The following is a 72089-nucleotide window of genomic DNA, read 5'->3' as shown; positions in this document are numbered from 1 at the left end:
TGTTGCCCAGTTCTTTGGAGAAATTTGATAAAAAAATTTCTAGTTATTTTAAGACATCAAAATAATATAATTCTCAGTATTCTAATGTATTTAGTTCTCGTTAGCATTTTTTTTGCAGTCCTTCTGAAGGAACATAACATAGGTTCAGCTGTTATTTTTGTAACAGTCAGATGAATCTGTGCCTTCAAAGTTCTACAAAAACCTGCTGAGTAGAGACAAAAATGAACATTGTTACTGTTTTTATGTTTATATCTTTACTGTATTTGTACACTATATGGGTCTATGTTAAGGCATCTCTGCAATAATCAAGATCTATTCAATGTAATGTCTTATCTCCCTTTACTATCTCTCAAAATATCCCTATAAACTCTTACTTGTGTCAGGATTTATCTCAAAACTCCCTAAGGAGGGTCCTGTATAGTACAGTCATTGTTCCCAAACCATGAGCTCCTAGTCCCTAGAAACAGGACATAGAGTGTTGTCAAGGGGCAGTGGGTTGAATTTCTTAGGTTATTAGTAGATGGAACAAAAAAGTCTCCTATTCATTTAATACACAAGTTTATTTCTTTGTGTCACATGGTAGCCCTTACAACAACCAATAAGATAGGATATAGTTCATGGCCATTTGAACAGATGAGGAAATTGGGACACAGAAAAGTTCACTAACTTGCCCAAAGTAATTGAGGTAGTAAATACTGGATGTTAATGTAGCCTGGTTTGAACACAGGCCATCTTAATTCGATTCCATGTCTCTATATAGATACTATTAGATCTGTAAAAATGAAATGTAAGTGTTTCTGAATTATTGGAAGTTTTCACTGTCATCTTTGGATATCACAAAATATTTACCATACCCAAAAAGTAAAAGTCTGGTATAGGTATCTCTGAATTCCTAAAGATGTCTGTAATAGCTTCAAAGTACTTTCTGAGTGGCCCTCCCTACTGCTGTCATCAGGCACCATATCACATGTGAAAAATAAAATTCATAAGACAAGCCTGAGTATTTTCTAATTCTCAGGGAAATTGTCAGCTGAGCCTTAACAATACTGAGGAATGATAGAAATGGCCAAATTACAGTGCTACATGAAGACACATTAGATTGGATCAAACATGAGGTCTCCCTTAGTGTCTGATGTCTCCCCTCACTATTAAATTTAGAGAGCATAAAAACATAACGCTTAAGTCAGACACTTGCCAGGACCTGCATGGATTCTTATTGCTCATGCTTCTATTTTTTTCTAATGCCCTTTATCTCTTTTTTTGTGTGTGTGACTCTTCATCTTTCAACATAATTCTGGGGGAAATTTCACTTTGATTTGCATTTCCGTCTTTTTCTAAATATAAAACATCCTGATCTCTTTGGAGGAAAGGTGCTATAGGACTGTAATATAGGGATAGACTAAAATTAGAAATATCATCACATTAACATCTTTTTCCCAATAGTTTGGTACTTTTGACAATGTACTATTTTAGTGAATCATGGGGTTTCACAGTGATTGTAAATTAAAGCTTTCCTTATGAAGACTGAAAATATGCCTGACTTGGTAAATTCTCTACTTTCTGAGAACTCCATTTAAGGGAATCAATGTTCATGGTCTCTTTTTTTTTTTAACCTTAATATGTTATGCATACTAGAAAAGATTTAAGTGTAAACAGCAGGCAACTTCACTCTGCCAGGTAAATCACAACAAACTTTTGGACCATTAGCTTAAACTAATGTTTTTAGACATGGACTTTGTTTCAGATCTAAGGAACTGAGGCATTGCAGACAAGTCCATGCTTTTTTTCCCCATTCTCCCCAAGATCTTGCATCTTACGTGGCAACTGAAGAACTGAAGCTCTCTACTTTCTACTATGTCTTGTCATTTAAAGTGGACATCACATAGATCATGCAGGACATTTTTTCTGCATGTGTATGTTTGTTTTTCTGCCTGCTTGAAGTAATCAATTTTACTTAAAATCAGCAATACATTCTTTGACTTTCAAACTTCCAAATTAGCATTTGGAAACATAAAATTGTTTATTGGCCTGCTTTGCAGGATAAATAAATGTCTGTTCAGCCCCATTAGTTTTAAACCCATGATTTAGGATTCTTTTAAATGTGCTAAAATTAACAAGACTTAACTCTGTGGGTACAGAAAATGACAATACGAAATAATAAGTCATGCTGAGAATTGGACATTTGACAGGATTTCAATTTTAATCTGGCCTCCCAGTTTGGGTTATCCTTCCTTTGTGGCAACAGATCAGAAAATATTTGCTTGTCAATAAATGTAGGCAGTTGCTACACCACAGCAGACCTGGGTAAGCCTGAAATTTAGAAGGTAATGCCAAGCCAGAAGAATAGCTGGAAAGAATATGGTTTGATTTTCTAAACCACCGAGTGATTTGGTAATTGTAGTTTATATTGGCAACTGAATTCAAGATGTCACAGTTTAGTACATGGCTAAGGTCAGTTATTACTTCATTATAATTATCCAGGGGCATCATTATACTATTTTTGATTGAGTTTTTTCTTCTAAGAGCTAAAAAATTATAAATCTTTTCCAATCTGTATTATAGGCATATTTATATTAAGTCACCTAAAAGAAAATACTAATTTGAATTCCTATTATGTGGAATTTAAAGCAATTCACAGTAAAGTAAGCTTGGATTCTCTATGTGAATTATCTTAAACAAGTGTGTAGAGAAAATTCATAATATAATTAATAATTTTAGAGAAATGTTTGCCTAATTAAGAGAATAAATCACTTCCAAGACCTTTACAATTACCATTTACATTCAGCCAATTAATTTAATAATTAGAACTCCTTTTTTATCTATTTGTTAATATTAAACCATTTGGAATCACTATTTCAAAACTATAGGTCTTTCTTTAAAATATCTTTATTTTTGAACAGATTATATAGGATATTTCTATTTATAGAAATATCACATTGTATAAATACTCCATTTGACTGAATTAGCAGATTTTTATCAGTGTTACATAGCTAATTTCTCTCATCAGTTTGGATAACTATTAAAAGTGATTGCCAATAAATAGTCTGTGGTATGAAGGGAATGAGTTTTTTCAGAGCAGAGAGTTCACAAATATGATTTTAATCAGTAGTGTAAAAGATTTTTTTTACCAACTACTTCAGTACCATTTCTAGCAATTGGCAAAACTGACTAGCAGTAGATTATCTTAGAACACTTCTTAGAAGTGTATATTCTGGAGCCAGAGAGCCTGGGTTCAAATTCTGACCCATGCTGTCACCTTTTGGTTACTTTGTCTTAGCTCTGTTGGTTGGGCCCACACCTATTTCTGCTAGGAATGCAAAGTCCCTGAAAGTGTCCCTGTTCCAGAAATATTTACTACTACCTAGAGAACCCCATCTTATTTAAACTTAGCTATAATTTTTCTGACCTTTAAACTTCCAAGTTAGTATAAAATTATTTATTGGTTCATTTTACACTACAAAATAAGTGTCTTTTTAGTCAGTCCTGATGGTTTAGGAATCTACTGCTATTAGCTTTGTGCATCTAGACTCCTATAACTGAGTTTTCTTGTCTATAAAATGAGGTATATGGGGTGCCTGAGTGGCTCACTCGGTTGAGCATCTGGCTCTTGATTTCACTCAGGTCACAATCTCAGGATGGTGAGATCAAGCCCTGCATTGAACTCTATGCTCAGTGTGGAATCTGCTTGAGATTCTCTCCTTCTCCCTCTGTTTCTCCCTGCCTTTTTCATAAATAAATAATAAAATCTTATAAAATGAGGAATATAGTAGACCTAATACATATTATAAATTGGAAATAGTATTTTGATATTTTGTTTTCCTTTTTAAAAATGTCTTAATTTTAAAAAATGTCTTAATTCTTGTGTAACAGAATTGTGAGGGGGCCATAGGTAGTCAAAGGCAGAAAGAAAAATATTAAAGACTGGACTTCAGAAATTTGAAGTTAGGAGATCACCTCCTGAACAGCCACAATTTGTATAGTGGCCAATTTCAAATATAAAGATTAAATAATATAATCATGCTTCAAATATAGAAATACTTTCACTTTGTTAATTAAAATTTTAAAAATTCTATAACATTATTATTCAATGTTTATTAATAATACTTATTTAAAATATTGATTATTCTAATAACATATTTACTAGAAGACATACAAGCATATTTTAAATCATTCAAAAAGAAAGAGATTAAAGACATTTAGGCTATGAGTATAGTGTGTTTGTTTATCATATTCAGTCTTTGAAATTGGATACATCACACATTATATATAATAAATCTCAGTTAAGCCAAATATAGCATTTACTTAATCAGAGTAGCTTATGTTCCAACCATTCAGAGGTAAATGAATTTTAATATTTTGTAAATTCAAAACAGTGAGATTCCATATTTAAAAATATATATGTACATATAAATTTATATGTATGTATGTACATAAATACACATATATAATATACATATATATTTATAGTTAAAATTTCATAAGACAATTGTGATTGAGGTAGTGAGAAATAGAGCAAAAAAAGAAAGTCTAGCTTTTATTTTATTGTCAGATATAAAAAAGCATAACTGACCAAGTTTTCTTCTTTGATGGTATTTTCTATATGCTTAGCTTTTGGATACTATGTCCTTTTATTACATTTTTTTGTGTTTGCTTGGCCTTTTCTTTTTCTGGTTCTGTTGGGTTGTCCATAATCCTTTTTGCTGAGAAAGAGATGTCTCTGGAAATACTGTGATTCCCACAGAATTTCATGACAATAACTTTTGGATTTCTATGCAATTTCTTTTTTCTTTTCTTTTTTTTTTCCTATGGAATTTCTTATAGCAGCCTATGTTCTATGTGTATACAGGAATTACATTTACACAAATACAAAAACATATATAACTTTCATTTAAACTTAACACTACTTGTTTGCCAAAATAACAGCTGATATATATATATATATATATATATATATATATATATATTTTTTTTTTTTTTTTGTAGAAACAATTGTGCTTATCCTTAAGGAATCATGAATAGCACTATTTTTAACCTTCAGAATTTCTGGTTGAGAATAATAGTGAACATTGAAAACAGTACTTTATAAATATGTTTTAGTATATTTCAATACACCACCCTTAAACACTACTTCAAAAATTCTCTTTTAGCATGTCAGTGTACAACTTTGAGTCATCAGTAGGAATAAAAATACAATTCCTAACAGTTTCAGTGACTAAGATTCTTGTTCTGGGGAAGCCAATGCTCTTGGGTAACCATTTGCATTGCCATGATCTGCTAATGTTTCTCTATGCAGAATGCCCCCACCTATTGATAAAGAATGTGTCTTTTTTTGCGACCATCAGACAACTTGTAGCACTCTTATCCATTCAGCCTCTCCTCTGTAAGTGTCCTGACACATATGTCCTAGCGCCAGGATCTCCCCGAGGAACTCCCTGGACTCCAGAGAGAGATCACACCCTGCAATTTTGGCAATCTGGGAGCATATCAATTTCCAGAAGCCCTGAATAGGGGGCAGTTCTCACCATATGTGCCTAAATGTACCCCTTTCACTATGTCCTTCTCCATGATTGTCAGGACTGTTATCAAATGCTTCTCTGATATTATTAGTAGATGTTAGGAACCACTGACTACAGGGGGATCTCTGAATCTAAAAGCAGTTTTATTCCATATTCATGAATATATAGCATAACTTGTGCCTTTAATTTTGCTGTCATATTCAGTGTAAAAGAAATATTCCACTTTTTAGGCAAAATGTAATTTTGGAAAGGGCCTTGATTTAATACATCCCTTCTTAGCAGCAGTTATGAATTGCACTGAAGTAAGTAAGTTCTTTTCATATTTTCTGGACTAGCAAACCAAAGAAAGAAGGACAAATAATGAAAACAACCTAGCTATTTTGGGGTGGTCATCTTTTTGTATGCAATTATAGATTTTGTTTATCAGAGTTATTAAAATCAGAAATAGCACCATTACTTGGCATTTAGACATTGCTTTGAATCTACTAATTTGAGGTTTATTTCAAATAGGTTAAACTTCAGCATGAATTCAACACTATTTTTTTCAGAAATAGACAAAATCTGAATCTTTTGAAATGGAAATTTTATGATCATTAAAATTTGTGTCTACATTTGTATCTATTCTCAGGTGTTGAAAGTAATAATACTGAGGAAACATGGGAAAAAATAGCTCTGTTGATTTGTTGTAGTGCTATCCTCTTAATAATAACAATCATGGTAAGAATTTTAAATCTTTAAAGTTATGAATGATTTCTAGAAAATACCATGACCATACTAATTGCATGTGTTCATGCAGTTATTTACTCAAAGACTTCTATTCTGACCATAGTGCTCTATTCCTTTTTAAAGTTTTTATTTAAATGCCAATTAGTAAATATACAGTGTAATAGTAGTTTCAAGAGAATTTAGTGATTCAACATTTATATTCAACACCTGATGTTCAAAGACTCATATTCTGACCAGAGCACTCTTTTTGTTTTTGTTTTTTTTTTTTTTAATTTCATACTCTATTACCATTGATTCTCTCCATTGTAAACTCAGGGTTTACTATGGAGTAGGAAGGGTACTCTTCACTCAACATATATTTGCTGAGCACAAATATATCATATTGCAGGAATTTGGAAACACTAGAAATTCTTCTGGGATCAAGGCCAAGACTGTCATGGTCTTTACCATCATCTTCTTTACATCTGGCAGGGATACACACAGACAAGTATCCAGGCAATTAACTATTATGTGATAAACTGTCATGATGGAAGTACATGTTACTCTGGCAGAGGGAGAGAACTCAAACAGGACATCAAGGGGAATGGGAAGACTGCCTGAAAGAAATATTCAGGTTGAGACCTGAAGGGACAGTAGAAATGAGCTAAGTTCAAAGATAAGGAGGTGAAGAAGAATACAGTATTGGGAGGAAAAAAATTATAGTATTGGGGCAGGAGGAGGATGAAGATGGGAGGGAATTTTGTAGGAATAAGCTAGAGATGAGGTTGGAGAATGGAGAAACGAAGGGTTTGGAATAACACGAAAAAGCTTGTATTTCATCTTGAGGGCAATGGGAGACACTGAATTAAAGATGGTTCCTTAATCTGTATTAAAAATACATACTTAGGCTGCCATGAAAAGATCATAGTACAAGAGAAAAAAATTGAGTGACTATAGTAGGGTAGGTCAGAAGTGACGGCAACCTGGACTAAGAGGTGTCAGTGGATATGGATAGAAACATGTTCAGAACATTTCTAGGACTTAGTTGAGTGTGAAGTGCAGGTGGGAAGACTATCTCATATGGCACACAGTTTTCTGTTTGAGTACTGGTTGTTTTGGAAAGAAAAAAAAAAACAAGAGCTAAAGAAGGCTTAGAAGATTTCTTCATTAGCTCATATTTATTTAGTGCTTTACTATCTGCCACTTATTAGTGGACTAATTGCTGGGAATACAGCATTAAAATAAAAAAGACAAAATTTTCTGCCCTCAAAGAGGTTCACCATATTAAATGAATTGAATATTAAGGAGAAAAAAATGTAGCTAAGAAAGATGGTAAATGTGAACAGAAACAGGGAGGAGGCATTACAATTTTGCATAGGGTAGCCAAGGAAAGCTGCACTTAGAGGGTGAAAGTTAAATGAAGAAGGTGAGAGAGAATGCCCTGGGGATGGTAGGGAATGGCATCCAGAGAGGGACCAGTAAGAAGAAGGCTCTGATAAGTACTTTGTAAGGTAGTCAGATTTATCTCTGTGTTTATCTTAAAATTTGTGCGCTGTATAAAATGAGTTTCCAACACCAAGTTTATTAAAGTGTTTTTGTATATTATTTTCTAAATGCACTGTTGTTTTGCTTTAAACATTTTGTCTATAAATTACCCAAATTTTATTTTTATGTGATATAAGGAGGAATTACTTTTACCTTCTTCTATACATTTGTAATCCATGTACCCAGTATATAATTATATTTCACAATTATAAAAGATTTTATAATTTTCATTAGTACAATACCACAACCTGGAAATTGATATTAATACAATCCATTGATTTTGTTTAGATTTCCCCCATTTTACATGTACTTGTGTCTGTACAGTTCCATACAATTTTATCACATGTGTAGGTATAAATAGCTCCAAGTTCTATTACCATGAAGATCCTTTGTGCTTCCTTTTTATAACCACACTGGCCTCCTTCTTGCCATCTCTCCCACTCTGACTGCTTGTAACCACTGATCTGTTCTCCATCTTTATAATTTTGACATTTGCAAATGTTATGTAAATGGAATTATACAGTATATAACCTTTGGGGATTGGCTTTTTCACTCAACATAATTCCCTTGAGATTTATCCAAGTGGTTGCTTTTATCAATATTTGCTACTTTAAAAAAAAAATATTTGCTACTTTATTATTTCTGAGTACCATTCTGTAGTATGGATGTACCACAGTTCATTTAACCATTCACAAAACTAGAATAGCTACATTAGATTAGGAAAAATATTATGTATCAATGTTAAATTTACTAAAATGTGACTGTCCTATGATTATATAAAACAAAAACTTCGGGAAATACTCAATATTTAGAAATAAAAGATCATTTTTTATGTAACAGTCTCAAGTGGTATAGAAAATGTGACATGCATACATATAAAGAGAGCAAATGACAAAGAGGATGGGAACACATTAACAATATTTGATTATGTTAAAGAATATTTAAAATGTTTTTTCAGTTCTTCTATGTATTGGAAATATCTTCCAAATAAATAGCTACATATAAAATGTACATACGTACACACATACAAATATGATCATTTCAGAAAACCGGTAGAACCTAATAAAGGTGAACATATGCATGAATTATTAACCCTAATCTACTGTTAGGTATAGTCCCATGAAAAAGATGCATATATTCACCAAAATGCATGTACTGGATTGTTCATAGGAGCATTATTAATAATTTCCCCAAACTGGGAACCCCTCAAGTGCCCATCATCAATTGAATAGATAAACAAGTTGTGGAATCCTCACAAAATAGAATTCTTTGCAAAAAATACCAGAAGACAATGACAAGGGAGCAGTTCATAAACTTAATGTAGAGTGAAAGAATCCAGAGAAAAGAAAGCACATACTGCACAATTACATTCATATAAACTACAGAAACAAAATTAATGAATTTGAATTAGAAGTCAGGATTGTAAAAAAAAAAATAAAAATAAAAAAATAAAAAAATAAAAAAAAGAAGCCAGGATTGTGGTTACTTTGGGCAGGGAACAGGTAGTATCTGGGAGAGGACAAAGGGGACATCTGAGGTAGAAATAAAATTTTATCTCTAGGCCTAGATACTGGTTACATGGATGTGTTCAATTTATAAAATTCCAACAAAGCTATACACCCATGGTGTCTGTAATTTTCTCTAGTTGTACTTTACTTTTTTAAAAAATGCATTTTTTTAGATTAATTATATCTGCCTTGCTAAAAATGCTCCAGTGGCTTCTGATTGCCTTTGAAATAAATCTAAACACTAGATCATGGACTAAAAAGATTTTATGGCTCCACTATACTTCAACCTCCTATCATATCCTAATTTTAATGTTCAGACTAACTGATCTCTGTTTAGTTTCTCAAACATGTCAACTTCTTTCCTGCCTCAAACTGTTTGTACTTGCTGGAAATCTCTTCAACAGGCATTTTTGCCTGATTTCTTCTCTTACTAGCTTCAAGGCTATTTCTCTAAACAAACTATCCTCTCCCTGGCTATTGGATCATGCTGGTTTCTTAGTCCCTTTTAAGTCCTCGTAACCATGGAAATTGCTTTTAAAATTTGTTTATTTATTTGTTGTCTATATTAACTATCAAAATGTAAGCTCTTGTTCCCTGTTCATCATTGTGTTCTTAGCCTGTAGCAATTTGCTTAACATATAATGGTCTCTCATTGAATAATTATTTGAATGAATTAATAGGTGTTTACTAAGCTCAGGAGAACCATTACACATGGTTCTACACATAATAGACTTTTGTAGTCATTAACAAATAAAATAGTTGAAATTTTGGAAATGTTTCAAAGTGTGTGGAATGAGACATAAAGGGGCCTTGTGTAGAACTTTTCGAGTAGCAGGATATAAGGAGCATCCAGAGGAAGATATCATAAAATATACGGACATGGAGAGGCCATACAGGGAATTTAGAAGTCATGGTATGCAGAAAGCAAAACAACAATAACAGCAAACAACTAAATAAAATCAACAAAATATGACAGGCAAACAGACAAAAAAATAAGAGTTGTGGTATCATGAAAAATGCTGTCAGTTATGATTGAATTTTGAAATGAGGGAATGGCTGGTGGCCTTCCTGAGAATAGGTCCCTGGTGTAGACAGATGACAGAGGACTGAGGAGTGAATGAGGGACAAGGATGAGGGAGATAAAAAGGAGTTCTCTCTTTCAAAATATTCTGTTGTGAATAGAAACGCAATGGGTCAGTAATTAGAAAACTTAGATAGGAGTTTTGTTTTGTTTCATTTTGTTTTAAGAAGGTAAACTTAGAAAACCCAAATGCTGTTTAGAGAGCATAATTGTTCACATGGAAGCAGAAAGGGAAGGGAACCAGAGCAAAGATGAAATAATTAACCTTAAATGGAAAAAAGAGTAGGGGTTGGAAATGGGAAGAGTAGAAGATGCGAAATAAGACTTCATGAATATAGGTGTCTCTGAACCCGACCCTAAGTGTAGCCATTTCAGCAATGGTATTCAGGGGACATGAAAATGGGGTTATAAAATCCAGGGAGAAGCTCTGGGACTTGGGCAGCTGTGAGATACTTGATGTGCCACAAACTTTCTCTAGGAATGGATACATTTGAGTGTTTTTTTTTTGTTTTGTTTTGTTTTGTTTTGTTTGTTTTTTTTTTGTTTTTTTTTTTTTTTTACTACAGTTCCTGCTGGGAGCCTGATGTGAGACTCCATCCCAGGACCTTGGGATCACGACCTGAGCCAGAGGCAGATGTTCAAACACTGAGCCACCCAGGTATCCCTAAAGACAAATTTTTAACAATGGAGTATAGAGAAAGAAGAGGAGGAAGGCAGGGAAGTACATCATAAGAAAACCATGGAAGTATTGTGGTGCATGCTTGGCACCAACAATGTTAGAATAACAGAAATATCTACAATTAACCTGAGCTATTTCTTTTTTAATGCCTTATTTCTTTCACTTATTGGGTACTTACTGTGTATCTAACCTTAGACAGAATATTATGGGCCTGAATATGATATAACTGTTAAAAATTGAAAAAAAATAAAAAAATAAAAATCGGTCTGTATTATTTAAATATGCCTCAGAATGTCTTAGAATAACGCCAATATTACAAATGAGACTTACCAAAAAAATTTTCAAACTATTAGCAAACTTCATCACAAAATGTATATAGAAAATTTCAGCATGAGTAGTGTAATTTTATTTAAAAAATATTTTATATTTGAGGCAGCTGGGTGACATAGTCAGTTAAGCCTCCTTATCTCAGTTTCAGCTCAGGCTGTGATCTCAGGATCATGAGATTGAGCCCCATGTTGGGTTCCATGTGCAGCACAGTCTGCTTAATAATCTCTCTCTTTCTCCCTCTGTCCATCCGTCCCCACACCAATGCTCTCTCTTTCTCCCTCTCTCTCTCTCTCAAATAAATAAATAAAATTTAAAAAATACTTTATATTTAATATAAATACTATTTATGACTCCATTGTGGCAGTGCTAACTTTTATTTTTTACATATTTTTAAGCATTCTTTAAATTTCTACAAAAATTAATCTATCTGAAAAAAAAGGAAAATATCAGCACATATTCATAATTATTGCCTAAGGGAAGGCATCTTGAGGTAGACTTATGGAGGTCAACAGGCATCCATTTGTTTGCAACACATTACTAAATCGCCTTATAAAAATATTGTACCAATTTAGGATAATGCTAGCAAAACAAATGCTGATTATGAAGAAGGGACATGTGATTCTTAAAAAGAAGACCTTCCGAGATCACAGAAACAAATAGGACAAAGTCAGTCAGTTAAAAGATCCTCAGGATTTTCTTTTGATGCCTCTTAGTGACTGGAGTTGCTCCCAGGAACAACTCCCAACTAATGAGGAACAGAACTTTTTATCAGTAAGCAAAGTCTCTTGCTCCTTGGTGGGGCAAACCTCAGGTTATATTTAACATGGCTTTTATGTTTAACCTGGTCTCCTCAGGATTGAGCCCAGTGGTGAATTGCTAATTAATAAACCTTCTATTGGTTTTTCTCCTTTCCCTGCCTCATCTTTCCACTCCATTATCGTGCTGCCTGGGTTTACCTCTAAAGTTTATCTTGTACCTAAGTCTTACCTCAGGGTCTGTTTTTTGCGAAACCCAACATAAGACACCTGGGGGAATTGCATTAGAAAATATGAAACATGCTTTCGTTTGGTTTTTCTTTTCTATTTCTAACCATGGAAGTGAAAATATATATCAAAGAATGATTAACACTTAATTGAACAACTACTATATTCCTAGCACCATGCTTAACATATTACATAGACTTATTAACTTATTAATTTAAGTAATTTATTTAAATCTCACAAGAAATTCTACATGTGATACAGAATTTATGAACAAATCCTTCATCTATTTATTCAACTAATAACTAGTGCCTACTGCACCTACTCTCCATAATGAGAGACCCTGCCCTCATGGAGCTATAGAATAATGGGACAGATAATATCATGTAAACCAAAACTTCAAATAGTTATTTAATTGCAATAGAGAGTAGTTATAAAGGAAAAAGACATAGTGACATGAGGCAGAAGTTTAAGAGGGAGTGTTATCTTGTAGATGTCATTTTCCTAAGTGGCATTTAATCTAAGACAAAAATGATGGTTAAGAATTTATTAGTTGAGAAGAAGAGGAAGCACATGCTAAGCAAAGGTGATAATGTTCAAATCTCTGAGAAGGAGGAGCTTAGTTCTTCTGAGAAATTAATCCGTGGGTAAACGGTGTTGTGGGTAGACTGTGGCAAGCAAAGAGGAAGGTATCTCAGCAGGGAGCTTGAGATTGGGAAGTTGCCAGATCATGCAGAGCCTTGCTGGCAATGAAGAATGCTGTATTTCACACCAATCAGAATCCGGAGCCATCGAAGGATTTTAGGCAGCATGCTGGTTTTTTTCTTGCTGTTTTTGATTCAGTTATGGACTAAGCTCGTTGGCTACCTTGGGGAAAAAAAAAAAAAAGGCTTCTGGTCTTCTAACAGAGACTGTAAACTGATTGCCTGAGAGCCAGATATGGACTACAGACCTGTTTGGTTCCCAGTGTATTGGCCCCATTTAAGATGTTTAAATCAGTGGGTAGCTCACATCTGAATTTCTAGGATTTCTGGAAAAGGAAAATATCAGTCAATGCTAGGTGGGCATTTTCTATGACTTCAAACTGTAGACGTAAGAAGAGGGAGTCATATTTAAATGGCACATTCGTTCTCCAAATTTCACAGAGCTCCGTATTTGAAAGCTACTGCATCACAGAGTGACTGATATAGAGCTACTGATTTATGTTACTGCCTGGCCTCTGTAGAAAGTTGAGTTTACAAAGCCTGCATTATGACATCTGGTAGTGCAGACTCCTGTGTCACTGTAAACTAACTTCTGAATCCAATAAAAATGGATTTATCATTATGGATTTGTTATTATTTATTATATATTTATTTATTATAACGGTTTTCCTGAGAATAGTTCCAAGCAGTTAAAAATACAAGTTTTATTTTATTTTATTTTTTTATTTTTTAAAATACAAGTTTTAGATTCGGATGCACCTGGGTTCTGTAGCCTATGGGACCAGTGCCACTTCCTACCACATGTCTTCTAAGCCTAGCACTTGGGTCATCTCTAGGTATTTGACACTCCATTCTGTATCAAATGTTTCATGCTTTCCAAGCCTATACCTTGCAGTTCCCTTTGCCACATCTTCCTGATTATCCCTCCAGATCTAGCTGAAATGTCATGTATTCCTGGCAAGGTTATTATTCACACTCCTGACCTGCTCAAGATTCCTCTGAGCTCCTGTAGTATTTGAGGCATTCTTTCATCACAAAACTTACTATATCATACCATAACAATTTTTTTTTCACTGCTGGACTATGAGCTTCACAAGGCAGTGGCTGTGTTTGTGGAGCAGAGAAAATAAATGAATGAATGGGTAAAGTGCTGGTTTTTGAAGATGTTTTCAGTTTTTTCCATAATTTGGAAGTAGGCTGTGGTAGTCACTATGGAGAGGATTCTGATAGAAGGAAGAGGAATTAGAATATCTTAATCAGAAAGAGATGACAAGGGAGATGAGAGGAAGCATGTGCTAAAATCCTGAGAGGGTCTGGAGGGATGAGGGCAAACATGAGAAAATAGAGCAACTCAACCAGACAGTGGTCAAATGCAAAAGTGTCTGTTCACACAGTTGACTCCAAGCAGATTCAGTAGGAACCTGGAAGCTGTAGTGAGGGAGAGTTGGGAAAACTGATGTGTAAATGATGTACAGGATGAGAGAGAGAATAAGCAAGACAAGAAACTAGGACCACAGATCTTACCAGCAGTATTCTGAGGTCTGGAAGCACATGCAGGAAAAGCGGTGTGAGGGATCCAGGGATGCAGACTGAGGCATTTTAGACACCTGCCAGTTGACAGGGAGCAGAGCTCAGGAGATAGGATTTAGATGGTGACTTAAGGCTTTGAGGTAGATTCCAGGTTCCCGAAGTGGGGGACCTAATGACTGAAGAGTACCTTAAATTCTATGAAAATGTGATATAGTGAGAAAGTCGTGTTACCAACAGAGTTGGGGAAGAGGAAAATGATGTTTAAAGGTTTAAGGAAAATGTTACAGGTTTTCTGATTTTATACCCATTGAAACAAATAATAGGATCCAGTATGTTTTTCTTTCTTCTGGGTGTTTTTAGGCTCAAATGAGATAATTATAATAATATTTCATGCGTATTATTCTATAATATTTACAAATATGTTGGCATACATTACTATCATTATCACTGCCTTATATAACTTGAACATTTAATGGTACTGCCTGGGTTGTTTTGCATCCTGTTAACAATAAAAACAAACCACAGTACACACTCACACACACCCACACACATATTTTTCTAATCCCACTTAGTTTTTGTTAATGCTACTTTTTAGTTTGTGCTACTTTGTATCATGTTATATACCTTTACAACTCTCTGGAAACCCTTTCTAAAGCAAAGTAGTGGTACAAATATACAAATGCCATTTAACATTGTGAGGTTTATCTTCTGGAAGATTTTGATTATTTTAGCTATCATCCATAGATTTACAAAGAAAATAATGGCAACCTTTAAAAGGTTTATGGAAGATTCCTTTTCCAGTTAAACTTCATTCTTTATCTGAGGATATCAAATATTATAATAATCATTTCAGAGACTTAAAATATTAGGAAATGTTAACAGGCTCCAAATGTATAAATATACATGTGCGCATGAGCTTTTGAACATGTTCAAAAATATGCTCACAAATTCCATGCTTGCAAATGATTTCATCACATATTTATTTGGTTTAGTTGCTCCACATCATTATGCGAAGCAAAGATGATCCTTGTTCTTTATCTTAGATACAGGGTGCAAGGAAGAGAAAGCAAGGAAACATCCTTTGATATTTTCACCTCCAGTAAAGTCCCTGTGTATCTTCTACAAGGGCATGATGGATTCAGTTACTAGTCTAAACAAGAGCTGTAAATAATTTTAAATTACCTCTACTCCAAAGAGTTAACTGTATCTGATAAGTCATGCAAAACAAATCGATAAGATATATCTGAATGAACCAAAATACCGCCCATCTAGTTAGGCTTGGAATCTAGACCAAACTGTCAAATCTAGAATTTAAAAAACAAATGTGTGTGGGGGGCGGGGAGGGGTGCTTGCAAGTTGCAGTGGTATTTAGGATATGTAAACTAGATTAAGAAATCAAACAACTTATGATCTTTAGTAAACCTGAAAACTGAAAAACATTAACATCTTCCTTGGCACAACATGGTTTTCAAATCTATATGACATCGCTTGGCTCCATTTATAGTCAGCATAATTTTGGCTTCTATTCTTATGTGGATAACAGCCAAACTCATCTGTCTTCTATGTCCAATCCTAGCATCTTTGTTTAGTTCCTCGACTGAGATTCTGTTTTAAATAGCCTGAAACATTACTGTAAAGAAAAAGATTTTCCTGAGCAATTTGAAGTATCTTTGTCAAATCATATAGTTATCATCTGAAGCTTTGTTTTCAATTCAGTGGTTTGAAGAGTGTAGCTTTCTTTCTATAACTTGCTTAGAGATTTCCATGCCTCCTTTCACCAGAAATTGCTTTGATTAATATAATTCTCTTTCAGCTGTGATTTCTTTTGCTATTCACTGCCCTCTTTGATGAGTGAAAAATGTAGGTGCTAGATTTCTCTCTCAGGAGGGCTAAGTTTGAGGGCAATGTGTGCATTCCTACCTTTACTGTTACAAATTGCTTTTAAAACTTTAGTTTTCGTATTTGTTTATAAAAACCTGGAGGATTATTTTGCAGGACTTGGGCCTCTTTGCTGGCAGATCAGTTCTTTATCCTTCTGACCCCTAAAGGCTGATTTTCTTGGCTCGCAAGGTTGTTTTGACTTCTGGCTTATGTTGGTCATGAAGGTGAAGATGAGAGATGGAGGGCAGGATAAGGGAGGTGGCTAGAATATCCCCTCCTTAAGCACTTTCCCTGGTAGTGGCTCCTCTCTTCTGCGACTCCAGCTGCCACCATCAGGTCCCCCGTGGTTCTGTCATCCAACCTGAGAGGCACACAGATCCTGGGTTCCAGTTTTCCACCTTCCTTTCGTTGATTCTCCAGTCTAAGGACGTTAGTGAATTCCTGATGGTGTAAATCTGTAAGTTACTCTATTCCTATTGTTACCAGTTATCTTTCTCCGCTATTCCATCACCTGTGCGATTAATTTCTTGCATGAAGTTTGCCTTCTTGTAAAGTATTGATGCGGATTATGTTTGCTGGCCAGACCTCAGCTGGACAAGCATCAATTCTTAGCTACATATAAATAGAAAGATTTTAAGTTTAATAAATTTATCACTGGCAGTTGCAGAAGAGGATTTATGAAGGCTATTGTACATTCTGAATAACTCTAATCATATATTTACAATAAAAGTTACTGTTTAGAATAATAATATAAAAAGTTCCTGATGGGATTATAATTCAGAAGGAGATTAATTGGACTGGATATTTAGAAATATTTGAGATGCTTAAAACTTACTGAGAAAAGCAACTGGGTCCTTTGTAAGATAGTTTTATATGGTTTATAAAAACTCATTTACCTTTTCCAATTTATAAAGTCAGTTTTTGTGTCCAAGAATTTCCTCCTAAATTTTTTTCATCCTAGGAAGAGAACCTCAATTGAACTGATGTGAAATATAAACAATTACAATAAATTATAATCTGCAAATGATATATGAAGAATAAAAAAGACATACAAAGGTTAAAAGTGTCTATGTCTAATTAAGTCAAATAATTATTAATAATATACCTGGATTAAGTTCCAGAAATAAGACATTTTCCTTCGTAACTATTTTATATTTTCCTAATTTGGATCTAGGTAATAAGTATTATATCACAAAATATCTTTGCCTTTTGATATATAACACAAGTGTTAACAAGAATTACTTTAAAATAATATTTCTGTATGCCTTAAAAAATTAAGGGTTTTAGGAATCCCTGAGTGGCTCAGTGGTTTAGCACCTGCCTTCGGCCCAGGGTGTGATCCTGGAGTCCCGGGATCGAGTTCCACATCAGGCTCCCTGCATGGAGCCTGCTTCTCCCTCTGCCTGTGCCTCTGCCGCTCTCTCTTCTCTATGTCTTTCATGATTAAATAAATAAAATCTTTAAAAAAAATTAAGGTTTTGTTTTTACTTTTGTATCTGAGTCTTACTCATGGAATCATGCATTAATATGTTATGTATTTTTGTCAACCCTTCTATATGATTCTTGCATGTCATTTATATATATGTATATGTACACACATGTATACACATAGTCACATTCAGAAAATAATTTCAGAAAGCATCCCTTATTTGATCTCTCACATAAAAGAGTTAACATTCCAACATACTAATATAACATGGAAAGGGAAAACAGAGAAAATGGTCTGTTCCTTGTAAGACTCTATCCTGGCCATAGACAACATATTCATGGTGTCCTGGATGGAAGAAGCAATGGAAAAGAGGCAGAGGGAGTGTGGCTGAGGTATTGATGTGCACAGATAGACTTGATAAAAAAAAATGTTGCTTTGTTCCCATATCTCTTTGAAGCTTTGCAAATAAGGTGAAAAGGAGTTTAAATGTCTCAATTTCCAAATGATCATCTTATGTGAGCTGGTTCTACTGATGTGTTGTGGGTTGAGATCTTAAGGCAACAAAGTTTCCTGTGTTGTCACTGCACTCAAAACTGGAGAACTGACAAAGCCACCAAGGTTGGGGATCCCTGGGTGGCTCGGTGGTTTGGTGCCTGCCTTTGGCCCAGGGTATGATCCTGGAGGCCCAGGATGGAGTCCCGCATCGGGTTCCCTGCATGGAGCCTGCTTCTCCCTCTGCCTGTGTCTCTGCCTCTCTCTCTCTCTCTCTCTCTCTCTGTCTCTCATGAATAAATAAATAAAATCTTTTTTAAAAAAAGCCACCAAGGTCATTTATTCCTCAGCAAATTGTAAGGTGGATAAAATAAAAAATAAAAATAAAACTTTCTTTTGATGTGGATTTATACAATCATATTTCTATCAAACTGGCATATTGTCAACAGTAATATGACTGTTTTTCCAAATAATATGTAAACCAAAAACGTTCAAAAACAAATATTCCTTTTAAAACATTTATTTTTATGCTAGTAAAAGGTGCCTGACTGGCAATCTGTCCTCTGTTTGAAGAACAAAATGGAGGCACCAGAATCTTTCCATCCCATCATGCCACCTTCCCACCTTCAAACTCATCCATCTTCATGTGTCTTCTAGGTGTTAGGACAGTAATCTTGCTCAGGTTCCAATTAAACTGGTGTTTCTCAAACTCTAACATGCGTACATATTACCTGAGGATTTTGTGTGAAAACGTATGTTCTGAATCAGTATGTCTAGTGTATGTCCTGAAATCCTGCAGTGTTAACAAGCTCCCAGATGATGCACATGTGCTGGTCTTTAGAACACATTTTGAATAGCAAGAAATTAAATTTCTTGTCTCTCTTCCCTATAACTATATGCTCCTTGAAGATAAGAACTATGACTTTGTTTATCTCTGGGTACCTAGTCACAAATGATAAATATAATATATTTTAATGGTGAATTAATATTTAAAGGTTTTAATCATTCTCTGTTTTGTAGGAGAATACCATGTTAGTTTTCTATAAATGCAGAATGAGAACTCCAGAACCAAATGTATTTATACTTATATGTAACCAAAATATGCTTCTGGCTTTAAAACCATGCTATTGGAATTCCTTTTTAATTTAAAAAAAATGTAATCTAATTTGGTTTAATTTTTTGTGTTGGAATTCCTGTTGTGGAATGATATCTGAATACTTTATCCCAAAATGATAGCATCATAAAAGTGCACTTCAATGATAATTATGAAAAATCTTAAGAGAGAAGGAAGATATAACTAGCACAATGCTGATGCATTAATTATTTTTAGCTGTATATGCTATTATATTTTAAGAATATAGGATGGATTTTTATAAAATATCAAGAATTATAGAATTAACAAGTGCAGTTCAACCACTCTAATATTTTTCCTCTTTTGAATTTAGAATTACAAAACTGAACTAACTCTAAGCATTAGGGAAACCAAAATATTTTATATCAGAACCTTTTTGGTGTGGGTGTGAAGGAGCTGATAGAGTTTTCTTTTCCTAATTTAAAAAATTCCTAGATTCTTTTGACTTTCATACAGAAGACCACATCTGGGTCAGTGTTTTATATGAAAGGTGGTACCAGAATGCCCTGTAAATTAAGGCATCACCGGGGAACATGATGGGCACACATACTTCCTGAATATTTCCTTTTCTGCTTCTCTTTCCCCAGATAAGCCCATAGTAAAACCCAATGCAAATCTACCAAAATGATCACAAAGAATTCTGGTAACCAAAAAGCCCTGTTGTCTTTAGTACTCTTTAGCATCTCTGATTGATTCTCTTTCTCCATCTCCTTCTCACTCTCCCTTCTTCCTTTTCTTCACTCTGTCTTCACAAAAAGAACAGGAGAATATTGATCATGGGGACATCAGGGCTCTGGTCAAATAGGAGATGAAAGAAGAATCGTAAAGATTGAGAGACTGACAACTGCTATTTTACTTATTCTGTTAGTATCCATATGCCTGTTAGTACGAAGTTGAATTGTTTCTATGGAAAGTTGTTTTCTAAAATGCTAAGCTTTTTCGGATGTTGATGACTGAAGTACGACAGCTCAGATGTACTGCTGAATACTCTGACAGCATGACAAAATTTACTGGCTCCTGGATGTTTTATCTTAATGTACCTACAAGTGCCACATGTATTACAGTTTCTTCACACTTAAAAGGTTTCTTGTTGTATAGGAGTGTGGTCTGTTTCCACCTCATGATTTGCTCATGGGGGCTTTTTCCCCCATCACTGAAGTAATTTATTTTTAGGATAAGTCCCAATCACTCTATGTGGCACTGTTTTCATCGATGTGCTTAAAATGGTAAATTGCTTTCTATAAGTTATATTTATAGAATGGAATTCTGTACTGCACATGAAAACAAAATTTATCTGGGCTATTATCAACTCGTGTTTTAAAAATTAGGAATATAAAATACATTATTCATATTTGGGATATCTGTAATCACAAATATAAGAATTACTGTCCATATATGCATGGCATAATGCTATCAACCTATTAGTTGCTCAATATTCGATCACAAAAAAGATGGAAAATGCTCCATTAATATCACTGAAATCTTCAATTTTTATTTCCCCAATCCAGACTTTCTAGTGTCTGGATTTCTGAGTTATATAGATAATAAGGTTAAAGTCTCATTTAGAATTATCTTGTCATCATTTTTTTCTTTTTTTTTAGAATTTGTAGCACAACTTCTATCCAAGGATCTTGTAATTAAGCTCCCAGATATAAAACCAAAGTATTCTAAGCAGGAATGGGTTGGCTTGTATCAAGATAAACTAAAATCTCAAACACTCTATTTCCAAGATCAACTCAGAGAAATAAAAAGGCACTTAACAGCCAGGAAATTCTATCCTTTAGGATCACAAAAAAGAAATGGCTATTCAGATTAAAAGATACAGGTTACTTCAAAATGTCTGAATAGGTTTTATTTATAAAAAGAGAAAGGTAATTAGCATTTCATTGACTATTCAGGAAAAAAAGAACAAACATTGCAAACAAACAAATAATGTGACTATAATATAAACTTCATCTCATTCACAAATTTGAGGTAAATTGTTGAAAAATATTATTAACAGTGCAAATAACTTTATCTTTGCAATATTTAGGCACAAACCAATGTTATTCATTATTTTCTTTCTCATAGTATGGAAGACTTTTAAAAAACTCTTTATGATAAAATATTTGATGGATTATTATAAGATGTCATGTGGAGGCTAATTTGATAGAGAATAACTCCAGACGTTCCTAGCTGATTTGCGGCTGTGTATCTTTTTGCTAAAGAATCAACAAAGAATTAATTTTCTAAAATGAGAGAGGAAGAGGAGAAAAAGGTGGATTGGTCAAAATTAGGCAAAATGACAATTCCCAAATTTACAATACTATGCTGCCAAATTTGGATCTGGAACCATTCAAAAACAATAACTTTTATAAGAATTTACCAGGATATTATCTACAAGATTTCTAGATGATTCCCCATTGTTGTGGCTATTGCTGTAGTCTTAAATCCAGCAATTGATTTTAGAGCCCAAGCTGGATTATAACATTAGATAAGGCTCAGGATTCTTCCTATAGTCAAATACTACTGGAAGTATAGTGTATACTATACTAAGTATACAAACACGATATTAAGAAATTTCATAGCTTTCACTGTAACTTATATGAGTATATTTGTGTGTGTATATATATGCAATGTTTAGCGTGTGTGTGTATGATACTTAGTGTTATTATATGTTTAACCTATTAACAAAGTGAAGCCTAAAAAAGAACCTGAATGGAAAATCTGTAACTTAGCTTTAAAAAAAGAGAGAAAGGGAAAGAGCCCTCTGATACTTAGTTCAACCAAATGGCTCTTCTTTCTCAATTGGAGCATCCAGTGCATATTTTCTTCCTAAGCATATTTTATTTTCTACGTTAAATCACAAGATTCATTAGATAAGTGTAGTTGAATAATCTGAACAGGTCCTAGAACTTTCTTTTTCTTTTCTTTTTTTTTCCTTTTTCTCTTCTTTTATTCAAGTATATTGAACATACAGTGTTATATTAGTTTCAGATGTACAATGTAACAGGTCAGCAATTCGGTACATTACTCAGTGCTCATTAAGATGAAGGTACTCTTGATCCCCTTTATCTGTTTCACCTGGTCCCCCCACCCTCACCTACCCTGTGGCAACCACCAGTTTGCAAAAGGGAAAGGAGAAAAAATGAGTGGGAAATATCAGAAAGGGAGACAGAACATGAGAGACTCCTAACTCTGGGAAAGGAACTAGGGGTGGTGGAAGGGGAGGTGGGCGGGGGGCTGGGGGTGACTGGGTGACGGGCACTGAGGGGGGCACTTGACGGGATGAGCACTGGGTGTTATTCTATATATTGGCAAATTGAGCACCAATAAAAAACAAATTTATAAAAAAAATATATAGAACTTTCTTTTTCAATTTCTCTCCTCTTCTATGAACTTACACAGCTGTTTAGTTCTTTTGTAAACAGGGAAGGCTAGGCACTCTTGCATAGATCTTTTTAGCATATGAAACATATTGACATGAATATAACATATGTGCCAAAGCAATATTATTCAGCTAACATTTCAACGAAATGTAACATAAAATTTTAAATTACATATTTCTGCCTATATTTGATTCTTGTTTACTGTATCTAATCCAGAAAAAAAAAGAAGACTCTTATTATGAAAAACCATCTCTAATATCTTTGCATTCTAATATCAGTAGAAAGGAATGGTTATTACTAGTTGTTTATCTTCACTTGCTCTAACATCACCAAGTGTCAGTACAGCAGTTTTAGTTGATCAAGGCTTTTGATCCATATGGCGAGTGTCCAGGAGAAGAGCACTGACAGACACAGGTATGTCAAAACATGGAAAGCCAGTAGGATCATTTTGTTTATTGGAGCAGGAAGGTAAAAGACAGGTTTACCCCTCTGTTTGAAGCATATTACCTTAAGCAAATCTGTTGCATCTTATTGGCTTAGTTTCTTCAAATAGAAGGCATAAGCTCTTTTCCTCCAGGGGGAATGGTGATTATTGATTGCTGGCTCTTCACAATAAAAAAATACAATATGTAGTATATTAAGTTTTATATATATGTGTGCATATATTTCTAAATTCCCATTAACAAAATCTTTTTAAGATTTAACACTTGTTCTCAGGAATAGAAGCATCTTCTACTAAAATATTTTAGAAATGTCTTTTGCCACGTATTTACTGTATAAATATGAGATTGCCAATACCCTAATTGAAATGTAATGTTAGATTTCTCTCTATAATCACAACAATTGGATATTCCACCAGAATTTAATTTTTGTAACACTGAATAATTGCAAATCTCTTAATCCACACTTAAACAATATGTCCTTTAATAACTGTCTGCATAAACAAATATCTGAGTTGACCGTGAAAGACTCTTGCAAGTTGAACAGGTCCTAGAAGTCAAAGTAGGTAGCTGTTTTATCCCAAATGTTGGGTACAAACTAAGGAAGAAAAACTAGATAGGAGCGTGGAATATATATCAACTGCATATGAAATTTCAGATTAAGATCCATGTAATTTTTATGAGCTAAAGCAAACTATGATTCATACGTATGTTCTTTGAACAATATTTTTGCTTTTCTTACCTTACCCAAAACTTATTTTTAAAACCCACCAAAAACATATTGCAACTTGACCCAAGCTACAAGGAGGGATGAGGAAATGATACCAACTAAGGATTTGGCTCCAGGGTAAGGGGAGGTAAATGGTCTCTTTATACACGGAGGAACTAAAGGAGGGACACAAGGATATTAGATATTTTGCAGGATACTGTAAAAGCCCCCATAGTAAAGTGCTGCTATAATCTGATCTATCATTTTCTTTTGTCATTAGTAAAGGTGAAGTACTGGCTGGCTTCCTTGCTTATATGACTATATTTTGTGCCTAATCCTTAGAAGGAATCAGGGCTACAAACTTAAGTCATGCTGGGTATCATTTAGTTCCTGCCCTTCCTGGAGGGGACTTGACAACAAATAGGGAATTTAAGATAAATGGAATTTCTGCTGACTGTCTCCACAGTGGAGTTTACTTTAAAGTCTGATTTAGAGAAAGAAGGCCCATTTGGGGAAGATCTCTGACTTGTGATTTCCTTAATAATCATCCCTCAAGTTTTACTAGTCTAAGGGATTTTTATATGGCTTTCTTTGAATACCAGTTGAGTACAAAGAAAAAAGCCTGAGAAATACCTCTTCCAAGGATTTCCAGCCCTGATGGATTTGAGAAGTAAAAGTTTTTAAATGTACCAGATTTAGCAATTAAAAAAAAAAAAAGTTCCATTCATTCTCCTTAGCAATCATTTGAATAACAGGACTTTTTTTTCCCCAAAAAGATCCATGCAGATTAATTGGATAATTTTCTTGAGGGAAGAATTGAAATGGCAATTCAACTTCAGCTTCAATCAGAAACTCCATGACTCTTTAGCCTGATCTTTGTTGCTCCATAGGGTTTTTAGCTTGTTAAGGAGCCTCTGGTGCCATTACACAATTTTGTGCTGTGTAAAAGCAGGGACCCCAATGTTTGGGCAATTCTACAATCTGACTAGAGTTTCTGGTTTGCTTCCTGGAAGGAGCTTTGTTATACCTAAAGTGAAGTGGCTTTAATGAAACTCCATTGCTGGTGGCTAAAGGGCTTCCTGTGTCTAGTTAGAACATGGAGAGGAGGTGAATTGAGATCCTTCTCGCTATGCCCCAGGGAAGCATTGTTAGCATCTGGGAGAATTTGGTTTCTGGAGTTTTCGTTTGCACAGATTCCATACTGTGTTATCCACTGCCAGTGGGATAAAAGGGGAGGTTTTTTAAGAGAACTGATACCATGATTCTCATATGAACAATGCTTCATGTGATAGGCATGACCAATCTAAAGATAAGTATTTCAAAAGGAAAGAAAAAGTTAATTCTGTTCTCTGGGGTAAAGCATCACAAGACCAGAAAGATATTAGAACTTGGATGAATTTGCATCATAGGTATTAATAAAAACAATAACAGTAGTAACGGCAACAAAATATCCTCATCAGTTATTAGAGCCCATTTGTGAAAAGTGACTCCAAATTTGTGCATTTGCAGTCTCTTATTTATCAGTGGAATTCTTGGTTTCACATGAACTTTTAATCTTGTTTGACTGCTCCCCATGTGAATAAGCTAAAACACACATACACTTGCACACACACACACATATACATAATAATTCGTCTTCAGATATTTGAGGGTTCACACAGAAAAAAAAATGATTTAAAATATATGAATATAACACTTTTTTTAGACTAGTATCCTATTTCACAGTTTCACTAAAGCAATTCTTTAATTCATTTCACCAGATCCTATCAAACTATCTCGAGTAGCTCTAGATAAATGTATAGATAATTTCCCACGTGTTACAGATTTCTTCATCAGGAAGTACTTTTAATAATTATTCTAATTTTTAAACATTTGATTCTAGTCTAATTCGGTCCCATTGAACGTGAACTGATTGTGATTGAATAAAACTGACTAATGTTTGGCCTTTAGCAACCAGTTGCTTTAATGAATTGCCTTATGAAGTTGTCCCTCAGGTCGTCCACAGTTATACTGAAAACTCAGTTGTTATCTTATTAATCACATAATCATAAGTATGCTCTCTTTCTTTCTTCTAACTCGTGAACATAGACCCAAGGAAAAAAAATCCAGAAATTGCTCAGGAGTTTGAAAGTCTCATTTATATTCCTTAGTAATAGACATGTTTTTATGTTGGTTGGAGTACATTTTCCATCAGCACCCACATGTCTACCTCTACTCAGATGTCAGTGTGATATATGATGGTTGCCCCACTGTGATAAAGAGTAAGGAGAATAGATTCAAGAAGAGTAAATACTAAATTGTCATGTGTCCTTCCAAATATGTTAAAATATGTACAGTCAAATTTGACCTCTGACAATTCTGACTTTCTAACATGCTGGCTAGGAGGCATGCTTTCAGAGTTTCACTTCTCAGAACTCCCTGCTCACTTCTAACATTTTGACTTATTCAACTCAAATAATGAGTCAAAAATCAAGAAGCAAATAAACTGAGTGCAATTAAATTCAGCATGCCAGTCTCTTATTCAGGTCAGAAAAGAAATGAAAATTTGAGAAAGTGCCAAATTTGATTATTGGAAAAGATAAAGCCTAAGATTTTAAGTGCTGTAATATCATTTAAACCTTAAACTCTTATAGACATAATGTTTTGAAATCTTGAATGATTCTTTTCTTTTTAGAAAAACGAAAGTTTTCAAGCAAGCATAATTTTATACTTTTCTTAATTGTCCAACTTCTGCTATACTTTATACCCCATAGCTCTGGTCATCGTCCCTTCAGAAGTCTTCCAGGTTAGTCTTACTTACAATATTTTTATATGCTAACATGACTCCAATACCTGTCCCCATTATGTAATTTTCATAATCACATAGTCTCAGATGCAAACTTTCCTATAATATCGTCTTCATCTGCTGTTTTCAGAGAAAAAAAGAACTAATCCACTTTAATACATTTTCTTTTAATCCTTCTAATTTGGTGCTCTAATTTGGTGGGATAGATGGATATTTGTAAGCCCTTACAAATTGTAATGTAAAGCCACCAAAGAGTAAGGAAAACTTACCTTTTTATTTAAAGACATCCAGAGATCCTGACATATTATATTCAGATCAGATGTAAAACTAATAATATATTTCCAATAGTTATAATGGAGGCCAGAAAACACTGAAATGGCACTTTTTTCCAGTGATCCAATGTAGATTCTACAAACACGGAAAATATTCTTCATAAATGAAGACTTTACTTAGAGACAAGTTCAAAAACTGAGCAGACCCATATTAAAGAAATAACTCAGGAAGTTCTTCAGAAAGACAAAAGCAAAGGCATACAGGAAGAAATACAAAACAAGAAACATCGGGGTGCAGGTGTCCCGGCGTTTCATTGCATTTGTATCTTGGGAAATATCAGAAAGGGAGACAGAACGTAAAGACTGCTAACTCTGGGAAACGAACTAGGGGTGGTAGAAGGGGAGGAGGGCGGGGGGTGGGAGTGAATGGGTGACGGGCACTGGGTGTTATTCTGTATGTTAGTAAATTGAACACCAATAAAAAAAAATAATTTAAAAAAAAAAAAAAAAAAAAAAAGAAATACAAAACAAAAAGCGTGAATATATGGGTAAATCAAAATGAATGTTGATGTCAGTAATACTAATTATCTTATGGGGTTTAAAATATGCCTATCCAACATAAGATGTAAGTCCTCAATACTAAAAACTGTAAGACACTATTAAAAGAAGTTAAAGAAGAATTATGAATATGCCATCTTTACTAATTAGAATACTCTTATTGTTATGTCAGTTGTTTCTTAGGATGACCTCAAATTCACTAGAATCCTAATCAAAATTCCAGAAGATATTTTGTATGGAAATTTAAGAACTGATTCTTGTGTTTCTATGGAAACACTATCAAAGTAACCATGCAGAAGAATAATGCTACATGATATACACTACCAGATATCAAGAACTACTATAAAATTACAGTAATTAAGACTGTGTTGGTGTTAGGTATTAGGCACAAGGATTGGCACAAAGCCACAGCTACAGTTCTGGAGGCGAAGTATATCTTTACAAATAAATGGTGGTTAATTAATTGAATAACTGCACGAAAAATAGGAATTTTTCCCTGCTTTACACCATATACAAAGATTAGTCCAGGGTGGATGGATCATATAGAAATGTGGAAATTAAAAGTCTAAATCTTTGGGGCGTCTGGGTGGCTCAGTTGGTTAAGCATCTGTCTGTCTTTGGCTCAGGTCATGACCCTGGGGTTCTGGGATCCAGCCCAGCATTGGGTTCCCTGCTCAGCAGAGAGTCCACTTCTCCCTCTCTCTCTGCCCCTTCCTCTGCTTGTGCTCTGTCTCTTTCTCTCTCAAATAAATAAATGAAATCTTTTTTAAAAATCTAAATCTGGAAGGAAACAGAGGCAATGATACTAATGACTTTGAGATAGGCAAATATTTCTTATGCTAGGCATAAAAAACTAACCATTAAAACAAAATTATATAAACAAGATAATAGAGTAAAAGCAATTCAGAAACTGGGAAATGGTATTTGAAATGTCTATGTCCAACAAAAGACTCAAATTCATAACATGCTTGAGATTCCATAGGAAAAAAAACCCAGACAACTCAGTGTTAAAATGACCAAAACAACAGGTACTTAACAAACAAAAATATCCAGATTGATAATAAGTTTATCAAAACATATTTGGCATTATCACTAAATTGTGAAATGAAAACTAAAATCACAATGTTATACCATGATATGCCCACAGGAAGGACTAAAATAAAAAAGATGGGCAATACCAAATAATGAGAAGAATGGATCAACTGCAAGTGAAAACATCGTTGATAGGTGTATAAGTTGGGAGTATAAATTGGTACAAACTTTTGAAATCTATTTGACAGTATCTAAAGGTAAACATACACTCAGTAAACATCCAACAATTCTACTCCTAAGTGTATTCCTAATGGAAAATGAGTGCTGATGCACACACACTCACGAAGATAAATAGCTGACTAGAGTAATACAAAAATACATACGTACATACATACGAACATGCATACATACATACAAACAAACAGTCACAACACTGGAGGAGGCTTCTGGGCAGGAATGATGGAGGAAATATCATTAACTTTAGAGACAGAAAAACTGAGGCACTGAAAGGTAAGGAGATAGATCATGAATACTGGATGTCTGGGGAATCAGGGGCAAAGGCAAGTTCTTCCAGAATGTAAGTGATATGAATACATAAGCAGGAGGATTGGTCCTGCTTTCCATTGGCTTTGGCCTTGGCCCTGAAGCAGAGCTCACTGATATATTATTAAATGCTTGAAGCAATAAATCAACTCTATGTCTACAAACCCCAAATTAAAGCCTGTAGAAGAAATAGAGGCAGAATATGAGGCCAGAATGAACAACTTAAAGTGAATATGAGAGGAAGATAGTAATAATTTTCCTATTCTATCTATTCCACATCCCGGTATAAGACCTCCTCCACAAGACCAAATAAAAAGAGGAGAAAGTGTAACAAATGTATTGTCTAAGCATTTAGGAAAAGTGGTACAAAACTGTTTTTTAAACCATATTAAATATGTGGAAAAAATAACAAACCAAATTGTTTACAGTAGTTCCTCTAAGGAAAATACTTTGAATATTATATATTTCTGCAATGATTAAACTTCTTATAAGAAGCACTTTTATGTTTCATAAAAGTTGCAATAAAAAATTTCTTAAAAGACTAAAATATATGTGGAATTTTATGACAGCAAGAACAAAAACGCAGAAAAATGATAAATGGTATTAAAATGTTTTACATGTTCTAAGGTCCTTACATTGTCTGGAAAGTAAAAGTATCAATTTACATTAGTCTTTAATAAGTCAGGTTTAATATTGTAATATCTAGAATAACCATTAAAAGAGTAGTAGAAAAATGAATATAAGTAATAGCATGGAGAAATTGAATAATAAAAAGTACTAAATTTTTCAAAAAGATTGCAAGAAAGGAAAACATACGTAGAACAGTTGAGACAAATAGAAAAACAAATAGTAGATTAAACCCAAACATATCAGTGGAATTATTGGATCATATGGTATTTCCACTGTTTTAAAAGATTTTATTTATTTATTTGAAAGAAAGCAAGTGAGAGGGAGCACAAGCTGGGTCAGGGAGGGTGGTGAGAGATGGAGAGGCAAGGGTAGAGGGAGACGCAGATCCTCCACTGAGCAAGAAGATGCAGGGCTCAATCCCAGGACCCTGGGCTCATGACCTGAGCTGAAGGCAGATGCCTAACAATCTGAGCCACCCAAGCACCTTGGTGTTTCTACCTCTAACTTTTCAAGATACCTCCACACTGTTTTCCACAGTGATTGTATCAGTTTGCATTCCTACGGACAGTGCATGAGGATTCCTTTCTCTCCACATCCTTGCTAACACTTGTTATTTCTTGTCCTTTTTATTTTAGCCACTTTAACAGATATAGTGATATCTCCTTGTGGTTTTGATTTTCATTTCCTTGAAAATTAGTGATGTTGAACATCTTTTCATGTATCTGTTGGCCATACTATATGGTTTCATTCATATGTGGAACCTAAAAAACAAAGCAAATCAATACACAAATAAGAAGCAGAATCAGACCTAAAAATACAGAAAACAAACTGGTGGTTTCCAGAGGGGTGAAGGTCTCAGGGTGGGCAAAATGGGTGAAGGGGAATGGGAGATACTGGCTTCCAGTTATGGAATGAAAAAGCCATAGGAATGGAAGGCCTACAGATATAAATAAATGGAATATAGTCAATAAAAAGATTACTAAATTCTAAATTTTATGCATTTATTCAATTAAGTCTATTCACATAGATCTCTTGGCAAAATAATAATAAAATGACAAAGGTCCAACATTCTTTCTTATGAAGTAAAGTACTTGGGCAAGGTAGATACTTTTCCTATGTGGAGTGTTTTTTCCACTAGAGGCTGGCATTCTTCTAAGTGCCAGATGTATTCTATATATATGATATATTTTATATATATGATTTATCTCATATATATATCTCATATATATATATCATATATATGAGACTAATCATATATCATATATATATGATTTGTCTCACCATATTAATTATAAGATCTTGATATATGGATTTTGTTTGTAATTGTATCTTTCACATCATGTAGCAGAGTACTTACAAATAATAGATGTTCAAAAAATAATAGCCGATTGACTAAATAGATGGAAGTTTGTGGTATCTTCCATCTGCTATCGTTCTCCTGCCATGTAGCTTTTAAAATCTCTTTTCTGTTTTGTAATAATTAGCTGTGATTAGACACAATAGGTTTTACATTTCCATATTATGGATGAATATGTTATATTGATTGTCCATTAAAACATCCAAAAATTAGAAAGAACTTAATAAAATTGATTTTCAAAGCTACTTTTTCTATTTCATTGCATGTGATATCCAATACAATGATTATTGTTAATTTCTATAAGTTTTCTATGTTCACTAAACATAGGAATTATAATGAATTATCAATCAGAATTTTATAGCTATTCTACATCTTCTCTATCCCCATTGTTTCTCTTTCAAAAGGCCCTTTCTTATTTTATAAACTCAGTAAAGACATACCCCAAAAATAAAAACTGAAAAAAAAAGGCAGAGACAAAAACAATAAAACCTTACTTTTCAGCCCAGTGTTCTCCTCAGGAATTTTTCATACACTCCAGGGGAGAAAAAGTATGTATTCATTGTCTCTTTTGTACACCTTAAAGCTTTGCCAAGCAGATTTTGTTTCCAACAGTATTAAGGCCCAACTTCCTACACTCCTATCTTTTAGTCTTTTCTCTAATCAGACTGCTCCTTGGGACTTCCCTAAATTAATTCCCATTGTCCCAGTGTTTCCTTAGATGCCTGTTTACTCTATCTACTTTTTAGTTTACTAGGAAAACTCTTTTCACTGTATCTGGTCCTTCTAAGCAGGCATACCGCCAAAGTTAGAGATAGATTTCTCTACTCTTCTCGCCCTTCACAAACACTGTGACCTCATCAGCCCTGGCAACATCATGCATTTATTATGATTCCCGAGTTTCACTTATAACCCTGCACCTCTCTCTGCCTGCTAAGCTCTGCCATACAAATGTCTTACTAATTAATCACCAAAATCTATTCATTCTACCATTAAGATACCTCTTGAAGCTTTATCATTTCCCCCCCTGTGTCCCTACTCTAGCTCAGATCTAAAATATCTCTCTTGTAATCAAATGTCAGTTACTTATTTTTCTGGCCTTCAGCCTTGCATCTCCAAACTAAACATCAGTAGGATTTCATTTCCCAAGGCAATTTTTTTAATAGAACTATCTCCAAGAGATCCTCCTTGGAGAAGAAAAATGAAGAGTCAAAAATACTTGAGTAATGTTGCGGGTTAGAACCTGTTTGTGAAGAATCATATTAAATATTAGCACATGAAGGGTAGTAGGAAGTAATATATTTAAGAATCTAGTATTGAATCATGTATTCTGTAGAATACACATGGGCAGAAGCTGTGCTGGAGTTGCTAAAGTTGCTTCTTCTGGCTCTTTGTCAGCAGTCCAGCCTTCCTGCCCCTGCCCTCCAAGGCTCTCGCTGTACCATGTATCACAGGCTATTCAGTACATAATCATTTCTTAAGAGGGAACGATCTGCCTCATTCATCTTTTATTTTTCAGTGGTGTGCATCATGATCCACTCTACCCATAAATGGTCAACGCATGTTTCACAACTTGGGGTTCAGTTTTCTTCGTAGATTGATTTAAAAAGTAATGCCCTACTGGTTTTGAAATTTAGGATTTTTTCATTAATATTTAGTGATTTGGGCATTATTCATGACTTTTGCATGAAGAGTCAGACATTTTGAAAAGTTCTCAGTCCAGACCACTAAAAAAGCATTGTATCAATTTCAGGACATTGAATAGCTTTATATTGAACGGAATGAGTTAAACCTCCTCCCAAAGCACCTAAAACTCTGGAAGGAAGTGATTTACTTACTTTCATGAACTCATTAATTAAGTGCTCATGATACTCTAGGCTTTTACCAAAAATAGAGATGATTCAGTCTTTTTCTGAAGAGACCATCTTCAGTTTCTATCTAACTGTTATTATTAGAATACAAATGTGGCTTATTGGTATCAGCTACCCTTGGGGGACAATGAAGCACATCACAAAGAGAAAATATTGGCACAATAGTTGTCTCCAGCTAAAATTGCCTAAGAAACAGAAGTTGCTGTCGAAAAGGTTGATGTGTGCTGGCAGAGTTACGTGAGAAGTTTGAATTGCCTCTTCCTGCATTATGTCTAGCATGTCAAGCACTCAGTTTCAGAAGGGTAGATTGGGTATTCTATAATTATTTATAATTATCCCAAGGTAGCCCAAAGCAACAAGTTTCCTGATGGTAATACCATGAGTATGTAGGCAAGTATGGTAATATGATGACTTTGCTAAGAGCAGTAATGTTTGTTAGAACACTAGGGAGAGGCTTCTGATTCTTCCTAAGCTGTGCCATGACATTTCTCCTCTAACCATTTATCTATGGAAGATACTGTTTATTTGGTATGGATTGAAAATGCCTTTTCTTTTGAAAGACTAAATCTTTTCTTATATGAGCATTACTTTAGCTATTCAATGGAAATCAAATCAGTTGGGAAAATGAGGTTAATTTTTCAGTCTTGAACATGCGAAATTAGATATTCAATCTTGCTGAATTCCTAATGGAATCCCTGAATCTAAATCTTTTTATGCCATTACCTATTTACTGCAGAGCTATGGGGAATAGGAAAGTTTAAATGCTTCAGCCATTTCTTTTGAAAAACTTTCTTGTGCATTTTAAATCCATGGAATTGCAGGGGAAGGAAAATAATCCTCCTGTAAATTAAGTCATGATGGTCTTGATGATCGGGTCAGACCAGCTGATAAGCTCTCTGTAGGAATGCAGCACAGCAATCGACTGTCATAAAGATTAACTTCCATTTGCTTAGCTAATGAGTGCCACATGCACAGCATATCCAAAGCTCAAGCTTTAAAAGGTTGTATCCATTTTTATCATCACATCTGGAAGCACATCCAGTGTGGTATACAGCTGCATGACTGATTTTCATGTTTGTGGTTTGTAATCAGTCTCGTTAATTTTTAGTCATATTCCATATATGCTAGTGTACTTGGAGATATATATTATTGGACAGCTGGAAAAGTTTCACTTTTCAGGTGTTTGTAAATGCATTTCAGCACTATTTTTCTTTCTCTTTGGCCTTGAATGGTTCTCTCTTGTTAATTTTGATATGCATGATATCTCACAAATGCTAGCCCTTCGTAGGTGATAATGCCACAAAGGTTTGCTTTAAATAGACATTTTCAATTACAGGAAAGTCACATGACCCCATTTGGTCTTTTTCAATGCTATTAAAGTAAGAAAAAAAAAGGAAATGCATTCATAAAACGTTAAATGTTTAAAATTAGCCTTTGCTATATTTTGCTTTGAAATACCTGCGTGTGTACTTTTAAAGATGTCTGAATGATGTGTCATGTTATGTTGAGTATCTTCTTTCAAAATAAATCCTGCCCCTCAAGGATATCTATATCCAAAGTAGCTATGCCGTAATGTAGACTATAATAGCCCTTCTGTGCTAAGAAGAACAGGGATAGAAATAGATACTGTATGACTAAATGCTGATTGACAGCTCCATCACAGGCATGGTACTTCTCTAGCTAAACTGCAATAAAGAGACTTCATATCACAGCATTCAACAGATAATAAAATAGCATAAACAGATGTAACCTTGTGGGAAAAAAATTGTCTACTCAATTATAATGACAACAAATTGTACATTTACTTTTTAAATATCTTAGATAAAGATCACAAAAGTAAGTGTTGATTCACGAGGTAAACTTCGTTCTCAGTTATCCTTTTAAATGTTGTTTCTAATAGAAAATAACATTATATCTAGATACTCTTTAAATATATGAAGGCAAAATATTTTCTTAGGATGTACAAATTTTTAAAATGTAAATCTGATTGAAATGCCTCCAAGTTTCAGATTGGAGGCAGCTTAAAAGCTCCTACAGAATGAAACTTTACTTTGAAACCCGTCCCAGTTTACTGTGTTTGTATATTATTGGGGGAGGGAGAAGAATTCTTGTCATCAGAAGTTTTGTAAGAAATAAGTAGGGTGCTTAAAAAAAAACCCTTTACTACTCAGAGAATCACACATGACAATGAATGGCATCATTATTATGAGTAACATAGACTCATCTAAATGTACCCTAGGAATCACTGAGCCCTCAAGAACTCCTTCTCAGTTGCAAGAACTTGTATAAAAATTGAAGTAAAAAGCAACAATTTAAGTTTCTGGTGTTGACCATACTTAGTCACTTTGTAACATATACACAATGTACTTTTGAAGTTATTTCCCTTTGACATATTTTAATTTGTTATTACTCCCAATAACTACATCTCTAATGTCATCAAGAGTTACCACTGGCTCAGTTACGACCTACATACTCTGTATAAATCATCTTTCATCCAAATTGATGAGAGATTTGATGTAAATCAAATGTGTGTGATTATGTCCATTTCTGATTTCATTTCAATCTGATGGCATTACTTTTCCATGATCTTTTTGTTAATGCTGAATATTTTTAAAAAGGGAATTTAACAAGTTCTAAGGTTAAAATTCGTATCTGTTTTGATCCATGTGATGTAACCGAACTGAGATACTCTCAATGATAGAGCAGAGGGAGTGTAATTAATGGCATCCACACAGAATCCTTGGGACATATAGAGTTTCTGAATCTCTGAATTCAGCAATGCTGTCAGTGTTTTGGCTGGCAGCCTATAACCCCCTTTTAACCTGAGCCCAGCTTACTCAGCAAGCTATGGCAAATGACTGCTGAGCTGTTACTTTCTTATTTCAAAATACACCTCCAGTTGAGAGAGGGACATGCTCTTTTACATATGGTATGGGATTTTGTTTGGGAACTCAGTTTTCTGTTATGAGTTTTTTAAAGAAATGTGCAGCAGCAGCAGTGGCAAAAATATGAGAAACTTTGGAAAGGAAGGAGGGAGGGTGAACTCATAGAAACTGAGATGCCATCCTTGTTTTGGCCGGGCACAGAGAAGTTGAGAAACACTCTGTAGGTGGGCCAACAAGATCTATCATGTATGTAGGACAGGGACTACAGAGTTCTGAGCTAAAGTTCTTGCATCTAGCCTGTAATGCCACCACCACTCACAGCTAAACAAGAGCGACTTTATTCTACTGTCGCATATGTGATCTCAAGAATTAGTAATAAAGGGTTGCTGAAGAAAGGCAGGGGTTATACTCACCCTGTGCATAAGAGGGCATGTAAGGAGGAGGGAGGAGAAGAAGTGACATAAGTGAGGAGCCATCTTCCAGGAAGTAATTACAAAGCACAGTGACCACAAATTCCCCATACTCTGGGAAATGCCAATGCTTCCAAACCTAATTGCTGAACTGAGTCAAGTGGAACTTTCAAGTAATATGGGCGCCTGTGTGGCTCATTTGGTTAAGCATCTGCCTTCAGCTTAGGTCATGACCCCAGGGTCCTGGGATAGAGCCCCCCACATCAGGCTGCCTTGCTCAGTGGGGAGTCTGCTTCTCCCTTTTCCTCTGACCCTCCCCTGTTCATGCTCTCCCTCTTTCTCACTCTCTCTCTCTCAAAATAGTCTAAAAAAAAAAAAGTAATATATTTCATTCATTCATCATTCATGCTACCAATATTTATTGAGAAAAAAACCTGTGTTTAAGACACTGTTTTAACACTGTGGATATAATGCCGAACAAGATGAAGACCATGCCTTCAAGCCTAAAATTCAGTCAGGAAACATACAATAAACAAGTAAATACATTGGATATTTCAAGCGGTCTCAAATGCTGTTAAGAAACATAAGGAGGATCATGATATTGCAATCTCTGATAAGGAAGGTAGGCACTATTTCCTTATTCAGTGATCAATGAAGGCCTGTCTGAGGAGCTAGAATATGAACAGAAATGTAAAAGAAGTTAAGGCAGGGAACCATGTAAAGATCTTAGGAAGAATTTTCAGGAAAGAGAAAATAGCAAATACAAAGGACTGGAAGTAAAAATAAACTTGGTGGCTAGCATTAAAGCAAGAGTGAGAACCAAGCATGGTAAAAAATTAGGCAAGGGCCAGAGCACTCAGGTTTCATAAGCCATGGCAATGGGTTTGACTTTTATCATGAATAGGATGAGAAACCATTAGTAATTTCTATGTAGAGGAGAGATATAAAATTGGTTGAAATCTTTGAATGACTCCAAGGATTCTGGTCTGAGCAAATGGGTGAATAGCAGCATTATTTGCTGGGGCGAGGAACGCTAGAGAGGAACAGGTTATAGAGGATGGTGGAGGAAAAAAGTTCCAACTTTGAGTGTGTGACGTGTATTAGACACAAGAAAAGGAATACTATGTTGGTAACTGAATATAAAAATCTAGGTCCCAGGGGAGAAGTCTGTACTGGTGGACAAGATTTAGTCAGCATCAGCATTTACATGATTTAAGGTCATGGGGCTAGAAGAGATTGTAGAATGGCTATCAAGAGCAAAGAGAATACCAACGACGACTCAGGGCTCTCTAACATAAGGAAGAGGAGCCTGCAAAGCAAATGGGGAAAAATCAGTAAGGAAGGTGGAAAAAAAGTGTGGTGTCTCATAAGCTAAATGAGGAGAATATGCCAATAATGAGGCAGTGGGCAACTCTGTTACATTCTGCAAAGAATCAAGTATGGGGAGGATGGAGAATAGATCTTTGGAATTGGCAACTGATAGATGTCAGTGATGTCCTCGACAAGGTTTCAGTGACTAGTATGGACAAAAGCTTAACTGGAGAGGCTGAGGAAAGAATGGAAAGTAAAGAAGTGATGAATACAAGATTGGAGTCTTAGTTTCCTCATTAATAAAATGCAGAACTTGATCTGAATAATCTGAGATTTCTTCTATCTAGACATTTTTCATATTTTTATCAGGAATTTGAGCTTTTTTTATGTCTGCCATTTTGTCAAACTCTAAATTCCTGGCTCGTTTCATTCTCTTCCATTGCAATTAAAAATGAGAGAGAAAAGTTATTGGACATTAGCAATTTCTCCTCAGTATTGATTTTTCAATTTCAGAGGTCAGGTGACATCATTACCTGTTAGTCTATGCCATTAGTTTTAGGCTGCTATTTTGGATTTGTTGCCCTTAAGAGAAAAAATATTTTCGTTTCCTAATGTTCAGTATTTTCTTAATAAATTATTTAAAGAAAACTACTGCCTTAAGGCACCTCTGCAGAAAGATATAATAATTGGCGACATTGCAAATAAATTTAAAATATATCTAATATAGCACAAGAGGAATTAATAAGGTACCTTTCAATTCTGATCCAAAATGGTCAGTGTTTCAAGGATTAGACATTTTATAGTTATCTAGAAGATATTCTTATCTTGGTAATATGAATATCCAGGTCAGGGAATCATTTCCATGGAAAGAGCAGAATGAATACCTCTTGTTTAAGTATATCTCTTATATATACAAAGCTGTAAAAAACAAAACAAAACAAAACAAAACAAAACAAAACAAAAAACAAAAATCTCTGGCCATTCAAGCAATAGTTCTACCATTACCACTATTACTAGTACTACTACCACTGCCGCTGATAATAATAATGAGTAAATCAGGCTAGAGTGTTTTGTTAAATATGGTGTACCTTTCAACAGAGTGGAAAGTGAATCACCAGCAATGATTTAGTGCAGTACCCAGGGTGCATGCAATTCCAAATCGGTCAATTAAACTATTGCTTCTATAAAGCAGATGGACTCATGCGACTGGGAGGGGGTCTCTGATATACAAAAAAGATTTTTTGGTTTTGTCCCTGTTTCTGGTATAGAATGAAAACCCTTGGAATTTCCAAAGTGAAGAGAACACTAAATGTGTCTTTTGTTGTGTGAATGAAGTGGCTTTTGGAAGCATCTAAGGATGGGGGCTGGTTAGCGGAAGAACTAACTTTGTGAACAGTGGGTTGAAGCTTTCACTCCCACTCCCCAGCTTCTTGGGAGGAGAAGGGGGCTGGAGATTGAGCTAATCACCAATGGTCAATGATTTCATCAATCATGCCTGTCATGAAATCTCCATTAAAAGCCCGAAGGAAAGGACTCTGAGAGCTTCTGGGTTGGTGAACAACTGGAGATATGCGGAGAGGGGCACACCTGGAGTGAGCATACCTGGAATCTCTGCATCCCTTCCCCATGTCTTGCCCTGTGCAGCTCTTCCATCTGGCTGTTTCAAATATATATATATATATATATATATATATATATATATATATATATATTTGTTTTTGTTTTTTACTTAAACTTGTGACCTAGTAAGCAACATGTTTTTTTGTGTGTGTTCTGTGAGCAAGTTAATCGAATCCAAAGAGGGAGTAAGTTTGAACCGAGCCATTTGGTCACAAGTATAGGTAACAACCTGGACTTGTGTTTGGCATCCTAAGCTGGAGGATGTCATTGCAATCTCCAACATGTAGCTGGTTGGTCAGAAGCACAGGTAATAGTCTGGGCTTGACGATGAGGGTGTCTTAATGTGGGGGCAATCTTGTGGGACTGAGCCCTTGAATTGTGGAATCTGACAGTATCTCTAAATGGATAGTGTCAGAATGGAGTTGAATTCTCAACACTCAGCTGGTGTCAGAGAATTGATGCTATGTGGAAAGCATCCCCTAACACACACACACACACACACACACACACACACACACATTGGAATTTGGTCCAGGAACCTAAAATAGGGCCTGTTTGAAATTCGAGTTGTACATCCAATGCACAATGAGTTATGTTCTGATTAATTAGTAAGATAATGTATCAAAGTGATTTGATGAATCCATTTTCCCAAATAACATGGTTTATTCCTAACTTATAAACTACAATTTCTGAATGAACCAGGTCATTTTCAGGTGAAAAACAAGTAAGAGGTCATTCTTAATTATATATTATACATTAATATAATATTAAACAATACTACTCTTGTATCATATTTTGAGACATTACACCTCATTCAAAATTCTGACTGGTAAGTTATTTTGAAAATTTGAGTGGAAGACTTTTCTTGTTTAGAGAAGATGACATATCATTTCAAGACATAGAAACATACAGACATACAGTTAATAAATAAAAGTATCATTATGGAAGAATTCAGAATGTGTTTTATGAAAAAAATTAATCAATTGTCCTTCCTGTCAGATCATACACATTCAGGACTTTTCTGTTAGACTCAGGTTTAACAAACCCGTATTCTCTATGTAGCCAGGAGGCCAACCGACAGTCACTTCCCATCTGCTCTTCCCCGACTCACAACACACTCTGTCTCTTCCAGCCCTGCATTGAACTCCTGCTGTTGTTGTCCACATAGCATCAGCTTCCTTTCTGCCCTGCTCCCAATACATCCTTGTTTGGAGCTGTCAGCTCTGGGTCATCTGTGACTCAGCACTGAGTTTCATACCAGAGTAAGCTGAAATCCTTTTCCAAGCCATTAACTCTGTATTTGCTCAAGCCAAGAGTCACAACCCCACCTAAACCCTCTATTTTTTTCTACTAGGCCCTGACCCATTCTTTGGTGAGGCTGCATATCCTTCATCAGTTGGTCACAATGATATCCAAGTAAGGGTTAAATCCTGACCCTACTTGGATTTGAAAACTTTTCCCACTCTAGATGCACACAGAGAAAGACTTGAAGCCACAAGGACAGAATCTGATAGAACATCTCTTTTCTTAGTCATGTGCAAGGATAGATTAAAGCTAAACATGGCTCAGATCAATCAAAAGTTCAGACTACTGAAAACTTCTCTTTGACTCTGGGAAACTGATGAAGCTTTCTATTAGGTTAAAATCTATGAATTTAGAAGCCTACCATTAAAAAACTTTCTAGAAAATACCCATCATTTCTGATGTAATCATTGATTATATGATAACGTAATATTCTTTCTTGTTTGGCAGTGAGAAAACAAGAGAAAAATATTGTTAGTATGTTTTGTTTTTAATAGCAAATAAGCTACATGGTACTTTAATCCATATTTACATGTGATGCATATCACTACTTTATCATTCATTTGCCTATTTTTCAGTTTTTAGTTAGATAATGATATTGGCACCAAAACAAAGACTTGGCATATGTTTGGAGTAGACTATAACTCAGCTGCTACAGTTTTCCATTTTATTTTCCATGTCTTAAAAACAAGAATTTGCCCTACTGCTCATAATTCTTAAACATAGGAAGACATTGCACAAGATTGAGATATAATTATTAGAAGAAAATACTATACTAAATTATAGGAAACTATCTCCCATTCCCTTCAGATCTGACTTATTTGTAAATTTTACACATGTCATTTTATACTTCCATTTTTAAGTAAAAATAATTGCTTAACACTCCCAGAAAGTCTACAAACTTGTTAAACGTATTCTGGAACATTCTTTATCCATGGAATGTTTTCTTCTTAAGAGAAATCCAAACTTCCAAACTATTTGGCTGTTCCCTCCAGGAGTGTGTTTATACCAGCAGGATCTTGAGTCCTCCTCACTTGCTGCTAACTATGATGTGACAGATTGGGTCCAGATTCTGACTGAAATGTCTTGGGTAAGAAACTTAAAAGGTGAATTTTTAGTGAGGCTTCCATATACTAAAAGCTGCTGCTTGACTGGCAATAAATGGAGGAGTAAAGTTGCAGTCTATAATAAGAAAATGTATTAAAAATGTCTTGAACGTAAGCATAAATTATTAGCGAAGATTAAGGGCCACATGCTTACAAAACTTCTCTTTTCAAGGAATGAGCTATGTAACTTCTGATCCTAAAATAAGAAGTGTCTTGTATTTACTTATTTTTTGCTCTTCAGTCAGCAAATGTCAGTACTGTTGCTGCTCGATTACACACACAGCCTGCTCATTTTCTGAGCTGGCTAAACTCTCACCTTGCCTCAGTGCTCACTCTCTGACCTTTTGTTACAGAGCTCAGAAATCTTGCAAAAATAAGCACTAACTAAAACCAAGGAAACACCATTTGGGGTTATATTCTAATCAGGCAACAATCTGGTAGTGACTCTCCAGGCTTTGACAGACAAACATTTAGCTGTGATTGTGTATGATATCATGTGAGTGAGTAAGGATCTTGTTGTGTTCATCAGTCTGTTTACATCAGGAGCTTGTAAAGAAGAAAATCACTTCACTTTGTGATGATGATTTTCTCTGACCTTGTCTGGCACCTGCAGAGAATAGATCATGCAGTGATCCCATCAAGCACATTCCTTCACAAATAGACACACACACACTACACACACACACACACACACTGTAAACCAAGTATTCAATAGGAAGTGTAACTACTCAGAGGGATATATTTAAATTATAAAGCTTTTCTGTCTCTAAAATCTAGGATGTCATGATTTTGCAGTAGTGGAGCTGTGCTTCTTTTTCTCATTTGAACTTGACCTTTCTGGATTCATTCTAAATCCTACTAAGGCAGCAATCTAAATGATGGAAATGATAGACATTAATAACTGGTGACATTATTTTTTTTAGTCTAGGAAAAAAAAAGAACCTGGTAAAGAAAGCAAGAAGACATATTTGTATTGATAGATTATTTTTGTGGTTATCCATCAAATAGATGGATCTTATCGAATATTCTACTAATAATTTTGTCTTTCCTTTTATTATGTATAGAAAACCTGCACTTCATCAAATTACTTCTGCCAGTTTTCTATACATATAGTAAACGATTTTAGAAATTAACTCAGTAGAGCTCTTTGTTAAAATTTGTCATTTATCTATTAAAATTCTTCAGCTTTTGTCAGACAATGTACTTAGCTCTGTAATAAGAGTCCCTGAAGATGTGTGTGTGATTTGTCAAAAGAGAGACAAAACGTGTATAAAACTCTAAAATGTCAGCAATCAGGAGATTTAACAGACTTTAGTAAATTTACATAGAATGAATAGAAATCTTTGATATTAATAAACTTAGCTCGGGGGAGCACAATAGAGGGGGCAAAGAATGGTAATTTAAATACAATTTCAACTTCACTTCTTCCAAATTTAAAAATTATTATGGATAAATGTATGATAGAGTTTAAATAACATAAATGTAACTGTTTATCATCATTCCAAAGTTTCAGAGTGAGAATATTTTTTTTTCTGAAGTGAACCAGTGAAGTATATGATTCTTCACTTAGTTTATTTTCTCCAACAGAAGTACTAATGGTGAAGGAGACAAAGCGTATTATGTATCATAAGATTGTTTGGCAGAGAGAGAGTAGATAGGAAGCAAATAGGTTGGATTTACTGAATCAAAAAATATGATGTATTCACATACTAGGACTGCCATAACAAATTCTGTAGAGTGGGTAGCTGAAATGACAGAATTTATTCCGTTCATGAGGCTTTGTCTTTCCAGCCAGAGTGTCAACCACTGTATTGCTGTGGGACGGTGGGCAAACTGGTATGTGTGAGGGAGTAGAGCAGGGCCATGTAGAATTCACTATGTGAAAAACAGAAAGATTTTCTTGTCCTTTTTTTATTCCTTAATTGCCCCCTTGAACTGTGACAGGAGAAAATACATTAGTTAATAAACAGAACATGCTAGCATATTTTCCCTTAGAACTGGAAAAGAAAAACTGTGGATCAGGAAAAAAATGAATAATGTTGGTAAAACTTACTTCAGCATTTGAAATTTCATTTTGGCACCATTATTTGGTAAGTTTTATATTAGACTTAACTTCATTGTAAAGGCTTCCTCTCTTGTAAAACCATTTATAAGGGGCTAAACATTAGTGATAACAACAATAAACAGATTTTACTAAGCATTTTTAAAATAGTAACTCTTTTGTTGCAACATAACTCCCTTAGGTAGGTAATAGTAGTATGACCATTTTATAGATGAAGAAACTGAGCCACAGGGAGGTTAATTGATTACCCAGGGACATAGTAAGTGACAGAGCCAAGAACTGTACCCAGACAGTCTGACTCTCGGGCCCAGGTGTTTAGCCACTACTTTATCCATCTGTAATAAAAAGACTTCGAGGCCAGTGATCAGTACTCATGACAAATGGTAATTCTAATTTATAAAACCAGTCTTCTGTATCGTTAGCAGGGAAGAGAAGCAATTTTTTTCAGGAGGGAAAACATTTCAACTAAAAAACTAGGACCATATGGTAAGGAAATACATGCCTCTATACTAAAGGCTCCCCCTCTGGTGCTGTTTACTAATGTCCTGTTTGGATATTTGCCGGCCACTTTTGCACATCCTCTTTGTCCTAATACATTGTGGCTCCTTATAAAACAACCAGCGCATATATTGTCCCTGCCTACGTATTTTAAGTCCAGAACTTTTGAATTATCAAGATAATTTCCCTAACAAATGCAAAAGATATTTTAAATGAAAGTTGCCTTCCCATGATTATGCAACTCTTCAAAGTGCTTTTATGTGTGTTCCTAAAAATGTTAACTGTCTGAATGTTCAAGTTGTTGCTTCCCTAACCAATATAGCTGATATAAAAATATGTGTGGCACAAAGATTGACCTTATTGTTTGCTCAGAGGAGATGATACTAATGGATAAGAATCTAGCCAGTAATGAAATAAAGGAGATTGACCTGTAAATTGATTCTTTTTTTATTGGGTTGGAGCTGTGTATAACAATATTCCAGAAGGCTCACTAGCCACTTTTGGCAAAGCCTGTTAGTACTCCATGCTTTCCTCTACATTTCCCAGTTTGCTTTGCAGTTAGGTTGGAGCCATGTGGCAAGATTTAGGCAATGGATCATCACTCATAATATCACTCTGATACTAGGCATTCAAGAACAGGTATGTTTTTCCCATTTTTCTCTACTTCTTCAGTAATGATCTTAGAATCTGTATATTCTGATGGAGCCACTACAGAGTGATAGTCTTCTGTGTACCTTTGCTAACCCATATTAGACACATAAGGTTTGATGTGTTAAACCTCTGAGGTTTGGGGATTGGTTTGCTATCATAACATAAATTCACCATATCTAATGAAAATGAAGATGCCTTCACTGGGACAAATGTAGAAGCTAAAAGTGGGGTGAGGATTTGTACCCTTGGTTAGGAAAACTCAGTGGACTTTCTTTATGTAGTTCTCACATCTAAAATCATATCTCTTCAAGATCCAAAAGAGTTTTTTTTTTTAATTTCTTAAATTTCCTTTCCAGTTCCAATTACTGACATCTTGGGATAGATGTTACAAAATGTATAAATAATTACAGGCACAAACATGAAAAACTCAAGAGAAAAAGTACTTGGAACAAGAACAATTTAAGCAAAATTCACCTGGCTTTAATTTCCTGTGCCTAGCAAAATTTCCTCCTTGCCTAATTTCACATTCATCCTGTGACCAATTATTGTGCTGAACAGTTGGCTTCATTTTAGTAGCTGCTGTGGCACAACCAGCTCCCCTTTTCAGGACCAATGTGTTCATTCTTCGAGCTGCCAGAGGTGTTCCCTGCCAAGAGATTACAGCTGAGTCCTCTTCCAGGAATTACAGCTGACCAAAGAATGCTGTCTACTCAAGATGTACTCAAGGTAGCCCTCTTCTAATAACCTGTGAATGTGGTGAATACAAAGATCTTGACTCCTTTGAAACATCTTTGAACAGCTGTTTTTAAAGGTTATTTATTTTAGAGAGAGATAAAGAGCATGAGTGGGAGAGGTAGAGGGAATCTCAATCAGACTCCACTACTCTGAGCGCAGAGTCTATTGTGGGGCTCCATCCCAGGACCCCGAGATCACACCTGAGCCGAAACCAAAAGTCAGGCACTTAACCAACTGAGCCACCCAGGTGCCCCCTTTATTCTTTTTTACAAATGTCTAAGATAAATTACCTTATTTGTAATTCTGAATTATCATAAATAATAATTTTAATATAAAATTATCTAAAATAATTCTTGGAATAATTTTAGTTTTTCAGAGAAGTTACAAAAATAGCACAGAGTTTCTGTGTACTCTTTACTCAGTTTCTTCTGTTAAAAGATAAACTGAGGCATATTAACAGTTTTAAGAATTTATTTGAACAAAAATCTGTTTGAATCAGTATATATCCAATCTAACAGGTGAAGAGGAGCTCTAAGAAGCTATACAAAATGAAAGACTTTTACAGGTAGAAGGGAGTGGGAACAAGCAAGTTAGACAAAAAAGGAAGTTGTTGATTGCAAAGTTACATTCCCTTAGGGATCATGGGGATCTATCACGTAGGTTACCTAACTAGTGATGATCAAACGATTCCTGATTAAGATTCCATTTCTGGGAGATTCAAAACTTTAAGCCTCAGTTTGGTGATGTGGACTTAGCAAAAGCAATTTCATTTTGGACCTGTTACCTTGTTTTTAATACCTCTAATGTTAACATATTACCATTGTACAGTTGCCAAAACTAAGAAATGAACATTTGTGCATGACTATTACCTTACCTCTAGATTTTATTCAGATTTCAGCTGATTTGCCAATAGTTTCCTCTTTCTATTCTAGGATCACATCCAGGATACAACATTACGTTAACAGTAATTATTAGTTGAAAAAATTAATAAAACTCATAAATATATATATATTTTATATATATATATATATTTATTTATATATATATATTTACCACTAATCTAAAAGTGATTAACTAATGTAGGAAATATATTTTTTCGAACTACATAAAAATACATAAAAATAGTATACGATCTGATACTAACTAGCTGTGTGACTTTATGCATATTTCTTTACTTATCTGGGCCTTGATAAGTGTATCTATATATCTATAAATAAGATGGGTTAAATTTGATTATATATTTGGTCCTTTCCATTATTTATGTTCTATGCTTCAAAACTTAAAAATCACATGAAATTTTGCAGAGCATTATAAAGAAACATTTCCTGTTAGAAAATTACAATAGGGACAGAAGTTTTCTAATTAATGTAAATGAAGTGGGCATACCTCTGTAACCTTGATGGAATTTTGTTACAATTTTTTGCTGTTAATTTAAATTTTAAAAAATTACCATATCAGTTCCCTTGAGCAACCGGCAAAATCAAAAACTAAGATAGAATAAGAAGAAAATGCATCTATGAAAAGAAGAAAAAAATTGAATTAATTCTTAGGAGAATTTGGTGCAGAAAGAGAAGGCTCTTAAAGGTCCATAACTCATTAGTTAAGTATATTTATGTTGGGTCAGCAAAGAAATGCCCTGGATTGGGAGAGCTGGTGATTAGAAAGCCTCAGAAGATGCACATTCTGATCAACACTTAATTATTTTTTGTAAATATGAAGCTAGTTCAACAGGTCAAAATGAGAATAATTATTACTCTGAAGAAAAGCATTAATATCTTGAAAATAAATTATGCTAATCTTTAGACATGTTATTGCAAAAGAAGAAAGAAAACACATAAAGAAGTACAGTACATGCTTTAATTCAAATCCCTTACATTATGAGAGTCATTTAATGAAACTCTACTTGTAACAGCAAATGGTAATTTGTTAATAAACATTAACTTAAACATGAGCACTAAGTGGTATTGCAAGCCTTCTTTGAAAAAAAAAAGGTTGTAATATAAAGAGTGATTACTTATTTAAATATATTCTAAAATTATCAATGGATGTTTTAAGCATTTTCGTCTGAGTCAATTTATTTGGAAAAGTAATTTGGTGAATTTAATGATTAATCAAATTATAATAGAGTTCGGGATTTACTTTCAGTAATAAGCATGTATTATTTTCCTAATTTTAAAAATGTATTTGAAGTAGTGGTCCTCTTGCATAATGAAAACTTTAGGGAAATTTATATTTTATCTTTGTACCTGTACATGCAAGTCATTAATTTTTGAGGAAGTAAATCGTTTGGATGCAACTCTGCTAAAAGCTTTCTATCATTCAAAAAGTGGTAAAACATCCATGAGTATGACAGAATTTGATTAAAAATGATAGTATTTTTAAAATATGATAGTATTTATGTGTACTAGCTAACCTACTCAAGCCACAAAATGTATAGTAAGACCTTTTTGTGTCAAAAGAAGTGAGTGTGTGTGTGTGTGTGTGTGTGTGTGTGTGTGTGTTGGGGAGATGGACTGTGAGGTGGTTGGGAACTCTGCAGTCTTTCAAATGTAGGCATGAGGTCCTTTTTAGCTCTGGGTATTTTTAGCAGGGTAGGGAACAGTGGCTGGTTTAAATTATGGCTATGGTTCTTCCTGGTAGAAGGTGCTATTTCTTCTGGAAGAGCCTATGGGCCTCTGGAAAGGAATCAGGCTTGCAGCTACTGCTATGATATGGACACACTCTGCAATTAAATTATTGTGACCAAACCAAATGACAGGGGCCTCACTTACAGAGGAAAGGTCCCTGTGATATGACTGGCCCAACTTGGTTACGTAAGTATCATATGGAAACAGTAGTTGGATACTTGAAAAGGGTAGGCAACATTCAAATCTTTCATATTTGGCTTTGTAATCCGTGATATTATTATTTTTCTAGCACATTTGCTTTCCTAATTGTGTTTTGCTTGGATTCATATTAAAAAGCGTTTGTCTTCCCTGAGCACACACCAGCTGGGTAGTGGGAGGAAAGGGCCTTGAAGCTAACCAGGCAGTGGGGCAATACAGCTCTAAGATTCAAAATTAGTCATGAATAATTCACAAAGCAGATAATCCACCCATGGATAAACAAAAGGTACTGGACTCATCCCAGGATTATTTTATCCCCTGTTCTAATTCTTAAACTACTAAATTTTTCTTTACTTTTTTTTTTTACACGGTTAACAGATACACTAAGGTATTTTATTTAAGGATTTTTAATTAGAATTTATAGCTCTTTAAAAACAAAATATTTATTGTTTTCTCTTGGTTATATTTCCTTTTTATTTGAAAGAAAGATCTCACATACATATGTGTAAATAGCTACTAAGGCTAAGGTTAATATGTCTTTGGGATCTAGCAAGTTGTGGATATTGGATTTTCATCTAATTTGCCATTCAACTAGGAGACAATTGTTTAGCCCTTCTGTGTTTCAGCTACTTCCTCCAAATCATAGATGAAAATAACAGAACCTTTATTTTTTTAAATAACAGAACCTTTAAAAGACATTATGAGAATTAATAAAGTAACATAGGTGTCTGAGAGCAATAAACAAAAGGTACTATAAGTACTATTGTTTTATTTTTTCCTTTGCATATTTCCATTGCCATATATCAGCCTTATTTAGGGTGCCAGGATAATTTTTGCTATAATTATTGTTTTATATTCACTGAACAACAGCAGTATTTTTGCTGTTTGTGCAATATATTCATGCAATATATTACTTTAGGAAAATGCACTTCCTGTCCTGGGGCTGGTAAATTATAGAACAATAGAAAAAATCTGCTAAATATAAAGTACTTTTTGGTAGTGAGTTATTCCATTAAAATAAAAAGGCAATGACAGCTTTTCTCCTCCTTCCTTCCTTTCTTCCTCTTCTCTCTCTTTCTCTCTCTTTCTATCTTTTGCTCTTTAAATTTTAATTCCAGCATAGTTAACATACAGTGCCATATTAGTTTCAGGTGTACAGTATAGTGACTCAGCACTCCTCTACCTTACAAACTGCTTGTCATAATAAATGTACTCTTAATCCCCTTCACCTATTTCCCTCATCCCCCTACCTACCTCCCCTCTAGCAACCATTAGTTTGTCTCTATAGTTAAGAGTCTGTTCTTTTACTTTGTTTCTTTGTTTTCTTTTTCTTTTTTTTAATTCTACATTTGAGTAAAATCATATGGTATTTGTTTTTCTCTGATTTATTTGACTTAGCATTTTCTCCTCTGGATCCATCCATGTCATTATAAATGGCATGATTTCATTCTATTTTATGGCTAAGTTATATTCCATTGTGTGTGTGTGTATCACATCTTCATCTGTCAATGGACACTTGGACTGCTTCCATAATTTGGCTATTTTAAATAACACTGCCATAAACATAGGGGTGCATATCTCTTTTCAAATTGGGGTTTTCATTTTCTTTGGGTAAATAGCCAGTGGTGGAATTACTGGATAGCATGGTATTTCTAATTTTTTTTTTGAGAGAGAGAGCATGCATGCAAGTGATCACAAGCGGTGGATGAAGGGCAGAGGGAGAGAGAGAGAGAATCCTAAGTGGCTCCATGCCCAAAGCAGAGCCCAATGAAGGGCTTACTCTCATGACTCTGAGATCATGACCTGAACTGAAATCAACACTTGGAGGCTTACCTGACTGAGCTCCCCAGGCCCCCCTTTTTTTTCAGTGGTTCCAAGTTTAATCAAGGATGCAAAGGGGGCTGCACTGCCGCTCAATGAGGACCGCAAGGTGGTGGGCAGCCTGGGCCTCACGTGGAGAATTTACTTTTTGCAATTGAATAGAGGAACATAGCATAACCAGAAACAGTGTTAAGGCCATCCTGCTCCCCTCCTGGACCTGGGTGGCGAGGAGGGACACAGGGGCAGCTCAGCTGACTAGGCCTTCTTTTTGGGATAGGTCACCCCCACCCCTTCCGTCTGGGAGCCTCCCCACTCACCTGCCCTTCTGAAGTCAATTTTGAATTTTTTGAGGAACCTCCATACTGTTTTCCAATGTAACTGTACTAGTTTGCATTTCTGCCGATAGTGCACGAGTTACATTTTCTCCAAATCCTCACCATCACTTGTCATTTCTTATGTTTTTTATTTAGCCATTCTAACAGGTGTGAGGTGATATTTCATTGTGCTTTTGATTTCCATTTCCCTGATGATTAGTGATATTGAACATCTTTTCATGTGTCTGCTGGCCATCCATATGGAGAAATACCTGTTCATATCTTCTGCCCATTTTAATTATTATTTTTGGTGTTGAGTTGCATAAGTCCTTTATATAGTTTGGATACTAACCCTTTATCAGATATGTCATTTGCAAATATCTTCTCCCATTCTGTAGGTTGTCTTTTAGCTTTGTTGATGGTATCCTTTGCTATGCAGATTTTATTTTGATGTAATCCCAATAGTTTATTTTTGCTTTTGTTTCCCTCACCTCCTGAAACGTATCTAGAAAAATGTTGCTACAGCTAATATCAGAGACATTACTGTCTGTGTTCTAGGATTTTTAAGATTTCAAGTCTCACATTTAGGTCTTTAATCCTTTTTGAGTTTATTTTTGTGTATGGTGTAAGAAAATGATCCAGTTTCATCCTTTAGAATGGAGCTGTACAGTTTTTCCATTCCTTTTTTTGAAGAGACTTTTTCCTGTGGCATATCCTTGCCTCCTTTCTCAAAGATTAATTGACCATATAATTGTGGGTTTATTCCTGTACTCTGTTCTAATGATCTGTCAGTTTTTGTACCAGTATTATATTGTTTTGATTACTATAGTTTTGAAGTATATCTTGAAATCTGGGATTAGGCTAACTCCAGTTTTCTTCTTCTTTTTCAAGATTGCTTTGCCTAATTGAGTCTTTGTGGTTCCATACAAGTGTTAGGATTATTTGTTCTGGTTCTGTGAAAAATGCTGTTGGTATTTTGAAAAGGATTGCATTAAAACTGTAGATCGCTTTGAGCAGTATGGACATTTTAACAATATCTGTTCTTCTGATATGAGCATGGAATATATTTCTGTCTGTTTATGCTGTCTTCAATTTCTGTCATCAGCGTTTCATAGTTTTCAGAGTATAGATCTTTCACCGCACCTCCTTGATTAAGTTTCTTTTTAGATATTTTATTATTTTTGGTGCAATTGAAAATGGGACTTTATTACTTTCTCTTTCTTCTACTCCATTATTAGTGTAAGGAAATGTAACAGATTTCTGTTTATTGACTTTGTATCCTGCAACCTTCCTGAATTTACTTATCAATTCTAGCAATTTTTTGGTGGAGTCTTTAGGAATTTCTCTATATCACATCATCTACAAATAGTGAAATTTTCTTACTGATTTGGATGCATTTAATGTCTTTTTCTTGCTTGATTGCTGTGGCGAAGACTTCCAGTACTATGTTGAATAAAATGGTGAGAGTGGGCAGTCCTGTCATCTTCTTAACTCAACTTCTTCACCATTAAGTATGATGTCACCTATGGATTTTTCATATATGGCCTTTATTGTGTTGAGGTATATTACCTCTAAACCTCCTTTGTTGAGATTTTTTTTTTCTATCATGAATGAATGTTGTATTTTGTCAAGTGCTTTTTCTTGCTATTGCAATATATCACACTGATTGATTTGCAAAAATTGAATAATCCTTGCATCCCAGGAATAAATCCCACTTGATTGTAGTGAAATGATTTTTTTAATGTATGGTTGGATTTGGTTTGCTAATATTTCTGTGGATTTCTGTGTCTCTATTCATCAGAAATATTGATTTCTAGTTCTGTTTTTTTCTAAGGTGTTTATCTGGCTTCAGTAACAGGTAATACTGGCCTTGTAGAGTGAATTTAGAAGCTTTCCTTCCTCTTATGTTTTGGAAAAGTTTGATAAGTATTAACTCTTTTTAAATGTTTGGTAGAATTCATCTATGAGGCCAAAAGGTCCTGGACTTTTGTTTGTTGAGAGTTTTTTTGATTACTGATTCAATTTCATTGCTGGTCATCAGTATGTTCAAATTTTCTATTTCTTCCTGATGCAGTTTTGGTAGGTTATATATTTTTAGGAATTTATGCATTTCTTATAGTTTGTACAATTTGTTGGCCTATAATTTTTCATAATACTCTTATAATGTTTGTGTTTGTGTGGTGTTGGTCGTTATTTCTTCTTTTTCACTTGTTATTTCACTTATTTGAGTCCTCTCTCTTTCTGTCTCTTTGTCTTTTTTTAGTGAGTCTGCCTATCTATCAATTTTACTGATCTTTTCAATAAACCAGGTCCTGACTTCACTGATCAGTTCTATTGTTTTGAATTTTACTTTCTACTTTATTTCTGCTCTAATCACTATTTCCTTCTTTCTACTTGTTTTGGATTTTGTTTGTTCTTCCATTTCTAGGTTCTTTAGGTATAAGGCTATGCTGTTTTAATATTTTTCTTGTTTCTTGAGGTAGGCCTGTATTGCTAAAAACTTCCCTCTTAGAACACCTTTTGCTATATCCCAAATTTTTTGGACCATTGTGTTCTCATTTTCATTTGTCTCCATGTATTTTTTAATTTTTCTTTGATTTCTTGGTTCAGTTATTCTTCTTTTAGTAGCATGCTATTTAACCTCCATGTGTTTGTGGTCTTTCCAGATTTTTTTCTTGTGGTTGATTTCTAATTTCACAGTGTTGTGGTCCAAAAAGAAAAAAGATGCATGGTGTGACTTCAGTCTTTTTGAATTTGTTGAGGCTTGTTTTGTGATTTATATGTGATCTATTCATGTGCACTTGAAAAGAATGTGTATTCTCCTATTTTAGGATGGAATATTCTGAATATATCTGTTAGATCCATTTAGTCCAATGTACTATTCAAAGCCACTATTTCCTTGTTGATTTTCTGTTTGAATAATTTATTCATTATTTTAAGACCCCTACCCCAATAGAAGGGGCCTTAAAAGTCTCCTACTATTATTTTATTACTAATGATTTCTTCTTTTATGTTTCCTGTTAGCTGTTTTGTGTACACCCATGTTGGGTGCAAAAATATTTACCATTGTTATAGCGTTTTGTTGGAATGTTCCCTTCATGACTGATTATACAGTGTCTTTCTTTGTATTTTGTTACAATCTTTGTTTCAAAGTCTATTTTGTCTCATGTAAGTATTGCTTCTCTGGCTTGCTTTTCACTTCTATTTGCATGAAAAATGCTTTCCCATCCCTCACTTTGAATCTGCATGTGTCTTTAGGTCTGAAATAAATCTCTTGTAGGCATGATATAGATGAGTCTTGATTCTTTAACCATTCCTTATCTTTTGGTTGGAGCACTTAGTCCATTTATATTTAAAATAATTATTAAAAAAATAAATAAATAAAAAAAATAATAAAATAAAATAATTATTAATAGTTATGTATTTACTCCCATTTTATTACTTGTTTTATGGTTATTTTTGTAGTTCTCTGTTCCTTCTCTTGCTCTCTTCTCTCATGGTTGGCTGGCTTTCCGTAGCAATATACTTGGATTCTTTTTTCTTTATTTTTTGCATATATATTAGTGGTTTCCATTTATGGTTATCAGTAGGTTTGTATTATAACACCTTCTGCATATAGCAGTCTATATTAAGTTGATGGTTGCTTAAGTTGTAACCTTTTTTTACTCCTCTCGTACCCACCCCATGCTTTAGGTATATAGTGTCATATTTTACATCCTTTTATTTTGTGAATCCCTTGACTGATCTTTATTGATATACTTATCGTACTGCTTTTGTTTTTGCTACTTTTCTTGCTCCTACTTACGGTCTTTCCTTTCCATTCAAAGAATCCCCTTTAACATTTCTTATAGGGCTGGTGTAGTGGTCATGAATTTTTGTTTGTCTGTGAAATGATCTCTTCTTCTATTTTGAACAATAGCCTTGCTGGATAGAGTATTCTTGACTTGGTTTTTCTTTCCTTTCAGCACTTTGAATATATCATGCCACTTTCTTCTGGCCTGCAAAATTTCTGCTGAAAAATCCACTGATAGGTTTCCTTTGTACGTAATTGCTTTCTTTTTTCTTGTTGTATTTATTTATTTATTTATTTATTTATTTATTTATTTATTTATTTTAGAGATGGGGAGAGAGGTGGAGGGAGAGGGAGGGAGAGAATCCTAAGCAGGCTCCATGGCCAGTGTAGAGCCTGATGCCGGGCTCAATCTCACAACCCGAATATCCTGACCTCAGCCAAAATCAAGAGTTGGACACTTAACCAACTGAACCACCCAGGTGCCCTTCTCTCTCTGTGTCTTTAAAATTTTCTATTTGTAACTACTTTTTGCCATTTAGTTACTGTATGTCTTAGTGTAGACCTCCTTGGATTGATTTTGTTTGGGGTTCTGTGTGCCTCCTGGATCTGGATGTTTGTTTCCTTTCCCAGATTCTTGAACTTTTCAGCTACTACTTCTTCAAGTAAGTTTTCTGCCACTTATCTCTCTTCTCTTACTGGGATCCCTATAATGTCAAGGCTTATTATGCTTGATGTTGTGGCTGAATTCCCTAAGTCTATTTTCATTTTCTACTTTATCTTGTCCCTATCCTATTCAGTTTGTTTGTTTTGCATTACTCTGTCCTCTAGGTCACTGATCCTTTCTTCTGCTTCCTCTAGTCTGTTTAGTCCATCTAGTGTATTTTTAATTTTAGTTATTGAGTTCTTAATCTCTGATTGGTTTCTTTGTTTTCTATCACTTTGTTAAGTGTCTCACTGAGGTCCTCCACTCTTTTCTCAAGTTCAGTGAGTCTTTGTAACCTTTACTTTAAATTTTCTATCAAGCACATCATTTATCCCTTTTTCATTTAGCTCTCTTGCTGTGATTTTGTTCTGTTCTTTCATTAGGCACATATCCCTCTGTCTCCTCATTTATCTAAATTTCTGTATCTGTCTATGTGAGGTCAGCTATGTCTTTTGCTCTCGAAAATAGTGGCCTTCTGAAGAGGAGGTCCTCTAGTGCCCTACAGTTCAATGTTCCTTGTTCACCAGAACTGTTACTTCAGGAGTGTCTCCTCTGTGCGTTGTGTGTGCCCTACTGCTGTGATTAAGTTACTTTTACCTTCAGCCCAGTCTTCTGAAATGTCTCTCTTTGCCTATTGTGGGCAGGATTTAGTCCCTGTGTTGTTAGTAAGCCAGTCTGGGGCATCCTTGGACTTAAGTTGAGTAAGACCAGACATTTTTCAGAGATGCAGTAACACTGAACTGCAGAGTGCTTTATCTGAGAAGTTTTCATTGGTGGGTAGGGCTTGTAATCAGACCAGACGTCTGTCCCCAAACCACTGCTAAGGCCACAATTGGACTGGTGTGTGTGGTTATCTTCCTTCCCTGACCAAGAGTCACTTTGCAGTGGTACTGGTGCTATCTGGGCTTCTTGTACTCTGTCAGGTTTGGGCACTACCTTGGATGGGCTTTAGCCAAGGGCATATTGGAGGTTCAAAGGAGAACGTGGGTGCAGGGTACATGATGTCAGCAATTCCTCACAAATTTACTGCAGGAGGGGACCTGCAGCCTCTAGGGACCAAGGAAGGCTAAGCTGGAAGGGGTGGATCCACAGAAGAGTGTGGAGGCAGGGCATATGGTGTTGGCAAGTTTTGTGCAGTTCTGCTCTGGGAGGAGACCTCGAACTAAGGCCCAGCAGGAGGCGATGTGTCAACAGGAGAATGCTAGGGTGGGACACGCTGTTAGCAACACAGATAGCAGGTATTGGAGTGGCACTGGTTCTCACAGATATCCATATGTCTAGGCTGGGGTGTGAGGGAGGGAAATGGTGCCCACCAGCTCCTTTGTTCTTGAAGAACTCTCCCAATATCCCAGCTCCTCTAGTACATGCTCTAATTATAAAAACTTGCAAAAATTGGTCCCTGATTTTTTAAACCAAGTGTTATGGGGATTCATCTTCCCCATGCAAGTTCCTCATGCCTGGGGTACCTGGGACAGGGGTTTCTTTTATTCCCCTCTTTGCACTGCACTGTCCCTGCCTATTGGGGGCAGTCCCATGGATTCCTTTAGTTTTCATCCATGTCTCTGCCTTTCCTACCACCTTTGAGGTGGCTTCTTCTCTACTTTTAACTTCAGAGAGTCTGTTCTGCCAATCTTTGGATCCTTTTCTGGGTTATTTACACTGATGTAAGTATTATCTAGTTGTATCCCTAGGACAGGGTGAGGTTAGGATTCTCCTACTTTGCCATCTTTCCTGGAAGTCCTTTCTCTTCTTTTTAAAATGCTTTCTTGTTTTAATAGGTGAAGGGATATAGAACATAAATGTTCATATGTCACATATTTGAAGTCTGCAGAATACTTCCCTCTTTTGTGGACCATTTTAAGGGAGTTTGAAATTAAAGTAGTCATCCACTGACAAAGCTTATTTAGTTCTGTGTCCAACTTATTTTCCATTCTGGGTGTATATACACATTTGGATAAATAATTTTTCCTTTGAAACACCACTCAATGTCCCTCCACCCACAGTAATTCCTTCTAATATTGAAAGCGAATTTAAATATCTTGTTTAGGAGCCAGCCCTGGGTACTGCACATGCTTGCACAAGGCAAGAGAAATATGGAGGGTTGAGCTTCCACCACACTGTCATCCTCAGCCGCAGCCTCAGCCTCTGCCCCAGCTACCCTGGCCTGCCTGGGGCAGCTGGACAAAGGGCAGATTAGAAAAGTGGTGGAAGCTCTGTTGGCACACTCCAGGTCCAGGAAGAACGCAAATGGATTGCTTTTGAATGAGAATGAAAATCTCTTTTTAATGGTAGTATTATGGAAGATTCCAAGTAAAGAACTGAGGGTCAGACTGCCCTTGCTTCATGGTATTCGATCAGATTTAACAGATACTTGTTTACTTCCTCAGGATGAACCCAATTTAACTCCTGAAAAGACAGAACGGTTTTACAAGAAGCTTTTGAACAAGCATGGAATTAAAACTGTTTCTTAGATTATCCCCCTCCGAACTCTAAAAAAGGCATATAAAGCTTATGAAGCCAAGCTGTGCCTCTTGGGCAGTTTTGACTTCTTCCTTACTGATGCGAGAATCAGGTGGCTCTTACCGTCACACCTCGGGAGACATTTCTACCACGGAAAGAACATGCTGGTACCTCTGAACCTTCTGGCCAAGAATGTATCCAGGGAGATTAATGAATGCATAGGTAGCACTGTCTTAAACATCTCTAAAAGTGGTTCTTGCAATACTATCCACGCTGGCCACACTGGAATGGAGGTTGAACACATCATTGATAACATCATCTCTGTGACAAAGAGGCTTTCACAAAAGTTGCCAGAGAAGTGGGAGAGCATGAAACTCTTTTATGTGAAGACGGAGACGTAGGCCTCCTTGCCCGTCTTTTCCTCACTTGTCAGCTGTCAGGATGAAGCCAAGGGAATATGCACTCCTAGTCAGAAGAAAAAGGAAGCAAGCAAACAACAACAACAACAACAAAAAGAGTGTCATGAAAAACAAAAAGAGAACAAAACAAAAGGCATATGAAACAGGCTAGAAAGGCTGCATCGGCCCGGAAGGAAGGGGACACAGACCCCAAAACTAGTGATGCTGCTGTGAAGGACCCTGCCCCTCCCCCCCCCCAGAAGGAGAAGATGCAGGCTCCTGAGAAGAGGCTGGTAGAGGAAAAACCCAGCATAAGGTGTAACACGAGTCCAAAGACGAGATCCTGCTCCTCATACCAATAAGGACTCCAGCAAAAGAAAGCATAGAGATGCAAAACCATGTCGCAGGAAAGAAGTCTCAGAAAAAGAGGCCTGGTCCCAACACAACCAGTGAAAAGAAGAGAAAGGGGGGAATCCCTGGGGGGGCTCAGCGGTTTAGAGCCTGCCTTTGGCCCAGGGCGCGATCCTGGGGACCCGGATCGAGTCCCGCATCGGGCTCCCAGCATGGGGCCTGCTTCTCCCTCCTCCTGTGTCTCTGCCTCTCTCTCTCTCTATGTCTGTCATAAATAAATAAATAAATCTTAAAAAAAAAAAAAAAGAAGAAGAAGAGAAAGGCCTTTCCGGTTTCGAGACCCCGAAGGCTGCAGAGCCCAAAACTCCAGTTACCCAGAGAAGAAGCCAAGAATCAAAGAAGAGGCAGAGAAAGAAAGAAACTCTTCACTGGGGAAAAAAGACCCAAGACAGACAACCAAAGAGCCAGGGGCCAGGTTTTTTCCTACTGCTAATAAATCTGCGAAAAAAGCTCCCCATACTCCCAAGCAGTGGCCCCAAAAGTGCAAAGTACCCCAGTCAGCCTGAAAATCAAGAGACCCAAGCAGAAGGAAACATCCGCACTCTCCGAAGAGCTTTTTGAAAATGCCATCGCCCCAGCCCCCACCCCGCCACGCAGCCTTCTCCGGGAGTGAGGCCCAGACTTCAGTATTTGTTAAAACCTCCGCAGATAATTCTGATGTATGTTCGTGAGCTAGAGAACCAGTAGTTTCGAAGTAAATCCATTTTTTTTTTAACTTGCCTTCTGTGTATTGGCCAATATGACAGGGAGAATACAAATCCAAACCACAGTGAGATCCCACCTCACACAGTGAGAATGGGGAGAATTAACAAGGCAGGAAACCACAAATGTTGGAGAGTATGCGGAGAAGGGGGAACCCTCCTGCACTGTTGGTGGGAATGTGAACTGGTGCAGCCACTCTGGAAAACTGTGTGGAGGTTCCTCAAACAGTTAAAAATAGACCTGCCCTACGACCCAGCAATTGCACTGTTGGGGATTTACCCCAAAGATACAGATGCAGTAAAAAACCAAGACACCTGCACCCCCATGTTTCTAGCAGCAATGTCCACAATAGCCAAACTGTGGAAGGAGCCTCGTTGTCCATCGAAAGATGAATGGATAAAGAAGATGTGGTCTATGTATACAATGGAATATTCCTCAGCCATTAGAAGCGACAAATACCCACCATTTGCCTACACGTGGATGGAACTGGAGGGTATTATGCTGAGTGAAGTAAGTCAATCGGAGAAGGACAAACATCTATGGTTTCACTCATACGGGGACTATAAGAAATAGTGAAAGGGATTATACGGGAAAGGAGGGAAAATGAGTGGGAAAAATTAGAGAGGGTGACAAAACATGAGAGACTCCTAACTCTGGAAAATGAACAATGGGGTCGTGGAAGGGAAGATGGGTGGGGGAATGGGGTAACTGGGTGGGGCACTGAGGAGGGCACTTGATAGGATGAGCACTGGGTGTTATACTGTATGTTGGCAAATCAAACTTCAATTAAAAATATATATATTAAAAAAAAGAATCCAGTAACCATTGTGCCTTATAAAATATAAAGATTATTTCCTCCAAATTAAGCATTAACTAAAGTATATAATGTAGAAAAATTTCTCGTTTTCTTTGATTTTTTAAATTTCTTTTTTCCAAAACTTTATTGGGCATAATTGATATACAAAAACTGCACATATTTATTTAATTTATACAATTTGAGGAATTTGGACTTTGTTACTTTTTAAAAAATGAACATAATTGTACATAAAATCATAAAATTACTACAAGTTGTTCGGTGTATTATGTTAATTCTAAGTATTAGTTCACACTTCACTCATTATTTGGTAATGATATTCTGTTTGGCTTTATACTGTTTATAGATTTCAGGGAGGTACTTTTTCCTGTTCATTTAGATCAGATTTGGGGGAAAAAAATTTCTGAGTAAATAAAAGATTTTCCACTATAACTTTTATTATTGAATAATGTTTCAAATCTCAATAATCTGTTAAGCAAAGCTATGATTAAAAGAAAGGCAATTTTCTCATGTTATCATTGTATATCTATGAAACTGAGAAATATAGGTATTAGAATTATGGAACTCTATTAAAATTAATGAACACGTGACAAATATACAACAATAAGAGCTTTCCTATGGAAATGTCCTTGGTAAGTTAGAGGTTAGAGTGAGAAAAATGTACTTATAAGGGAAATTTGGGACGCCTGGGTGGCTTAGTGGTTGAGTGTCTGCCTTCAGCCCAGGGTGATCCTGGAGACCTGGAATCGAGTCCCACATCAGGCTCCCTGCATGGAGCTTGCTTCTCTCTCTGCCTGTGTCTCTGACTCCCTCTGTGTCTCTCATGAATAAATAAATAAAATCTTTTAAAAAAAAATAAGAGGGAAAAAACAACAAATCTAAGAGAAATCTCAACAGAATCTTATTTTTTTTTAATTTTAACAGTAGATCTTCAAATCTAACTGAAGAAAAGCAGCATTATTTTACTGAGAAAAAAATGTTTAATAAATGAAAAGGAATGGCATATTCACAGATGTAAATATTACAATTATAAACCTGTTTGATGTTTCCAAATAAATTTATAGGTACAATTAAATGTTAACCATAACCCCAATAGAGTGTTTTGAAACTGAGAAAAAAGTATAAAATTTTCATTGGAAAATAAACTGCTTAAAATAAGTAAAATATTTTTGAAAAGGAATGATAACAAGATAGACTTAGTCTGTCTTATATTAACACGTATGACACTGTAATAGAATAGAAGAGAGCACCTTTGGAAAAAATATGGACACATCAGGAAAACATTGGATATTCTATAAACAAATTCTTCTATATATGAAAAGCTTTTATAGTAAAAGTAATATAAAAACCAGTAAGGAAGGTGAAGATTATTTATTTTTCTTTTTTCCAGTTTTATTGAGATATAATTGACATATATCACTGTATGCAAAGTTTAAGGTGTACAGCATAATATTTTGACTTTTATATATTATGATATAATTACCACTGTAAATTTATTTAAAATCCATCATTTCATATAGATACTTAAAAAGGAGAAAAGTGTTTTTATTCTTGTGATAAGAATTCTTAGAATATACTATTCTATTAATAACTTTCAAATACATCATATAGCAGTATTAACTATATTTAACATGTCATATTTAACATTACATCTTCATTATTTATTTATTTTATAACTGGAAGTTTGTACCTAGCAATGTATCTTTTTTAAAGAAATGTTGGAATGCATGAAAAAGTAAAGGGTAAAAGAAGAATCATTGTATAGAGGCAACTATTGTTAACACACTGGATATTTTCTTTAAATATTTTCTTTTACTTTTTCCCCTGACTGGAAATAACTGTTTTTTATATGCCATAGGATATTAATATATGATAAATATTAAAAATTTAGACAAGATAAAAAATAAAAAGGGGAAAATAAAAAGTAGCTTTATAACTAGAGATAATCCTATCATCATTTCTCCCAGATTTTTTGATGCACAGGTATAAATATACATTTTGTTTTATTTTTTAAAAGTTTAATTCCAGTGCAATTAACATACAATGTTATATTAGTTTCAGGTGTACAATATACTGATTCAACAGTCTACACAGTACTTAGTTCTCATCAAAGAAAGTGTACTCATAATCCTCTTCACTCATTTTACCTATCCCCCACCCACTTCCCAGAAGATAAAGATTATTTAATAAATAATGATGAGATTTCATCCCCACTAGAACATAATAAGATCCACAAGGCATTCTATTTAGTTTACCAGTTTCAACCAGTGTCTAGAAGATTGTCTTCATAGGAGAGATGGTCATTATGTATCTGCTAAATGAAAACTGGTTTGGAAAAGTTCATTTTGATTCTCACATCACACAATATTCTGAGATTAAATCTAGACAAATTGTATAAACTCTAGGGATGCCCGGGTGGCTCAGAGGTTGAGCATTTGCCTTCTGCTCAGGGCATGATCCCAGAGTCCTGGGATCTCCCCATAAGGAGACTGCTTCTCCTTCTGCCTATATCTGTGCCTCTCTCTCTCTGTGTCTCTCATGAATGGATGAATGAATGAATACAAAAATAAATCTTTTTTAAAAATTGCATAAACTCTAAGAAAATAGAAATGAATCATCAAATCTTTTGATGGAGGAAAATTTCATAAACTTGATAGATATTATCATAAAGGAAGACTATTTTCCTTACCTATAATCAATATTCAAATATTGATTGATTGATTCAAATATAAAATAGGTCTCTGAAGTTTACAAAACTTTATAAACAAAATTAACAAGCCAAAAAAGAATTTAAAAATATTTATAACAAACCTGCAAATTAGTAGACAAGGCATTAAGCATCTATTCTGAAATGGTTAAAGGGCATGAATAGTTCAGAAAAGAGGGAGTAGGAATAGCTAATAAACATAAAATGTTCAAATTCTCAGGTAATGAATGAATGTGAATTAAAACAACAGGAAAACACAGACATGTAAGATTTACCTATTTAATTGTAAATATTTAAAATAGACATGATGTTCAACACTTACAGTAGGATAGTATGATAACATGGTCACACACAAGTGTAACAAAACATTTGTGGTCTTTGAGCCAATAATTCCACTTCTAGGAATCTAAACTAATAAAATAATTCAAAACATAGTCGAATATCCATATACAAGTAAGTGACTCATTAAATGTTTAAATCAAAATAATTAAGCAGAAATAAGTAAATGTCTGATAAGATAGTATGATCTAATCATGCAATTATTATGCAGTTAGTTGAGAGGAGGATTTTTTTAAATCAGAATGTTACCATGTTAAAATGCTAACAAAAAAAATCAAGAAACATATGGAAACAGGCAGCAAGTATAGGTGATATAATCATTGCAAAATTATTTTATCTAATGTGTTGACCATATAATGTAAATAGTATTTTCTTCTTTATTTTTCTGAACTTTTTACATGTATTGCTTTTTTGACTAAAACAAACTTCATTCAATATCTAATAAAATATTTTAATTATGTAAAGTTTTTTATATCTAATAAATTATTAATTATGTTATGAGATCAGAACAAGTTTATTTGTATCTATGTAGAATAATGCATAAATCCAGTGGAGTTTTTTAAAAGTAAATGGGATTGTGCTCCTCCCTACAAACTCTCCCAGTGGGTTACCAGCATAGATAAAATAAAACCTAAACGTCCTAACATGCCCTCTGAACAGGAAAGGATCCACCCTGCCAGGCCTCATTTCCTACTAGTCCTCAGTCCCCACCCCTAAGTTTGCTGTTTTTAGACACATCCACTTCTTTCAACTCCCAGAAAGTGCCAGACTCCTTCCTTGGGTGCTCTTCCTTCAGCCTGAAACACTTCTTTTTTCTTCTTTCTTAAATGACTCCTTTTCAAGCTCCAAGTCTAAACTTAAATATCATTCACAAAGGCTTTCTCTGAAACCATCATAAATCAGGTTCTCCCTACCATGCCCGTTTTTAGGATCTATACTTAAGAGATAACCAAATAAGTTGCCAGGGAGTGGGAGGGCATTGAGAAACTTTGGAATCAAATGATGATATTATTATTTCTATAAAATATGTTGAATGGTGAGCTTAAATGCTCCTAGTAATAGGTTGTTTTGATGTTTTGAAGCACAGTGTTTTCTGGGCCATAATTCATGGTAAGTGGAGATGGAATCATGAAGTACTTTGCAGAACTTCATCATGAATCCACCATCAGATGGCATTCCATATAATTCAAAACCACAGGCTCATCCCCTTAAGTCAATGAAGAATTAGTGTAATACCTGAGTAGGCGTGGATATCAGCAGTGTACTGAGGGGCTAAATGTGTCCAACAATAAGAGATATGAATTTTACAATGGTATCTTCCCTGTCTCTTAAAAAAAAGAAAAAGAAAGAAAAGAAAGAAAGAAGGAAGGAAGGAAGGAAGGAAGGAAGGAAGGAAGGAAGGAAGGAGAAAGAAGAAAGAAAGAAAGAAAGAAAGAAAGAAAGAAAGAAAGAAAGAAAGAAAGAAAGAAAGAAAGAAAGAAGAAAGAAAGAAAGAAAGAAAGAACGAAAGGCCTCCCTCACTCCGCCCGCCTAGAACTCCCTCCAGCAGACACTAATCAAGCCCGACCTACCTCACGAACGAAAAGCACTGACCGCACTCCCATAGTAAAAGAAAATGAAAGAAAAGAAACAGTAAGCTAAAGCAGGCCAGCAAGGTCCATCTCAGCTCTTCTCATTTCTTCTCCCACTTCAATTGTCTGTCCAACTTGGGGTGGAAACATCTTCTCAGTGCTAGTCTAAGGGAGATCTCCTCTTTGGGGTCAATTCTGTAAATTCACTTAACATTGATTTTAAAAAATTTTCCCCAGGCAGCCTGGGTGGCTCAGCGGTTTGGCGCCGCCTTCAGGCCTGCACGCGATCCTAGAAACCCAGGATCTAGTCCCACGTTGCGCTCCCAGCATGGAGCCTGCTTCTTGCTCTGCCTCTCTCTGTTTCTCTTTGTCTCTCATGAATAAATAAATAAAATCTTTTAAAAAAATTTCCTGGCTCTAGGAATGCAATGAACACAACAGTATTGTCTCGGTTTTAATTTGCTTGTTTTCTGATTAGAGAATCAGAAAAATAAAAGTAAGCAAATAAAATTACAGAGAAAATGTAAGTAAGTGCTATTGAGGAAATAGAGGGGTCAGCTAGAAAATAATGGGTTAAACTTGCAGGGCCACTTAAGCTTGGGGCACACACGACGGTATGTCACCAATTTATTGCTTCTTAGTTCTGAATGAATTCTTCAGTAGATGCTCTGCGCAAAACAAAGAATTCCTTTTAAAGCTGGTCCTTTAGAGTGAGCATGAACTTAAGCTTTCTCAGTGCAGAGTGCTGCAGAGATATACAGAAAGAAGAGGCTTCTAATTTCCGGTGGGAGGGTGGGGCAGATTGGGGGCAGCAGAGAGAGAGTTGATGGTAAGAGTGTGAGTGATGGCAACAGGGTTTGTTCTGGTTAAGGGCCTAGAAAACTGTCTGTCACCTTGCAGCCTTGGCCTGCAGTAACCATTCCTCAGCAGTCTGGACCAGAACCACCACAAGTCTGAGGATCATAATGGTCTCTTCTCCTGTTAATAGTTTTCACACACCAAGAGTGTCACCCATCTAGCAGCCATTCCTTCTGTAAACCTTCTCCCAACCTTTTATCTCTGAAGACCTATATCACTGCCAGCTGCTAAACTCCTATTGTGTGTTTAGCTGCAAATTACTGATCACCTAACCCCCCCCCCCTATATTCCAGGGGGTTGCCTTTTGTTCACATAACAAGTCCACACTATCTCTGGGCTAGTTACATCAGCAAATTTCTCTGCTACCTGGTGGCCACACATACTCCAATGATGTCTGAACAACTTACAAGTGTTTGTATTTTTGAGTACTCTTCTTCAGCCTTAGTGTACCATGTAGAGTTTCTTTATAGCTTAAATTATTCTTTTATCACAGTTAAGTTCTTTATATTAAGCTTCCCTTATTTAACTATTATGTGTTGTCTATCACGGCTGGACCCAGATTGAGAAGCAGCTCACCATGCAGAGAATGACAGAGAATGTTTTGGGCAGATACTAACAAGCAGGAAGACTCCTTGGGCAGAGAAGAATCTGGTATGTGGGGAAGAAGAGAGATCAGCATATCTGAAAGATGTTGAATGATTAGGAAATTGAAATAAGTGATGTTGGAGAGAGGATATGCCCCAGAAAGAGGTTTAGGTATAATTGTAAGTGCAATGGAAAATTTAAAAAATGAAGAGATGTGATAAGATTCTAACTGTAATAAGCTCCAGCTGGCTGCTACATGGGGGTGGACTGCAGAGCAGCAGGAGTGAATATGTAGGCTGGATTGCAGGTTATTGTAGTCATCCAGGTAAAAGATGATGGTGAGCCTGGCCACTCATCAGTAGTAGCCTATAAATGGAGAAATATGGAAAGTCAGGATCAATTTTGGAATAGAGTATTATCTAATTGAGTGGATATCATTAGTGAGGGAAAGTAAAAAATCCAGCACTGGAGTTAAGGTACCTAGGTGAATGTATGCATAACACTGCTTCAACTCATAAGCAGTCAAATCTTCATTCCTTTCTTCATTCCTTTCAGAAGCTTATTTTTGAGGTTTAAATGGAATAACTCTATCCAAGATCCTAGTGTTTCCAATCCCAGGAAGAACGAAGATCATATAAGAATTTGGATTAAGTTAAATCTGTGACTCTAAAGACCAGCTCTTGCTCACCTTACATCAGAATCATATATTTTGCTTGTCTAAAACCACTCAATCCAAACCCTGGATTGGTACCTCCTTTTATAGAACTATGTGCATGCTTAGCACTAGCCAAACCATGATTTATAGGCACCGTGAATCTAATTTTTGGGCCATCCTATACCCTCCAAAATTTTCCATCTCTCTCCCATCTGATTCAAAGCACCTACATTCTTTCTATATTCTGTACCCAAACAAAGCCTCTTGTTTAATTCATTCAAACAGATTTTTTTAAGGCTGAATTTTTCATAATCCTCAAAAATGGAATTTCAGGATTTGGTTATCTCTTTTGTGAGAATACTCTGACGCTATACTCAACAATCCTCTTCATTATTACCCTACCTCTCAACATACTATTTCCACAGGTTATGAATTATCATAATATATATATATCTCACAGAATATATATATATATATATATTCTGTGAGATATTAGAGATTGGACTCAGCTTAAAGATGATGAACTAATCCAAACTTCTTAATACGTAGATAGGAAACTTTAGCCAAAGGCAAAACATTTTTCAAGGTCACATGGCAAGAAAGTGTTGCCCTCACACTAAAACTCTCCTCTCCTAAGAGGGCAGTACAGTCTACCTTCTAGCATGCTGCCTTTTCCTTAATGGCTTATATTAAAGTTCAGGCTATGCCTACTTCTCATGTTTTTAGAGCTTTTGGCATCATGCTGATCTTTGTTAGGCCCCAGTGTTGTTTCTAAAGAGAGGAAAACAGAAAACACCAACTAATGTCAGTCTCTTCTCTACCCTCAAACAAGTTATATGACTGACTACCCATAATGCGAATAAAAAGTGCAAAGAAATGGGACCTGAAAAGTAGAGGGTGGGGATTCATGAAGACTTCTCTGCTCAAAATTCCCTGGGAAGAGCATAGCTCCTTATTCTGCAAAGGAATTTCCTGGTGATGTTGTTAACGTGAAGATTCTAATTCGGTAGACCTAAGATAGAGTCTTGAGATTCTGCACCTAATAAGTTCTCAGATGGTATAGATGATCGGGGTCTGCAGAAGATGTTGAGTAGACCCTAAAAAAAAAAAAAAAAAAGGGCGCCTCAGGTTGCCCTCTGCTGGCAGCAGCTGTGCAGGGCCGAATATAGGCAGTTAATACTGCGTGTTGGCAATCTGTGCCAGAAACAAGATTTAAGGATTAGGGTTAAAAAAGGTCTTCTCTCGAGTTCACTTTATGTGTCAACTTGGGTAGGCTATGGTGCTCAATTTTTGGTCAAATACCAATCTAGATGTTGTTGTGAAGGTATTTTTAAGATGTGATTAACATTTAAATCAGTAGACTTTGAATAAAGCAGATTACTCTCTATAATGTTGGTGAGCCTCATCCTATCATTGAGAGCCTTAAAAAAAAAGACTGAAGTACCTTGAAACAAAAGGAATTATGCCTCCAGACTGCCTTCCAACTCAAGACTGCAACATCATTTCGTGCTGGAATGTCAAGCCTGCTGGCCTGCTCTGCAGATTTCACTTTTCAGCCCCCACAACTGCATAAATCAATTCCTTAAAATAAATATCTCTCTCTCTCTCTGTATATATATATATATATATATATATATATATATATACACACACACACACACAGATATACACACACACATATAACCTATATGTATGTGTATATATAGAGAGAGCCTATTAGTTCCTTCTTTGGAGAGCCCTAATATATCCCAACAATTAGAGAATAACAATCTCCCAGTATTATTATTGTTATCTTATCAAGTACTGACAAATATGAAAAGGAAACACAAGAGAAACACTGAAAATATTGATTATTCACTCATTTATCAAATATATTTGAGCATCTATTCTGTGTCAAGCCCTCTTCCAGGCCCTAGGGATGTGGAAGTAAGGAAGACACATTTCCCACCCTCACATGGCATATGTTCTAGTGAGGGAGACAGACTACAAATAACATAAATGTAGGTAGCATTAAACGTCATAAAAAAACATAAAGTAGGAAAAGATGAACGTAGATAGTAAGGAGCTCTCTGAGAATGTAGTAATTGAGCAGAGATCCTCCACACTAATGCCTGTTTACCTAACTATGTCTTTATGTATTCACCATGTTTTACATGATTTTTCAGATGCTAGGGATAAAAAAATAAATAATATCTAACTTTATGAAACTAACTACAGCCGATGAAACTCACATACATCCTCAAAAAAAAAGAGGATATTTTATAAAAATTACACCAAACAGGGTAACTTAAGCTATAAAAATAGCCAGAGGATAAAGACAAGTTGGATTGGATAAATCCTTTAAACCAGATGAGCAGTGACAGAAATATATAGTGTGTGTTGGGAGTCAAACCTTAAAATAAGTTGTTTTTGAACATACTAAATTACCTAATTTATTTTGCTTTCGGCAGTATTTCTTTGAAGATCTAATTTCAGTTCTCATATAACAAGTGCTATCTAGCTATTGATCCTTCCAACTTTCAAGTCTCAACATTTGTTCTTCTGTTGTTTCTTTATGACTGGTAGCTATTAGGGCTGTCATTACACAGTTCTACTCTGATACCCATATGAAGTGCAGTACATAAAAGAAGGCATTGTTTAAGGGGTTAGAGTTGATGTTGGTTGGCCCAAATTGTAATCTTCTCTACTTACCTCAACCTACTTATTAAGTCTATATAACAAGTTTTACATTTTTTTGTTTTTACTCGTAAGACTGGAATTTACTTTTTACATTAGATAAATACAAAGTCAAGAGTAAAAAGCTAATAATATAGCTATTCAGAAAAAAATATAGCTATTCAGAAAAATATAATAAACATATAAATCTTAAATAGAAGGTGCAGGTGGGTTTTAAAATTCGAAAGTGAATGTGATTTGTGCATAACACATAGTTATTTGACAAATGTTTAATGAGAACCTGGTTTTGGAGAGATGGAAGAGAACCAATGTTTGTCAAGCTTTATATAAGTTCTTTCATTTTATCCTAACAGTATCATAAAAATGCCAGAATCTGGATCTATCTCAAGCCTGCTCAGCTAAAATCCCTTGTTCTTTTTTCTATACGTTACTGATTTCCCTTATTTGTGCAAGAAACATGATCCTTCTCCTGTATCCTCTCTAGTTCCCTTCCAATCAAGATAGAATTACCTTTATAAAATGCATCACATGACCTCCTATACTAGGAGTTAAAACTTTCCTCTGTCTTTCCATAGCCCCAAGGAAAAATCCCATCATATGATTCAGAAGGCCTTGCGTGCTCTGGCCCAAATTACTCTCCAGCATCATTTTATACCCACCTATACCTTTCTGTATTAGCAGTACACTGGTCATTTTTTATAATCCCTTGCACATGAACTTTGCACATGCCAGGCTGTTTGCCTGAATTTTTTTTTCAAAATTTTATATAAATTCTAGTTAACATATAGTATAACATTGGTTTCAGGAGTAGAATTTAGTGGTTTATCATTTACCTGTAACACCCAGTGCCGAACACAACAAGTGTCCTCTATCAACCCTCAGTTTGTTCTCTATAGTTGAGTCTCTTATGGTTTACTTTTCTTTTTTTCTTTCTTTCTTTCTTTTTCTTCTTCTTTGGGGTGGGGGAGGATCTTCGGAGGGCGTGGTGGGTTGATTGGTTGGTTCGTGATGTATGTATTTCTTTCTTCTTTGTTTTCTTTGTCTTTTTTATTTTGTTTCTTTTGTTCGTTCTTTTTCTTTCTTTCTTTCTTTCTTCTTTCTTTCTTTCTTTTTACCTTCCCCTATGTTCATCTGTTTTGTTTCTTAAACTCATGTGTCTTTCTCTGACTGACTTATTTTACTTAGCATAATACACTCTGGCTCTATCCACATCATTGCAAATGGCACGATTTCATTCTTTTTATGGATGAATAATATTTCAGTGTGTGTGTGTGTGTGTGTGACTTTGCTCTGAATCTAATTAACATTCTTCAGACCAGCGTGATTATGGGAATATGGTTGAAGGAACATGACCTTTAATGTCAACACTATACAATCGAGATTATAGATCTCTAATTTCAATTTCTCATTCTCCTTTGCAGGCACATCTTCCTCTGTACACCCCTTAAATATTGGTGTTTCCTCATGTGCTATTCATGAGCAATCACATCTTTCAACAATGTTTTAATTGTCATTTTTCCACTGACACATCCCATTTACTGTTTTTTCAATACATAGTTAACAAAATCCTCCCAGGTTCCAGGTACTATATTTGGTCCTAGAAATAGGAAAATTATTTTTTAAAAAGACACTATCAAGTGTGGGAAGGAGATAAAATAATAAAACTTACGGTACATGTGGTAAGCACAAAGATGGAGATATGCCTAGGTTATTGTGGGGCATCTAATTCTGCTTAGAGAGATAAAGTATCTCCTTTCCTAGATCCTGAGTCTTAATGGGGCATCTAACCTTGCTTAAAGAGATAAAGTGTCTCCTTTTTTTAGATGCTGGGTACTAAATGGAGATGTTTTCTGTGTGTATGAAGGAAAGTTTTCAGGGAAAGGGAGCACGAGAAAAGATTTTTCTTTAGGAGATCAATGTGGAAAAGTAGCGATTAGAGCATAGACAGCCTTGAATCCCATGTAAATAACATTGGGCATCATTCCCCAGGTGATGGGGAGTAACTGAAAGATTGAAGTGGAACAATTCCATCATCAAATTGCATTGTAAATGTAAGACTCATAGTGTTGAGAATAATGAATAAAAATGGTTAGACATAAGACAAGAAGACTCTTGAATTGTAGGAGTAGTAGTGAAGTTGGAGATATTGAGATAGATTTATTAAGTACTATATTTCATCTAATGCAAGGCACCATGGGCTGAACCATAGTTCTCTTTGTACCACTAAGAGGGAATAAAATCTCTGCTAATCAAACTAAAACAATGCATGAACTGTTGCTTGTTGAGATGTATCCTGATTTCAGAGATGTTAAAATGTGAAATCTACATCTATAATTGCTGAAATACAATACTTTGAGGTTTCAAATGTGGAGAGAAAGAGAGAATGAAAGAAGTCAAGAAGTAGGCTTCTAGCTTAAGTGATGGAATAGAAATTGATCCAGGCAAATTAGGCAGAAAATATAGGATACATTATAAATATAATATAGTTATAATATAGTTCATTTAGGGTTAAAAAAAAAAGGTAAGTTCCATTTCAGCCTTGTTGAGTTTGATGTTCTTGTAGTTTATTTGCAACTGAGAATATATAGGCTAAATAAAGTGAAAATGAAAATCTAGGCTGGAGATAGACACTTGGAAATCATCCACACATAGGTTGGGTATGCCTGAAATCATGATCATGGATGAATTCTCACAGGAAGTGATGTAATGCTTAATAGCAGTTATATAAAGGCCAAACTAAATGAGAGAGAAAGTAAAAGAAGAACCAAGTGAGTGTAGTGTTATGGAAAATTAGGGAATAGAA

The 72089-nt window shown here is 35.3% G+C and overlaps 1 long non-coding RNA gene and 1 pseudogene across 4 annotated transcripts; one reads left to right on the top strand and one right to left on the bottom strand.

The window, feature by feature from the left end:
* Nucleotides 1–12776: 12776 nt before the first annotated feature.
* LOC111096975 lies at nucleotides 12777–27365 on the bottom strand. 4 transcript variants are annotated; one of them, XR_005363094.1, is made up of 4 exons: nucleotides 27084–27365; nucleotides 23388–23485; nucleotides 13297–13374; nucleotides 12777–13211 (listed from the first exon to the last, which is right to left on the bottom strand). It is a non-coding gene; the product is annotated as an uncharacterized LOC111096975 (long non-coding RNA). The 4 variants fall into 4 exon arrangements; XR_005363093.1 differs by lacking the exons at nucleotides 12777–13211; nucleotides 13297–13374 and adding exons at nucleotides 13381–17071; nucleotides 17356–17416; XR_005363091.1 differs by lacking the exons at nucleotides 12777–13211; nucleotides 13297–13374 and adding an exon at nucleotides 18734–20305.
* A 29838-nt stretch (nucleotides 27366–57203) lies between these two features.
* LOC100688026 lies at nucleotides 57204–58885 on the top strand (annotated as a pseudogene).
* Nucleotides 58886–72089: the final 13204 nt, after the last annotated feature.

This window comes from Canis lupus, chromosome 8, assembly GCF_011100685.1.
Source record: "Canis lupus familiaris isolate Mischka breed German Shepherd chromosome 8, alternate assembly UU_Cfam_GSD_1.0, whole genome shotgun sequence".
Lineage (NCBI taxonomy): Eukaryota > Metazoa > Chordata > Mammalia > Carnivora > Canidae > Canis > Canis lupus.
The sequence above is the reverse complement of the archived record's forward strand: the minus strand, read 5'-3'. Positions and strand labels throughout refer to the sequence as shown.